This window comes from Moschus berezovskii, chromosome 8 (assembly GCF_049115385.1).
Source record: "Moschus berezovskii isolate FMDL1 chromosome 8, NW_MosBer_1.0, whole genome shotgun sequence".
Classification (NCBI taxonomy): domain Eukaryota; kingdom Metazoa; phylum Chordata; class Mammalia; order Artiodactyla; family Moschidae; genus Moschus; species Moschus berezovskii.
In genome coordinates, this window is record NC_142467.1 from 21,857,508 (window position 1) to 21,929,596 (window position 72,089).

A 72,089-nucleotide genomic window follows, 5' to 3' on the forward strand; every position below is an offset into this window, starting at 1 on the left:
CTCGAATAGCCAAAGCAATCTTGAAGAAGAAGAATGGAACTGGAGGAATTAACCTGCCAGACTTCAGGCTCTACTACAAAGCCACAGTCATCAAGACAGTATGGTAGTGGCATAAAGACAGAAATATAGATCAATGGAACAAAATAGAAAGCCCAGAGATAAATCCACGCACCTATGGACACCTTATCTTTGACAAAGGAGGCAAGAATATAAAATGGAGAAAAGACAGTCTCTTTAACAAGTGGTGCTGGGAAAACTGGTCAGCCACTTGTAAAAGAAAGAAACTAGAACACTTCCTAACACCATACACCAAAATAAACTCAAAATGGATTAGAGAGCTAAATGTAAGACCAGATTCTATAAAACTCCTAGAGGAGAATGTAGGAAAAACACTCTCCGACATAAATCACAGCAGGATCCTCCAAGACCCACCTCCCAGAATATTGGAAATAAAAGCAAAAATAAACAAATGGGACCTAATTAAAATCAAAAGCTTCTGCACAGCATGGAGAAATCTTAATTAAAAGCCTAATATTAAGTGAAAGAAGTCACACCAAAGAAATATATACTATGATTCCATTTATATAAAGTTCACACAGGCAAAACTGAATTACTTAGTGATATATTTTCAGGTGATAAAACTATAAAGAAAAGCAACAAAGTTCTTACCATAAATGTCTAGACTGATTTCTTTGAGTGGCAGGGGCTGGGTTACAATTGGATACGTTGCTCGCATAGTTCTATTTTGTAATGTGTTGGTGGTTACATAAATATTTACTTTGTTATAATTCATTAAATTGTGCACTTATGCTTTTATGCTTTTTCTTATATTTGCATATTTAATAATTAAAGGAGGAGAGGACAACAGTAAAATTTCATTTCTATTTAAGTCCAGAATATTACTGAAAGATGAACTGGACTTAACCAGGCTCTATAGCACATTAGTCTATACTCACTGCTCAGGGAGGAAATTACTTCATTGAGGAAAATGAAGATAAAGTTTGTTGTAGTTAAGGAAGAGTCAACTGTTGTCATTATCAAGATGTATAAAACACTCATTTTACATTTACAGCAATAAGCTAGGTTGAGCCAGTCAAAACTATTTTATTGAATAGTGGCTGATTTCACAAAGTAAGGCTGTAGAATAGAACTTCATTTTTATACAAAGTTAACATGGCTAGTCATTTTAATGCCTGATATTATTGTGTTCCAAGAAAATTCGTAATTTCATCAAGTAACTAGTAGAAACAGTTTTGACATCCTTATTTCAGCAGCCATTCGGTTATAGAAAAAGTTGTAAAAGAGTCACAAACACATGTGAATGAACTGGTGAGAATTTTGTAATGCTTCTTGCTTTTCTGAAGTATTTATGAGCAAACCTAATAATTCATTAAAGAAATATTAATTGGCCAGCAACTGTGTTGTAATTCACAATGCTTGAGCTAGGAATATAAATATAAAGATGATATGCCTTTTGTTCTTAACTTGCTTAAAATATTTGTTTCTAATGAGTTAGGCTTTTGAAATTTCGTATTTTAGCTGTGGTTCATTCAACTGTTTTAATTACGAGAGGTATATTGTCAGCTCCATTTAATTGTTTCTTATAGCCCTGTGAAGTATAACTTCCTTACTCAATCACAGATGTTCTGAAATTATGGAGTTCTTTAGTTTACCTTAATCAGACTAAGCATAATGCTTTTAGAAAATAAAACACAAAAGTTCATGTATCTGAGAAGTATTTAGGAAGTCTGGCTAAAAGAATGAAGGAAGGAGATGGTCCATTCAGTTTTGGATATGCCGCCTTTCAGATGGCCATGGGACATCCAAGCAGAGGAGTCGAGAAGTTTATTTGGCACAGACCAATCCTTCGGTTACAAAAATAAATTTAAATTACATTTAAATAAAAAATAGACTGAGATTATAAAAATGAAAGTTCTTGAGGATTTATTCCTTGGAGTGGATTCTTTCACATGGAGATGGTAATCGAAGCAATAAGCACATAGATGGTAATTAAAGCTATAAATGATGCTCCTCAAAAGATTGTATACAGGATGTGGCAAGAGACAACCCTGAAGACACTGATGTTGAGGGAAATGGCTGTGAAATAGAAAGAGAGACAAAGAAAATGACAGAGCGTGATATCATTAAAGCAAGGAGATTGTGTTTAAAGAGGAGAAATTAGTCACTAGCATTAAACCCTATAAGTAAAATAAGGGATTAGAAACTCATTAGGGATTTAGAAACAAAGCATTTAACAATAGTTTGAGGAAATTCTTGGGGGTGGTTTCCAGATTGTAATGGGTTGGGGAATGCACAGAGAATGAGGCAAGGGGGAAATACTTCTTAAAGAAGTTTTCCTGTGAAAGGGGAAAATAGAACAATACCTAAAGGGTGACTTGAGGACAAGGGTATTGAGTTGTTTTTAAAGATGGAGAGACTTACGTATACCAAGATCACTATTCAAAGAAATGGTTGTTATCTTAATATTTTCTTGTTTTTTGTATTGTTCTTAATATTTTAAGAAAGAACCAGTAAAAATATGGAAATCTAGAGGGCAAGAAAGGGAAGAAACAGAAGATTTTCAGGGAATTATGGTCCTCGAAGGGTTTCCCAGGTGGCACTATTGGTAAAGGACCTACCTGGCAATGCAGGAGAAGTAGGAGACATGGGTTTGATCCCTGGACCAGGAAGGTCCCCTGGAGGAGGGTTGGCAACCCACTCCAATATTCTTGCCTGCAGAATCCCATGGACAGAGGAGTCTGGTGGGCTCCACGTCCATAAGGTCACCAAGATTCCGACACAACTAAAGCGACAGCCCACAAGCACGCATTGAATACCTGAGACAGAAGAGGGAGAAGGGGAATCCAGAGCACAAATGAGGGGACTGTCCTCATACAGAAGGAATAGTACATCTGCACTCGTGATGGAGGGATAGAGAGCCGTGGGTACTGATGTCCCTTTGCTTGTAGTATTTGGATGATGGATTCTGTTTTCTTGTGCTCTGCTTAGTCATTCAGTTGTGTCTGACTCTTTGAGACCCCATGTCTGTCTCCTTTGTGAAGAGATAATAAACTGGAGGTAAAAAGATAGCTGGCATTAGGGAGAATATAGGCAATAACCATTTATTGGAATAATGGGAAAGAGATGTGGGGAACTAAGGAAGAATTTATCCAATCTTGAGTGGGGAGTTGGTTTTTGTTTTTTCCAATAAGGTATAATATAGAAGGAAAATGGGGCAAGGAATTTGAGGTAAAAGTGGCTTCTCTGGTGGCTCAGAGGGTAAGGAATCTGCCTATAATGTGGGAGGGAGACCCAGGTTTGATCCCTGGGTCAGGAAGATCCCCTGGAGAAGGGCGTGGCAACCCACTCCAATGTTCTTGCCTGGAGAATTCCATGGACAGGGGAGCCTGGTGGGCTACAGTCTGGGGGGTCTCAAAAAGAGACACAACTGAGTAACTAACACTTGAGGTAAACAGAGAAGTCAGAGAGATAGGCCAGGGAGACTAAGTTAGTCAGGATTTAGATTCGGAATGATAGACACATAGTTTTGAGGGTTAAGGGATTAAAGGTCTTGATCAACATGGAGAATGAGGAGGCCTGAATGAGAACTCCAAGGCTAAGAATTTGTCAGAGAAAGGAATTTAAGATTGTAGAGATGGAACAGATAACAATAAGTTCCAAGTTTGTACAAGGCAACTGATAGCCAAGATGGAACATGAGCAGACCGTCATACTGGCCTATATTTCCCTCAGTCTCCCGTACTGGTTTAATACACTTTTATCTCCAAATAGCTGTTGCTCCCTTTTAACTTTACCTACAGTATACAATTATTTCTTTATCTTTCTGTTCAAAAATCTACCTTAATTTTATGAGTCAACTGAAGACCAACGTCACTCAAGCCCTTCCTCATTCCCTCAGCCCCCTGGGATTACTTCTTATTATATCTGGTTACGAATGCACAGTATTCAGTGTGTTTCCCTCAGTGGTCCACATGAATTGCCAGGGTGTGCTACAAACATGCCATGTCCTGCTATCCCTTTTGTTCCCATCAGTACTTTTTGCTCGTGCCTGTGGCTGCCTGGGAATCCTTTCCTTCTCTGTCAAGCTCTATCAGCTCTCTGAGCTAGACACCCTCCCCGTGCTCTTCTCACTCCCTATTCATACATCTATTTCAGCACTGCTGCCTTGGGCCTACATGAAACGTTTTACATTTTATTCCTTACAAGCCTGTACATTTCTTGAAACAGCTTTTGCATTTTATTTATTCCAGTGCCAAGAACTATGCCTGGTATAGACCAGATGTTCAGCGTATGTTTGAGGAGGTGAACTTCAATGAAGCCTTGTTCAGTCACTTAGTGGCTATGTGATCTACACACGTTACATTCATTTCCCCAGCCTCTGTTGTCCAGAGGAAGAAAAAGGACACGTCACAAAGTTGTTGAGGTGTCAGGTGAGATACCTAATGGAGAGGAAGCCTCCAGTAGTATCTGGCAGATAGAAAACTAGAGTGAATACTTTCAACTTAATTTGAGTCTACTTTGTGTCCTTCTTGTATTTTTTAATTGACATTTAATATATGTCCTGCTATTCAGCTTTTATAAGAATATCTTAACTTGTCAACTAGATTTTATTAGTTTCTTGAGGATAGGGATCATAGAGTATATTGGCTAGTGTATTGCACATTACTTGGCATATATTATGAATATGAATAAGTACTCATGAACAATGAACATTAAGCATTACCAAGCAGATGAACTAGTTTCATAGATTCTGATGGCCTAGCTCTGAGACAAATAAGGCAGTATAATTTAAAACATTCTTTAAAGAGGACAGAGCTACATATAAATGTATCTGTAATCAATGACACAGTTAAGCCTAATCAACCACTACCTGAATGGGGGGGGGTGTAAAACTCATGAATTGAAATTTGTATAAAACATAAGCAGAATGCTTTTTCCCCTAAATGATTATAATCCAAACTGCATACAGTCTAGTCTCTATTATTTGTGTTGCAGGAAAATTCTAATCTGGGCTACTCACCATACAAGCAGACATTTCGCCACATGAAATGAATGACATCAGATATATAGATGCTTATATAACACCTGAATCATTAAATCTCTTTTCTCTGTGTTCATAGAAATGTTCTGGATTATATAGGGATAGCATTTAGCTGCACATTATGTTGAAAATTAAAGCAGACAAAAGCTTTGATATCAATGACCTACATCAAATAGTGTTTTGCTCATATAAATGTGCACAATTTTCATTAAAAACTGTATTCTTAACTATTTAGTGATTTCTTGGTGAAGATAGCAAAGCCTATTTCATAACTGTATAGTAGAAACATTTATATATGTCTCATTATACAGAAAGAAGCTGAAGCAAAAAAAGAATTTCACAAAATAACTTAATAGTGAATATATAGAAGCATACTTGTTGCTCAGTTCTAGCTATTCAGAAAGAAGACAGGTGTAACCATCATCTATCAAGTCCATTCTTTTATTCTGGCAATTTAGTATGGTACCGATCAGGAAGTTTTGAATAATATGCATGTCACAACCTCAGAGTGGAGAGCTCACTTGACTTGTCTATTTGTTTGTACATATTTTGAATTTTTTAAAATGACACAATACAACTTGAAAAAGAAACATTTGATTGCAGGAGTTCATATGTACTCTTTAGATGTTTTCATAAACCTTCTTCATCTATATTTTCAGCAATTTTTCTTGGACGTCTAACAAATACCGAAATCAGTTTGCCTCTCCACTTACCCTTTCATAATGTTCGTGACACAATCCTGTGTAATTTGACACCTTGGAACTTTAAACAGACTCAGAATCTTTTGGACCTTCTAGCCATCATCAATTCACATAGTGTGCAGTAAATCCAGCTCAAAATAAACAACACAGATGGAATCGAAGCTTATAGTACAATGTCAGCAGTATCCACAGATTGACAGAGCTAGTTAGGCTGCCAGATGCACAGAATGTTGTTCTATCTACTTGTTCTTTATAACTGGACTTGATGGAGTACATCAGTGTCAAACTCCTTGCTGGTTTCCACACGCACACGCACAGAAACGCACCCGCATAAACACGCACATTCCTGCGCTCTATATCAACGGCGCCATCTGCTCTCAGCTTTACATGTGGTAGCTAACTAACTATCCTACTGTGCCTGGGTCTCACCGACTGCTTTCCCTGGAAACAAATGACAACAGTTTTTATCTTGTGCCCTCCTTGGCATTATAAAATAAGGCTCTTAACATTTCCATACGCATATATTTTACATGCATTTTTTAAATTCTGTTCTCCGTTTTATTTACTGATTCCCTAGAGAATGGCAATATCTCTTTTTATATCTCCCCCAAATTGAGATCTTCCTATGGAACTTCACATTCCAAGATTGTTTTTTCTAACTAAGATTTACATAAAAGCAATATATATATATATATATATATATATGCGCCACGGGCCCTGGGATCACTTTGCTCTTTCCACACTTTTGAAGGGTGCTGTATCCTACTTGCCAAATGGGGATGTAAAAAATTGGGGAGTTCAACAGATATTCACTGAGGCAAGACATTCATTCTTTTCCTCTATCCTTCTATAAAATTCCACTGGCAAAAATGACCATGCTGGGAATGTTAAGATGAGGGAATTGTACAAACAAATATTTTTATACACAAGTATCTTGCCTGCAGCAGAAAGCTCTTGTTAAAGAAATTCATTTCCAAACACAGAAATTTTTGCTTTGACCTCTTTGCCCTGTCTTATGAGATCTAGACATGTACTAATAAACAAGGGATAATCATTTTTTTAAACTGATAAAATTCAATTGTAATGTCTTTTCAAAGCAATATATCCATATTAACTAGGAGTATGAAATGTCATAAGAAGATGTACAAAATGAAATGACAGAAAGATGACCAAGGTTTGGGCCAAACCAAACATCTTTTCCTGACCTATTTCCACGTCTGGCACCTGTCTTTATGACAGTCTCTCCAGAAGATCTACAGAAATTATACTTACCTTCTGGTAACTAGGTAACATAATCTCCTGGAGGCTAGCTAATTGCAGTCCACGATAACCTCACATACAGTAACTGTTAAATTTTTCATTTCTTTCAAATTATTATGGATCAGTGGAGAGGGTATTGATTTGATTCATTAACGGATTCCCAGTCTGTTCCAAGGTTAATGATTACATGTATCTCAATTACATCCTTAACAGGTTATACCGTATGATTTGTTTTAACTGCTTTGTACATTGTGTATCTTCCTCAGCTGAAAGGCTTCTTAGCACTTCATGATTTAACAAATCCTTCTCCTCCTCTCCCTAAAACAATGAACCTGCTTTGACAGAGCATAGCAAAGCAGGGCAAAAATAAATTATGAAAGCTTTTTGCAGGATTCTCCAAGAACCATAGCATAACAGTTTATTTTAGTCAGGTAAATAGTCTGTGATTCATTCATGTTTAAAATGTTTATAAATATAGAGCAGGGAGGGGGGTCAATATTTTTTATTTGGTATTTTATACCACTTTTCTTAGGTAGGAAGCACTTTTTTAACTTTGATCTTTAGAATATACACATAGTGCAATTTTATATAAGAAAAGTAGAAGTAAAATAAATATTTTTAAAATCACCTGTAATTCTTCCAGCAAAATTCAGACACACTTTAACGGCTTTGAAAAACAAAAACAAAATAATTCAAAATATAACATGCAGATGACACTCTTTAGGATGACAGCAAGGCAAACGGTTTACAGGTGCAGTCATACACTGGCCATGGACAGTCATCCAGGAGAACAGAGAGAGGTACTGGGCAGGGAAGGTTCCCAGGGCAGAGAACCCACATCTCCCAATTAGAGGACAACACAGGGATTTTGACAAGAAAGAAGACAATTGTTTATTCCAGTCCTTCTATTTCCTTTTTATCCGCTTTCTACTGCCTGCAACAGTATTTGCCCCTATATGTTTAAGCCAAGCAAACAAATCTCCTGTGTCCTGAACTAAAATCGTTGAATCATGGGACAGTCTATCTAATGTTGCCTTCTCTTGGTGAGAAAGCTCTGCTTCCTGCACATGGTACTGTTGAGTCCAGAGCAGGAATTATATCTTAAAGAATCTTATCACTTTTACTATCCACTTGTATTCGGAACAATCAAAGCACCCGAGTCCTCTCCTTTCTGGAACCCCCAAGATTCTGACAGAGTCTGGGGACTCAGAAGCCAAATGGGAATCATCAGGAGGAGAGACTTCAGTTATACAATCCATTAAATAAAACAATAGAGCCTGCAGCTGAGCTATTAAAAAGAGTAGAGCAATTTTTATTTCAATGGCTACATTTTATTTCCTCTTCTGAGTGACTGTTAACAAAGGGCCGCTGAAAGGACTGGATAAAAAGCAGGCGTCAGATGCAGGATCCATGAGTTAAACAACATTATTAGATACAATTTCATAAAATCTAGTTGCTTTTTTGCTACTAGAAATCATGTCCTTTTGTCAACTTGTGGTCACATCAGCACTTCTGCTGATATAATTTGCTCCAGCTGCAGAGCATAGCTGGCCTGCAAATCAAGAACCAGAATGAGGACAGGCAGGAATAACTCAATGGCTTGGATAATGTGCAAATCACTACACTTCTCGCTATTAGTCTACTTTTTTTTTTTTTTCAGAATATTTGGAAGAGGAAAGATTTATCTTTAGCAAAGCAGCCAATCAGCCACCCTCTTAAGAACTGGTTTGTCTGGTTATCTTCTGAAGCCTAACCCTCTTTGCAGTGATGCTCTGTAATCATGACATTATGTATTAAAAAAAATAAATAACACTTAACTTTCTTCACCCACCATAAACTGCAATCTGAACACCTAATATCAAACAGCTTCTGGTTTTATTCACCTCCCCTACAAAAGTGTTCCTTAGATTTAAAAATATTCCTGAGTAGTTCTGTTAATCATTTTTACATTTCAAGTGCTTCTATCTGGCCTGGGGTGTACAGGTACAAAATAATACACATTCTAATGTCAACAAATTGCTGTAAATGCCTCGATTCCAGACACAAAAGATCCAGTCAAAAATGAAATAAAATGCTACTTATTGATTTTGGCATAAGTAAAAATGTTAGGGTCTTAACTAGTCATTCAGCACTGAACTTCAGACAGCTCTGTTGGCTTGATTAGAAAATCTATGGATTTACATTGAAATCAATTAGAATTGGATCCTAACTGTTTCAAATTCAGCTATAATTGAATGCTCAACAATCACTCGTATGAAAGAAAAAGAGTTTCTAAATAAAAGCACAACCCAAGTACTCTTGCTATCTGAGGAAATCATTACATATGGTGAGCAAATAAGAGAGAATAAACAATAGCATATACAGCTGGAACAGCTGAATCAGTGTCCGCAATAGCACGAACAGCTTACCAAGTGTGCAAAGGCAGCACTGGTCTGTTGTTCACCAGGGCAAGTGAGCTGAGATTCTCAGTTCACAGGATGACAACCTTTGAGGGCCAGGTACAATCCTATGTGCAAACTCATCACGTAACCCATCACCTTTGCAAATTCACTATTGCAGCAAGTACCCACATCCAAAGCTTGGGTGGGAATATTTTCTCTCTTTCTTTAACTGACCTGAGAAGTCTGATGGCTACTGAACATGCTTTTAGGTACCATTGTTGGGGAGAGGACAGAGAGCAGCAATATGTCGTGTACCTGTGGTACTGAACCTGTTTTCCTTTTGGCAGAACTGCACAGTGACATGTACATCAGTTCCATGCTTTTTTCTCTTCTTCCCTTATAACATTTTGCAGAGGTGTATTCGTCAAAATCCAGGGCCCTGATTACTTCTTAAATTAGAATGGAAGCAAGAACACTTTCTGAAATGTATGTGGGTGATTTTTCCCATCCTGAAAGTTTTAGCAGCTTTCCCCTGCTAGGTGCAGGCCTAGCTCTAGCCTATAAAAACAGATTTTAATGCCTGGTTGGAATCAATGAGAGCTGATTCTTCACATTTTTCAGGTGTATAGTATGTACATTTATTGTTGGTCCCTTCCGAGAAGGTGGAAAATTATGGTATATTTAAAATAGAATTATATTCTATTATGATGAAAAAGTGTGTTAGTCTCTCAGTTGTGCTGACTCTTTGTGACCCCATGGACTGTAGCACGCCAGGCTCCTCAGTCCATGGCATTCTCCAGGCAAGAATACTGGAGTGGGTTGCCATTCCCTTCTCCAGGGGATCTTCCTGACCCAGGGATCGAACCTGAGTCTCCTGCATTGCAGGCAGGATCTTTACCGTCTGAGCCACCAGGCGACTATATTCTATTATGATATTGACTAACTAGTCTGCATTATTCATTATGTCAGGCAATTTTCTTTCCTCGAAGAAATGAGAAACAAAGTGAATGAATTGCAAGGCTTTTTATCCCTCTGGGAAAATAAAAACACCAGATAACAAAAGAAAAATGCTCGGCAAAATGAACTTTGATATCTCTCATCACACTCTTTCAACCCTGCTCTCACCTGACATCCTTACAGGGCAAGGAGGGGAGCCTGAAATCTGTGAGGGGGCTCTGTAACGAGAAGCAGCTCTTGTATGGTTCTATTTGTTCTAGCCCAGAATAAGTCCTTCTTTTTTCATCATTAACCCATAAACTGGTTGTGGTAGTGAGGAAAATGTGTGGGGCACTTTTTAAATGACAGTACACACAGACGTACTTAAGTCCGCCAAATTGCGACCTTCTTGTCAGATCATAGATGCGCATCTGGTATCCTGAACTGATGCCTAGACAGGGAACAGTAACAATTTAAAAAAAGTGTTTCTGATGTTTTCTTTCATTTTACAAAAGGGAAAGCATCATTTATTCTACCCACATTGAAGTTAGAAAGAAGCTGTTCTTCCTTAAACTTCTCTTTCTATATCCTCTGAATTGCTGGTACTGTGGAAGTCACAAATCAGCCAGGATAATATATGTGGCTTTGAAAGTCTACTGGATCAATCTAATAATTTGCTTAACAATATGGTTTCAAAAATATTGTACTTGGAAGTTGCATCGCCCCACAAATACACAGAGAATCTTTTTAAGCACTGAAATGTACTGTTACTTGGGTCTGCTTCATGAGGTGTTAGTCTAGCATGGGGAAGATAAGTTAAAGTATTTCCATCTTACCAGATTCAAAGTATCATAGTTCAAATAGTAATATCCAACACCTTACCAGCTTGTATGCTATTTTGCCAGTTGCTTTTGCTGGCAGTTGCCCCCCGCCCCTTATAAAAGATAACGATTTCTACAACAAAATCTCTGTATAAATTTTAGTTTTTCTGCATTTTCTTCCCAGTCCCTGTATGTTATATTCGATTTATGTCTATAAGCACCAGATGATGAGAGAGGGAAGACCACACTGGAATGTTCTGAGGGTTAACAGAGTCAACCTTAATGTATCATCAAACTATTGAGGCAAATTTAATTGCAGAAGTAAATCTAAATGGACAAAAAACAAAAGAAGAAGAGGTAGAAGAAAGAAAAGAAACAAACAGAGAGATTTAAAAAGAAGGGAAAACAAAACCTTGGAACAATTTCTGCTATTTTATCTAATGTTTTGTCTGCTTTAAACAAATTAGTGAGTCACTGTCTTTTTGCTTTGTTTTATAAGAAATTCCGTTGACTTAAAACACTACTGCCAATATAGACAGCAATACCACAAGTACAGTTTTATGACAAAAACATTTAAAGCAAAAAAGAATTATTTCAGAAGTATACATGTTATTGATAATGCCTGAAATTTCACAAAATATTTCCTGGGACTCAGTGAGAGTCCAGGAGCCAGTTGTTTCTTTATGATTTCCAGTCAGCCCAAGGCAGAATCAGTGAAATGCAGGGGCATGCAGGCTTAGCTCAGGCAGCTGGTAAATGAAACCAGTGACGAGTTATTTTCAAATATGTCTTATGTGGCTCTTCCTTAGAACAATGTGTATTTATAAACTTATAGAAAATTTGCATGCACAAAAATCATGATTACTTGCATTGTCGTTTCATTGACCATAAATCAAAAGATTCTAACACTTGTGCTTGTTTTTTGTGGTGGATGGTATTTGCTTTCGAGTTTGGATGCAAACCTCATAAAATGGGGACTACCAAAATTAATATTCAACTTACTTAGAATATAGTATGTGTTCTCTGAGGCAAGTATTTATGGAAAACTCTTGTTCCCCTGCTGGATTGTAAGGCTGACTAAATCACAGATTGTGTCCTGCTTAGCTATGCATGTCCTGGTGAACAGCAGAGTTCCTTGCACATAGCAGAATGAGTGAACATTTGCAGAGTTAAAGTGGAATCCAATTGAATTATAATGGTAGCAAGACAGCAGTCATTTGACAATTCTCTGAAACAGACGTAGCTGATAAATGGACAATTTCTAGCCTCTAAAAGATTAACGAAAGATAAGCTCCTATCTTTATGTTAGAAGACCCTAGTTTTTTTCACCTTGGATTTTCAAATACCTGTGTCCCCAACTGATTGCAGTTTTTCTGGAAAAAAAATAATAATTATCCTTCATTGGATGTCAACTTTATTCTAGGCATTATGGTGGACATTGTATAAGCATTATTTTAGTTCTTGCAACATTAATCCCTTGAAAGAGTCATGTTTAGCCCCATTTTTCCAATGGAGAGTATGGACTCCAGAGATATAATGAATGACTATTCACAGTGCATGATAAGACTGAAAAAATGTCTCCTCCCCCCAAAAGATACCATGGCCTCATCTTCAAAATCTATTAATGTTAAGTTTATTTGGCAAAAGAAGGAGATAAGATCTTTGTAGACATGCTGTCTGTAGGGTCACGCAGAGTCAGACACGACTGATGCAACTTAGCATGCATGCATGCACTGGAGAAGGAAATGGCAACCCACTCCTGTGTTCTTGCCTGGAGAATCCCAGGAACAGAGGAGCCTAGTGGGCTGCTGTTTATGGGGTCTCACAGTCGGACACGACTGAAGCTACTTAGCAGCAGCAGCAGCAGCAACAGACATGATGTGATTAAGTTAAGAATCTTGAGATGGGTAAATTATTCTGGGTTATCCAGATGGGCCCCAAATACAATGACATGTATCCTTATAAAAGAGAGGCAGAAGGAGATGGTACACACACAAGGGGAGGGGGGAAATGAAGAAGACAGTTCAGTTGCTCAGTCATGTCTGACTCTTTGCAACCCCATGAATCACAGCACGCCAGGCCTCCCTGTCCATCACCAACCCCCAGAGGTCACTCAAACTCATGTCCATCGAGTCAGTGATGCCATCCAGCCAGCTCATTCTCTGTCATCCCCTTCTCCTCCTGTCCCCAATCCCTCCCAGCATCAGAGTCTTTTCCAGTGAGTCAACTCTTCGCATAAGGTGGCCAAAGTATTGGAGTTTCAGCTTTAGCATCAATCCTTCCAGTGAACACCCAGGACTGATCTCCTTTAGAATGGACTGGTTGGATCTCCTTGCAGTCCAAGGGACTCTCAAGAGTCTTCTCCAACACCACAGTTCAAAAGCATCAATTCTTCGGCGATCAGCTCTCTTCACAGTCCAACTCTCACATCCATACTAGAGATTGGAGTGCTACAGTCATAAGCTAAGGAATTCCATGAGCTACCAGAAGACAGGAGGTAAGCAACGGATTCCCTTATGGCCCCAGAGGGAGCGGAGTCCTACTGATATTTCAATTTTGGCCCAGTGATATTGATTTCAGACTATGAGCCTCTAAAACCTATGAGAAGTTAAATTTCTGTTGCTTTAACTCACTAGGTTTACGGTACTCTGTTATCCTGTGGTCTTGGGAAACTCATACAGCACTTGGGTGTAACAACATTAGACTATGAATTGAGCATATTAGTGTTCTACTAATGCCTTACAAATTACCACAACTTTAGCATCTTAAACAATATCCATTTATTATCTTACAGTTCTGTAGGTCAGATGTCAGGGTGGCCTCGACTGCATTTCTTTGCTTGGACTGAAATCAGTGGGTTGACATGCTGGCATCTTACCATAAGACACTTTTGGGTACTTTTGGGCACACTTTGGGCACTGTTCTAGAGCCAGGAATATTAAGGGCTGGCCACTCTAAAAATCCTTACCTAGCAGGAGTGGATTTTGTCCAGATTGTTTTCTGCTGGTAGAGAATATAACATGGTCATTTCCTGGTAGCCAGGTTCTCTACTGTCAACCAGATGCTTCTCCTGAGAGTGAGAACTCAAAGACTCCTCTAGTACCTCTGGGGAGAAAAAAAAATCTTTATCCTTGATTGGCCATTATTTGAAACTCATTGCTTAAAATTGTGCATATAGATTTCTTCTGGCTCCGTCTTGCTATTTCCCGGTGTGCATACGTGTAGTGAATGATTAAGTACCTGTATAAAGTACAATGGTGAGTACATATATTCAAGGCCAAACGAACTTGCAAAGAGAGTTTTAAACATTATCCTAGTTATTGCAAACGTGCACTTGATTGGTGAATGTGAGTGCAAAATATAAAGTGATGATTGGCAGATGGATCCACTGAGCACTCCTAACTGCATATTCAGATGCACATGAAGAATGCTGTAAGCAGAATCGGGATTCAAAAAAAAGAACAGGATGTGAAATATTGCACTAAGGTTGTTCACTAGAAACTATTTTTTATTTAATTAATTTATTTAGCTGTGGTGGGTCTTTTGTAACATGCTGTCTGTGGGCTTTCTCTAGTTGCCGAGAGCAGGGACTACTCTTATTGTGGTGGATTCTCTTGTTCTAGGAGAATGAGTTTTAGTAGTTGTGGGAAACAGGTTTAGTTGCTCCACAGCACATGGATCTTCCCAAAGCAGGGAACAAACTGGTCCCCCTTGCATGGCAAGGTGGAATCTTAACCACTGGACCATGAGGGAAGCTCCCACTAGAAACTATTGAGAACTTGCAGTTGCCCAAGAGTGGACAGTGCTCATCAGCTATATTTGGTGAATGTATGAGATTTCAACCATAGTACCCTATTGTCTCTTGAATTAAAAACAAAAAAAAACCCTTTTATATGAAAAAAGAGACTCTGCAGATAAAATTAAGGTTACTAATCAGTTGACCTGAAATTAGGGAGATCACCCTAGTGGAACTAAGATAATCACAAGATCTGTTTTTAGAAGTTCCAGATATCTAGAGCCTGGTTGACTGGGACCCATTGCAATATGGCAGCTCTTGAGCACAAGGAAATCACTCTGAAGCTTCTAAGGCCATTTTTTTTTCTTTTTGGTTTATTTTATCAATATTTTATTTACATAACTATAGCTGACTTACAGTATTAGCTTCAGGTAATAGCTTCAGATTATTTTCCATTATAGGTTATTAGAAGGCATTGAATATTGTTCCGTGTGCTATACAGCAAATCCTTGTTGCCCATCTATTTTATGTATAGTGATGGGTGTCTCTTAATCTCATACTTCTAATTTATCCCTCCTCGTCTCCTTTCCCTTTCAGTAACCATAAGTTTGTTATCTGTGTGTGTGAGCCTGTTTCTAGGTTGTTGTTTTTATGTTGAGTTGTATGAGATGTTTCTGTATTTTGAAAATGCAACCCTTGTTGGTTGCGTCATTTGCAAATGTTTTCTCCCAGTCCATAGGCTGTCTTTTCATCTATGGTTTCCTTGGCTGTACAAAAGCTTATAAGTTTGATTAAGTCTCATTTGTTTGCATTTGCTTTTATATTTTTTGCCTTGGGAGGCTGATCTAAAAAAAAACATTGGTATGATTTGTCTGACAATGTTTTGCCTATGTTCTCTTCTAGGAGTTTTATGGTGTCATGTCTTTTTTTAAAAAAAGCTTTTAAAAATATTTACTTATTTATTTGGTTGTACCAGATCTTTTTTTTTTTTTAATTGGAGGCTAATTATTTTACAATATTATATTGGTTGGTTTTGCCATACATTGACATGAATCCGCCACGGGTGTACATGAGTTCCCCCTCCCGAACCCCCCTCCCACCTCCCTCCTCCCCTTATCCTCCCTCTGGGTCATCCCCGCATACCAGCCCCTAGCATCCTGTAACATGCATCAACCCTGAACTGTATACGAGACAGCAGAAGAGACACAGATGTATAGAACAGTCTTTGGGACTTTGTGGGAGAGGGTGAGGGTGTCATGTCTTATAATAAAGTCTTTAAGTCATTTTGGGTTTATTTATGTGTAACCTGTGAGGGAGTGTTCTACCTTTACTGATATACAGGAGGCTGTCCAGTTTCCCAGTACCACTTGCTGAAGATATTGTCTTTTCTCCATTGCTTATTCTTTCCTTCTATGTTGTAGATTAATTGACCATAGGTGTGCAGGTTTACTTCGCAGCTCTCTATTCTGTTCCACTGAGCTATAGGTCTGTTTTTGTGTGTGTGTGCTAATACATGCTGTTTTGATTACTGCAGCTTTGTAGTATTATCTAGAGTCTAGAATGTTTCTACCTCTGCCTTCATTCCTTTCCTCAGAATTGCTTTGGCAATTCTGGATCTTCTGCAGTTCCATATAAATTTTTAATATTTGTTCCAGTTCTGTGAAAAATGTCATCGGTAATTTGAAAGATATCACATTAAGTCTGTAGATTGCTTTGGGTAGTGTGAACATTTTAACAATATTAATTCTTCCAATCCAAAAGGAAGGGATATCTTTCCACTTATTTGTACCATCTTTCAGTTTCCTTAATCACTGTTTTAGTTTTCAGCATATAGGTCTTTCACATCCTTGGTTAGGTTTATTCCTAAGTATTTTTTGACACTAATTTAAATAGGATTCTTTTTAATCTTCCCTGATATTTCATTGTTAATATAAAGAAATGCAACTGATTTTTATATATTGATCTTATATCCTGCTACCCTGATGAATTCTTTTATCAGTTCTAATACTTTTTGTGTGGAGTCTTTTAAGATTTTCTATATAGAGTGCCATGTCATCTACAAAGAGTGACAGTTTTACCTCTTCCCTTCCAATCGGGATAACTTTTATTTCTTTTCCTTATCTCATTGCTGTAATTAGGAGTTCCAATACTATGTTGAATAGAAGGGAGGGGGGCATCCTTGTCTTATTATAGAATTTAGCAGAAAGACTTTCAATTTCTCAGCCTTGAGTATTAAACTGGCTGTGCGTTTGTTGTAAATGATTTTCATTATTGATATACTTTCCTTCTATACCCATTTTGGTGAGTTTTTATAATGAATAGATGTAGAATTTTTTTTTGCATTTATGAAGAGGATCATATGACTTCTGTCTTGTCTTTTGTTGATGTGGTATACCACAATGATTGATTTGCTTATGTTGAACCATACCTGTGATCCAACTTGATCATTGTACCTGATCTTTCTTATGTGTTATTCGATTCTGTTTGCTAATACTTTATTGATAATTTTTGCTTCTAGATTCAAAGATACTGGGCTGTAATTTGCTTTTTTATATTGTCTTTGTCTGCTTTTGGTATTTATCAGGGTGATAGTGGTTTCACAGAATGACTTTGGGAGCATCACCCCCCTCAATCTTTTGAAATAGTTTGAGAAACATAGGTATGAATTATTCTCTGTATGTTTGGTATTAATAGAATTCCCAGTGAACTTATGACAAGCTCAGATAATTTCATTATCTGAGTAGCAATATTTTATCTAATTAATTGTTGTCTTGCCTGGAGTAGGTTATCATTGTATATTTGCTGAATTAATGAATGGAAGAGCTATACACCCAACCTGAATTCCAAAAGTTATTCACAAAATTCCATCCCCTGAAGAATGCTGAGGAAAGCCAATTAAATGCAAAAGAAAAGGGGCTAAGAATTCAAACTCAATAGACAAAAAGAAAAACTAATCCTATTTAGTGCATATCCGAACATACCATGCCATAATGTCAATTTATGAATGTTCATGTGTAGAGTTCACTGCTAGGTTGCTATGGTAAAATACTAATGGGAATTTCTCCTTGGGTCAGGGGGATTATATGACATAAAGGGTACTGGCATCATTTCATTTTCCAGAAGACTTGTAGAGGTCCTGAAATGTGCTTCTCTACAGTTTGTTACTCACTAATTTTTGATGTCACACCCTCCAGTAAAACATATGGACCTTTAAAAGAAAATGATAAAGGAAGAAAAGGCATTTTTTGTAAACTAATTAAGTTAATCAAAACAAAATGCCACAACCAAAGCTTGTTAATTATTAAGTAGTGTTGAATAACTTCAGCCTAAGCCATCTAAGTTCTTATCATTATAAATTTCATATTTTCTGTATTATGTCATCATTTGGATACTAGCCATCCTCTGGTAAAAAATCTCAGAGTTTAAAGCTTGGTTTTAATTAGTTATTAATTAGTTGACCTTAGAGAAATTAGGGAATGAAACTAATCTAATGACCCCTTTTTAAAATTCCAGATATCTAGAGCCTGTTTGAATAGGACCCATCATTATCTGGTAATTCTTGAACACAAGAAAGGTAGTCTAAAGCTTCTAAGGCCCAACTCAGTACCATTAAGTCACCTGATAGTGTCTACTAATGGAACGATCTCTAGACTAGGAATCAACTGTGGATTCTGTATCTTCCTATGTTACTCACCTGCCCCTCAGCCAAGTTATTTTTAATAATTTTTTTCGATTTCTTCATATTCAAATTATACTATCATATTGGCTATCTTTAAGATATCTTGATTCTGTATTAAGTTCGGACTTTTATCTTTTAGGAAGCAGCTTGCAATGGCGCATATGAGCCCAAATGAACTAAACAAGTCATATTTGTCAGACCTTAAACTTTAGTGGCATGATTTTATTTCAACACTTCTTAGGTTATCCATTTAGTCAGTTGATTACTTCAGTAGTTAGTTATTTGCCTTTGCGTTGCATATCTATAAGGGTTGGGCTTTTGAATGTCAGTAAGTCTAAAATCCTACACTAGTTTTAGTTTTCTGAAACCAGAAAGCCAAATAAAGGTGATCTCTTTCAAGTAGCCACTATTTCTTGCAAAAATCAATGTCTCTGACACTGAAGAGCTAGGAATACCAGAAACAAAACTCAGCTTGATTAATAATATATGCTGTTGAATGCAGCTGCCACGGAGAAGACAAGTAGGCTTAGTCGGGATAGAAGGCAGTGGGTTTCAGGCCCAGGTGAGTCATCACGCTGAAGGACACGGAACTCCAAATGGACCTAGGAATTCATGGAATGGAATCAACTTAACAGGTTCCAGTTAGAATAGTGAAGAGGAGGGACATTAGATGAGGCAGAACTCAAGGTTTCAAAAGTAGACTAGCGAAAAGCACCAGGATACTAAGTGGATCTAGAATCTTAGAGACAACGGAACAATAAACATTAAAAATGCAAGATATTTTTAAATCCTTTTTTTTCTTTAGTGCCCTGACTTCATATTGATACAGCTTTCTTTATTTGCACTAAAACAAGATGTTAGAGGACAAGTGCTATGCCTTTCCTCCTGACAGGTGTGTGAGTAGAGACAGGAAGACAGGTCCCTTTTGTTCTTAGCTCAATGCACACAAACATCATGATTTTCCTTCTGAGTCATAGTCAGCTTCCCCTCAGCTAGCTACCTAAACTGTACTGCTAATTAGGGCAACTGCAATTTCTTTTTTTTTTAATCCCACCATATGGACATATCCTTTATTCTCCCCTTGCTATTAATATATGAATGAAGCATATATTGATTTTTAGTGGTATTACACAGGATAATATCCTAGACATGATTTATATTACTCTTTGAATAGTGCCTTCCAATCATATATATCCAGTCCAATATATCCATATTTCACAAAACTAGGATCATACGTTATATACTACTTTGCATGCAGATTTTCTCTCAAGATATAGTTGAAAATTCCCATAAAAATGTCTATGGTACAATATATTTGTTTGCTCTTTGATAGACACACTTAACATCTACCCCAATGTTGGTCATTTATGTTGTTATCATTTTCACTATTATAAAACTAACATGAAATGAACATTAATGTACTATCCTACTCTTGTGATAGTTTATTCACTGCAACTTTATAATAAGTTATCATAACATTTTGTAAAACACCAAATATTCTTACATAAATTTTCTTCTAGATTTACTTTTTAAAACATACCCCTAAAAATTTGAGAGATCATTTCAAATACAGTTAGTGTCACAGATTTATCGAAGGAGAGTTCTCATTGCTATCTGAGGCAGTCTATTTATCAATTAGAAAGCATGTTTTTAAAAGTAGTTCTTATTAGTGGAAAGCAATAATCATCAATGGCCCCTAATATCACAAGAGAGCTTAGAAGGTTTAAGACAGAACTTTTCTCTTTTGTTTAATTTTCTTAACCTCCTACTACATTCCAGATGTTGTTCCTTCCTTCAGTCCGTTTTTTCTTACACAAGTCTTTTCATTTTTCCTGCATTTTTAACACTTTTCAACTTTTTATTTCTCTTTTTCCCTTTTCTTGATATTGTTTTCTCTTCTTTCATTTAACAGAAATCATTTCCACTTACGTACAAGAGTCAAATAAAAAGAATAAAACTAGTGAATGATATGGCAAAGAATTTGTAATCTAATATTCTGGTGAGAATTTGTTTATAGTTTACATGGGCATCACAAGCATTTTTGAGTAAAAAGTCAGACAGCGAATGTTTTAGGCTTTCTGGGCCAGTTTCTGTTGCAGCTAAACTCTACCATTGTAGCACAAAAGCATAAATAGACAATATGTAAATGAATGGGCATGGCTGTGTCCCAAATAACTTTATGTAGAAAAACAAGTGGTAAGCCAGGTTTGACTAGTAAGATGTAGTTTGCCAACCTCCAATTTAAATGTGCATTTATATGAGAACTATGATAAGAGAAATAGAAAGGTATATAGAAACCAAGACTTCCCTCCTTTCCAACAGCTCATGTTAATCAAAAACCTTGATTTCTTACTTGATTTCTAACCTTTGCTGTTCTTACTTTAGATATGATACTCTTCTAATGTGATTTTCCTTCTTTCTTAATATTTTAAATATTTATTACTTACTCAATGTGATTAGTGAAGAGTCCCACTGCTAGATTATAAACTCTTGTTGAACTATCATGATGACATATAATGAGCGATATATAGGGCATAGATTTTTTGTTGTTGTTGCCATAACCTTCTCTATGAATATATTTGAAGCTATATCATCATTATTCTTAGAAAATTAGAAACCTTTTCTCATATGGCTAAGAAACATTGGGTATCTAAAAATGGGTACTGTGAACAATTTATGGTATTCATCCTTCATTATAGAATACAATGCCTGAAAAAACATGGAAACAAATTAGTTAGTGTGCTCCAGTATGGAGAGTTCATGCAAAGACAAGCTCACAAGGATAAAAGTGTCTGTCATTCTTTGCTGTATATGAGTTTAGTGTTTTTCAGAATTGTGTTATGAGGAAAATGTATTAAGGAAAGCACTTCATAATATTAACATTAAGGTAGAAGATCAATAACAACATCGACACAGTGATTTTCAACTGAGGGAATTTTACCCCTCAGGGGATATCTGCCAATGTCTGGGCACCTTTTTGGTTTTCACTACTGAGTGAAGTACTATTAGTAACTAGTATGTAGAAGCCAAAGATGCTGCCAAACATCCTGTAAGACGAAGGACAAACCCACAGCAAAGAATTATCCAGTCTGACAGGTCAATGGCAAGGCTGAGAAACCCAACTCAGTCTTTCAGGCCATTCGGGTGATGTTTTAACAAATGTTCTGAGAGAAGTAGATTCACATTCAGTTGTAAGAAATAACAGAGGTAAGATGATAATAATATGCCATGTACCCTCTACCTAGCTGCCTTTAAGGATGACACCTTGCAGAAACTATAGTACAAAGTCACAATCAGGACAGTGACATTGAAGCGGTCAAGATATAAAACATTCTTATCATAAGATACCTTGGGTGCCCACATATTTCCCCCAAACCCAAGGCCACATATTGTTTGATTCCATTTACATAAAACGTGTAGAATATTTCCAGCTGTAGGGACAGAAAGTAGAGTAGTGGTTACCAGGGCTGGGAAAGGAAATGGGGAGTGACTGCTAATGGGTATCGGAACCTTTCTATAGTGGTAAAAGTGTCCTAAAATTAGAAGTTAGCGATTGTGATATAACTTTATGAATACAACAAACATCACTAAACTGTACACTTTAAATGGGTGATTATTATGCTACTTGAACTATCTCTATAATGTTGTTATAAATGGAAAAAAATAAATTAGTGTGTTTCTATTTCTGAGCTTTATATTCTTTCGCTTAACATGTCCATCCCTTCCCAGTTACCATGCTGGTCTTTATTGCTGTAATGTTTCAAAGCTTTAAATTCAAGTAAGTGATTCTGCATTCTGTAAAACTATATCTGTAAAATGCCTGCTACAGCTTTGATTGTGATTATGTTAAATATATAAATTATTCTGGGGAAAAACTGACATCTTGACTCTTTAAGACTTCCAATCCATAAACAGTTTTTCCCTCCTTTTTTTAAGTCTTCTCTGATCACTTTCATCAACATTTTATTGTTCCTGTCATGCAGTCACTCAGTTGTGTCCAACTCGTTGCGATTCCAAGGACTGCAGCATATAAAGACTTCCCTGTCTTTAACTATATCTCCCTGAGTTTGCTCAAACTTATGTCCATTGAGTTGATGAGGCCATCCAACCATCTCATCCTCTCTCATCCCCTTTTCCTCCTGCCTCAGTCTTTCCCAGCATCAGGATCTTTTCCAAGGAGTCAGCTCTTTGCATCAGGTGACCAAAGTATTGGAGCTTCAACTTCAGCACTAATCCTTCCAATGAATATTCAGGGTTGATTTCCTTTAGGATTGACTGGTTTGATTGCCTTACTGTCCATGGGACTCTCAAGAGTCTTCTCCAGCACCACAGTTTGAAAGCATCCATTCTTCAATGCTCAGCTTTAATGGTTCAATATATAAATCCTGTACATATTTTATTAGATTTGTATCCCTAAGTATAAATTTTGGGAAGGCACTATTGTAACTGTTACTTTTAAAAAACAATTCAGGTTTCCAAAAAGTAGTATATAGAAAAATAATTCATTTTTTGTCTTGAGCTTGTACTCTACAACCCTGAAACTCATTATTTCTACAGGGTCCTTTGTAGGTTTCTTAAAATTATCTGTCAACAGTCATGTCACCTAGGAATAAGGACAGTGTCATTTCTTACCTATATTTCATTTTTTAATTTCTATTTCTGGCCTAACTGCTTTGAGTAGAATTTCTACTATACTGAGGAACAGAAGTAGATGTTGTTGTTCAGTTGTTAAGTCATGTCCCACTCTTTGCGGCCCCATGGGCTGCAGTATGCCAGGTTCTACTGTCCTTCACTATCAGTTGGAATTTGCTCAAATGCATATCCATAGAGTTGATATTGCTACCTAAAAATCTCATCCTCTGCCATCCACTTCTCCTTATGCCTTTAATCTTTCCCCAAAACACTTTTTTTCCAATAAGTTGATTCTTTGCCTCAGGTGGCCAAAGTGTTGAAGTTTCAGCTTCAGCATCAGTCTTGCAAATGAATGTTCAGGGTTGATTTCCTTTAGGATTGACTAGTTTGATCTCCTTTCTGTCTAAGGGATTCTCAAGAGTCTTCCCCAGCACCATGATTGAAAAGCATCAATTCTTAACTGCTCAGCTTTTTTTATAGTCCAACTCTTGCATAGGTATACAACTACTGGATAAACCGTAGCTTTGACTGTATGGACCTTTGTTGGCAAAGTGATGTCTCTGCTTTTTAATACACTGTCTAGGTTTGTCATAGCTTTTCTTCCAAGGAGCAAGTGTTTTAATTTCATGGCTATAGTCACTGTTCACAGTGATTTTGAAGCCTCGGAAATAAAATCCATCATTGCTTCCACTTTTCCTCTTCGATTTGCCCATGAAGTTATGGGACTACAAGCCATGATCTTAATTTTTTTAATGTTGACCCTTAAGCCAGATTTTTCACTCTCCTCTTTCACCCTCATCAAGAGGGCTTTTAGATCCTGTTCACTTTCTGCCATTAGAGTGGTTCTGTTGATTAGTCGTATTCGACTCTTTGCAACCCCATGGATTGTAGCAAGCTAGGCTTTCCTGTCCTTCACTATCTCCTAGAGTTTGCTCAAAGTCATGTGACTTGAGTCAGTGATACTGTCAACCATCTCATCCTCTGTTGTCCTTTCTCTTCCTGCCCTCAACCTTTCCCAGCATCAGGGTCTCTTCCAGTGAATCAGATCTTCTCATCGGGTGGCCAAAGTATTAGAGTTTCAGCTTCAGCACTTCCAACGAATACTCAGAGTTTATTTCCCTTAGGATTGACTGGTTTGATCTCCCTGTCGTTGCTTCAAGGGATTCTCAAGGGTCTTCTCTAACACCACAGTTCAAAAGCATCAGTTCTTTGACACTCAGCCTTCCTTATGGCCCAATTCTCACACCCTTACATGACTACTAGAAAACCATAGCTTTGCCTATATGGACCTTTGTCCAAAAAGTGGGCTCTGCTTTTTAATACACTGCCTAGGTTTGTCATAGCTTTCCTTCAAAAAGGAGTAAGCGTGTTTTAATTTCATGGTTGCAGTCACCATCTGCAGTGATTTGGGAGTCAGAGAAAAGAAAATATGACACTGCTTTCACTTTTCCCCCTTCTATTTGCCATAAAGTGATGGGACCGGATGCCATAATCTTAGTTTTTGAATGTTGAGTTTTAAGTCAGCTTTTTCAATTTCCTCTTTCACCCTCATCAAGAGACTCTTTAGTTCCTCTTTACTTTCTGCCATTAGAGTGGTATCATCTGCATAACTGAGGTTGTTGATATTTCTCCTGGCAATCTTGATTCAAGCTTGTGCTTCATCCAGCCTGGCATTTCGCATGATGTACTCTGCAAAGAAGTTAAATAAGCTGGGTAACAATATACAACCTAGATGTACGCCTTTCCCAATTTTGAACCTGTACATTGTTCATTCCATGACCGGTTCTAACTGTTTCTTCTTGACCTGCATACAGGTTTCTAGGGAGACAGGTATGGTGGTCTGGTATTTCCATCTTTTTAGAATTTTTCACAGATAGTTTTGATCCATAGTCAAAGGATTTGTTGCTGTTGTTCAGTCACTAAGTCATGTTTTGCAACTCCATGGACTACATCATGCCAGACTTCCCTGTTCTTCATTACATCCCAGAGTTAGCTCAAATTCATATCCATAGGATCAGTGATGCTATCTAATCATCTCATCTTTTGCACAGTCACTGAAGCAGTTGATGTTTTCCTGGAATTCTCTTGCTGTCTCTGTGATCCAGTGAATGTTGGCAATTTGATCTCTAGTTCTTCTGCTTTTTCTAAACCCAGCTTGTATATCTGGAATTTCTCTGTTCATGTAATGCTGAAGCCTAGCTTGAAGGGTTTTGAGAATTACCTTGCTAGCATGTGAAATGAGTACAACTGTATGGTAGCTTGAACATTGTCTGGCATTGCCCTTCTTTGGGATTGGAATGAAAACTGACCTTCTCCAGTCCTGTGGCCACTACTTCATTTTCCATACTTTAACAGCATCATATTTCAGGATTTGAAATGGGCCAGCTGGACTTTCAGTACCTTCCCTAGCTTTGTTCTTAGTAATTTCCTAAGGCCCACTTGACTTCACACATGCACATCCTTACTTGTTCCCAGATTTAGGGAAAAAGCATTCACTCTCTTACCATTAAGTATAATATTAGGTGCAAGATCTGTCAATCTCATTAGGTTGACAAAATTCTCTTGTATTCCTAGTCTGCTAAGAATTTGTTATTACATTATTTCAAATGTGTTTTCTTCATCAATTTGTATAATCACGTGGTCCTCTTTAAATTGTTAAATGGTGAACTACATTGATTTTTGAGTGTTGGATCAAGCTTGTATTCTCACAATAACCCCTCATTTGATCATGGTGTATTAAATTTTCTAATATTTGTTAAGGATTATCTGTGTCCTTATTCATGGAAAATATTTGTCTATATTTTTTCCCTTGTTCTTTCTATATATAGTTTTGTTATCAGAGTGCTACTCTTATAAAATAAGCTGGGAAGTGTTTCTTCCCTTTTATTTTTTTTTATTTTTTGAAATTGATGTCATTGTCATTCAGTTGCTAAGTCACCTGTCTGACTCTTTGTAACCCCACGGATTGCAGCATGCCAGGCTTATCTGTCCTTCACTCTCTCCTGGAGTTCATTCAAACTCATGTCCATTGAGCTGGCGATGCCATCCAACCATCTCATCCTCTATCACCACCTTCTCCTCTTTTTCCTAGCATCAGCGTCTTTTCCAGTGAGTTGGCTCTTCTCATGAGGTGTTCCAAGTATTGGAGCTTCAGTACTTCAGCTTCAGCACCAGTCCTTCCAATGAATATTCAGGACTGATTTCCTTTAGGATTGACTGGTTGGATCTCCTTGAAGTCCAAGGGATTCTCAAGAGTCTTATCCAGCACCACAGTTCAAAAGCATCAATTCTTCAGTGTTCAGTTTTCTTTATGGTCCAGCTCTCACATCTATATATGGCTACTGGAAAAATCATAGCATGTTTCTTCTTTAATGACTGCTGGAATTTGCTAATAAAACTATCTGGACCTGAAGAGCATGTCTTCAGAGGAGTTTAACCCTGAGTTCAGTTTTTAAAATAGTTATATGATTAATTCAGGTATCTATTTCACCTTGGGTGAGTTTTGAGCCAACAAATATTTTTTCAATCATAGGAAAAATTATCTTCAAGTAATTGTTCCATTTAATCTAAATTAGCCATTTTACAGCATTTTGTAGGAATTTTTTATTAAAAAAAATAATAGAATAATGACAATAATAAAAGAGTACTTCTGGGTTTGCAGTTTATGTGATACTCCAACTTTCATTTCCAGTTATAATATTTGTCATATTGATTTTTCTTTATCAGTCTCATTTTAGATGTGTCAATTTTACTGATCCTTTTAAAGAACAAATTATAGTGTCTTTAATTTTCTCTATTTTTATGTTTTCAATTTTATTAATGTATGCTTTTGTATTTCTTTTTATTTAACTCTTCATCTTCCTTTAGATAACTTTGTTATTTTTTGCTTATTTCTTTATTTGGAAGCTTAAATTGTTAATTTGAGACATTTCTTTTATTCTAATATAAATACTTACTGTTATGACTCTAAGTACTGTTTTATCTACATAGTACAAATTTCAATATGTAGTATTTTCATTTTTATATGGGTCATAATACTTTAAGACCTCATATCTTTGACTCATGTATTATTTAGAAGTGTTATTTAATGTGCAGGTGTTTGAGGATATTTCTTTTGTCTTTCTTCCATTTATTCCTAATCTAATTCCATTATGGTCAGAGGACATATTTTGTATGAATTAACTCCTCTTAACTGTTTTAAGGTTTATCTTTTGATGTAATATATGGTTTATTTTGGTGAAAGCTCCATCAGCACTGATAAGAATGTGTGTCCTTCTGTTGTTGGACAGAGTATTGTATGCCTTTGTTGTTGTTTAGTCACTAAGTTGAGTCTGACTCTTGTGACGCATGGACTGTAACAACTCACCAGGCTCCTGTGTCCATGGGATTTCCCAGGAAAGAGTCAAGAATACTGGAGTGGTTGCTATTGACTTCTCCAGGGGTCTTTCCCATCCAGGGACTGAACTCGCATGTCCTGCATTGACAGGCAGATTCTTTACCACTGAGCCTCAAGGAAAGTTGTATAGTATCTATTACACCCAACTGATTGATTTGGTTCTTCTAAAATCCTTGCTATACTTTATCTGATGTTTCTATCAATTACCAAGAGATAAGTGTTTACAGATCTGACTCTAAGGGTTCATTAATCTCTCTTTTCACTTTTATCATTTTTTGTTGTGTATCTTAATTACCTATTGCTTGTGCTTATACATTTAGAACTATTACATTATTTTGGTGAACTGACCCTTTTTTCATTAAGTAGTGCTCTTTGAAAAGTGAAAGTCACTCATCATGTCTGACTTTGTGACCCCATAGATTGTAGCCCATCAGTCTCCTCTGTCCATGGAATTCTCCAGGCAAGAATACTGGAGTGGGTTGCCATTTCCTTCTCTAGGGGATCTTCCCAACCCAGGGATCAATATAGGTCTTTTGCATTGCAGGCAGATTCTTTACCATCTGATCCAACATGGAACCCAAGTGCTCCTTGGTAATTTTATTTGGTATGAATTTTTTTTTAATTTGGTATGAATTTTAATATGTCTGATATTAAAATAGTTTTCTTTGACATTTGCATGATATATCTTTTCTATTCTTTCAATTTATCTATATCATTACATTTGAAGTAAATTTCTTGTAGAAAACATAGTGTGTGTATTAGGGTTCTCCAGAGAAATAGGATGCGTATATCTATAGAAAGAGATTTATTATAGGAATTAGCTCGTGTGATTAGGAAGGATGAAAAAAATCCCACAATATGCAAGTTGAAGACCCAAGAGAGGTGATGGTATAGTTTGTTTGCATACAAAGCCTTGAGAATCAGGTAAACCAACTGCTAGGAACTGAAATGCTCCTACCACCCCAATGTGTATGTCAAAGCCTTAATCCCCAGAGGATTAAGGAGGAACCTGGTGGGCTAGTCAATGGCGTTGCAAAGAATTGGATGAGACTTAGTGACTAAACAACAACAACATCTGCAAAGGAAGAAAGCTCTCAGGAGGGAGTCACGTTGGTCAGCACCTTGATCCTGGACTCCGTAGCCTCCAGAACTGTGAGAAATATATGTTTATTGTTTAAGCCACCCAGTCTATAGTAGACAGCCCAAGCTGACTAATACATTGATGGTGTAATCCAAGGCTGAATCTGAACGCCTGAGACCCATGAAAGCCAGTGGTATAGTTCTAGTCCAAAGAGCAGCAGGCTCAGAACTCAGCAAAAGGTGATGTTTCATTTCAGCTCTGAAGGCAAGGGACAAACCAGTGTCCCAGCTCAAAGGCAGTCAGGTAGGAGTTCCTTCTCCTGGTGGAGGTCAGTCTTCTCCACGTGGGTTCTATCCAGGCCTTCAGTGGAATGGAAGAGGCACACCATATTAGAAACCGAACTCTTGCTTTATTCAGTCTGATTCAGATATTTATCCCATGCAGCGGCACCCTCCTATATACATCAGGGATAATGTTTGATCAAATATCTAAGCACCACATGGTCCAATAAAGTATTTGCATGGATTTAGGTCTACCTTTTTTCCCCCTCTTTGTCTCTCTGTCTTTCCTCTTCCCTATTTCTTTGGACTATTTAATTTTCTCTCTCATTCCATTTTAATAAATTTATTATTTTTGGATCATAAATACTTTACAAGATTTTGGTGATTGCTCTAGGAATATACTATACATACTTATCTTTTAACAGTCTAACTACAATTAATTTTTTAACCACTTTAACTGTAGTGTGGAAAACTTAACCAGTTTAAATGTTCATTTACCCTCCCTTTCTTTATGCTTGGCTTATATGCTTTATCTACATACACTGAAAACTCCTTTAGGAAAAAGTAACTTTTTCTACAGTGAAAAATACTCAAATAACTGAAAAAAAACATTCATTTACCCAGATATTTGACAGTTCTCTTTCTTTTCCTTAATTCCAAATGCTTTATGTTTACTTTTGTTAAAAATTTTTCCTTCTTTGTGAAGAAGTGTTTCACAATTACTATAGAGCTGATATCAGGCAATTCTTAGTTTTCATCATCTTAGAGTATATTAATTTTACCTTTATTCATAAAGAGTATTTCTACTGACTAAAATCCCTAGATTAACTTTTCTTTCTAGCACTTTAAAATTATGTTGCACATTCTTCTGGCTGCCATTGTTTTAGATGTGATATCCACAATAATTCAAATCATTGTTCTGTTATAGTTTACAGAACATAATTTGTCTCCAGCTGATTTCTAGAACTTTGTCTTTAGTTTGCAGTAGTTTGACTATGCTGTCTCTGGACCAGAATTTCTCTATTTTATCCTGTTTGGGGTTTACTGAGTTTACTAAAGCCAAAGATTTCAGTCTTTACATAAATCTGAGAAGTTTCTGCTATTATTTTCTCAAATTTTTTCCTCATCACACTGTTTTTCTTCTTCTGGGTTGCCAGTGACATAAACTGTAATATTTTGGTATTGTTCAAGTCTCTGGGGTTTTGTCCATTTATTTTGCAACCTATCTTCTCTTTATATTTGGAGTAGATAATGACTAATGAGCTATCTTCATATTTAATGATCCTTTCCTTTGTCATCCCTATTCTGCTATTGAATCCACAGAGTGAGTTTTATTATTCTCAATATTTTAATTTTTTAAATTTCTGTTTGATTCTTATTTGATTTTTCTATGGCTTTGCTGACAATTTCTAGCTTTATATTCATTTCAAAAGTGTTTGCCCTTCTTGCATCATTTTCAAGATAGCTGCTTTAAAGTCCCTGTCAGATAATTATGACTTCTATGCTATTTGGGTGTTGGTGTCTGCTGATATTCTTCATGGCATATGGTTCTTCCTATGGTAAGAAATTCTGCATTGTGTTTATAAACATTTTAAATATCATGATAGCCTATGTCTTGGTTAAATCCTTCAGTTCAGTTCAGTTTAGTTGCTCAGTCATGTCTGACTCTTTGCGACCCCATGGACTACAGCACGCCAGGCTTCCCTGTCCTTCACCAACTCCCAAAGCTTGCTCAAACTCATCCTCATTGAGTCGGTGATGTCATCCAACCATCTCATCCTGTCATCCCCTTCTCCTCCCCCCTTCAATCTTTCCCAGCATCAGGGTCTTTTCCAAGGAATCAGTTCTTCACATCAGGTGGCCAAAGTATTGGAGTTTCAGCTTTAGCTTCGGTCCTTCCAATGAATATTCAGGATTGATTTCCTTTAGGACTGACTGGTTTGATCTCCTTGCAGGCCAAGGGACTCTCAAGAGTCTTCTCCAAAACCACAGTTCAAAAGCATCAATTCTTCAGTGCTCAGTTTTCTTTGTAGTCCCAACTCTCACATACATACATGACTACTGCAAAAACCATAGCTTTGACTAGACGGACCTTTGTCAGCAAAATAATGTCTCTGCTTTTTAATATGCTGGATAATGTTGATATTTTGTTTAGCAGACAATCCACTCAGCTGGATTCAGGCCACAAGTTCTTGACCAGCATTTTGAGGGTTGTGGTTTTAGTGTCAGTTCCATTTTCAAAGCCTTTGAAATGCTATTTATATCTGTCCTGCGTTTGCTACGCCCAGTAGCTAGTCTGAGATTGGTAGCAGTCTATGTCTTATTTCAGTTCTCAGACGTTTTGTTATAATGTTTGGGATCAGGTCCGTATATACAAAACTCAGGAGTGAGCCCACGAGCTTATAAACAACTTGATGGGTCATTTCTTCAAATTTCTCCCTGTCTATTGATATCCCCAGTACTTTCTGTCCAAAATACTGGGGATTTAGTTATCTTTTCTGCTATACACTTTAAATTACTGCATTCTCATCCAGGGGTAAGCAAGAGAAGAACAAAGAGAGGGAAAATAAACAGACTTGCCCAGCCTCCATGGGACCACAGATTCTATGACAGGAAAAGAAAGTTATCCTCCTACAGAGTGAAAGGGTTGTAGGCTCCACACTGGTTACCACTGCTAATGGGATATACCTTTCCTATCCCTCAAGCCTGAATTTAAAGTATTTTTTTAGATCCTTCTCTGTGCTTATGCGTACTTAAAATTTCATGATGAGCTGAGTCCAAATCTTAGATTATTGGAGGGGAATAAAAAGGTAAATTTACTGTTAGTTTGGTTGTACATCATATTCTGGTTTTTCTTCACCTGGTCTTCTACTAACTCCTCATAGTCCTGAATACCTGCTCAATGTATTCTGCCCAAATTTTATAGCTGCATTCAGTGACAGAGTACAGAGTATAAACTGTGCTTACTATGTCTGATCAAAAATAAAAAATAAACTTTATAATCATGTTAAAAATAATAAAATATAGCAACCATCATTTGTGCAAAAAGTTGTGCCATATTGAATTTCTATTTAAGCTGTGGTAGTTTTCTCTTCATTTTAAGGTAAGATCTTTTAGTATAAGTCATTTATAAGAATATAAATCATACCCGGTTCCAACTCAGTCATTTGATAACACAAATATTTATAGAACAGGTACTTAAGAAAGGCAATTTACTAGGCACCACAAGGTTTAAAACTTATTTCGTGTGGTAGTAGAGGCAAACCAGTCATGCAGCAATATGGAATGCAATGTACAGAAGACTCCCTATTGTCGATATGACAATTGTTTTACTTGGGAAGATCCAAATATATGCATTATTTTATCTAATTTTAGGTTAGTATTCTTAACTCAGCAGGCATTCATGTTTATAGTATTTAAGAAAAATTATTATTTTGACATATTGATAAGCTATTTCTTCAAAACTCTGTGTTAGGTCTATTTCTTCATCAAATTGTTGCAAAGTATTCATCTTTTACCTCTCTGATTTTTTATTCTATTTTGGTATTTAATTATTCACTTTATCTTCCTTTTTTATGAGGACTGGATAGCTGAGTCATATTTTGCCATATCACTAAAGATAGTTTCCTGACCTATCATATTACAAATTAGTTTATTTACTTTTTTGGGAAAAAAAATTAGCAAATTCAACATATGGGCAGGATTTATTAACTAAGCCTGCAAAATCAGACTGTACATGAACAAAAGACTTAAGAAGACTTCTAACTGAAAGTGACAAAGATTTTCTTTCTTTTCAGTATGTTTAAAGATTAGAACTAGAAGGGAGGATGGAGACAGTGAGGTAGAAGGACCTGGAACTCACCTACCCTGACAAACAAATAAAAAATACAACTCCATGTGAACAATTCTTACAGAAAACCAACTAGAAACTGGAGGGAGCTCTCTCATACGACCAAAGCTGTAAGAAAAATCTACATGCTTCCAGGTAGGAGAGGACAAGTTGCTCTGGGAGGGGTCTGTGAAGGAGAGGAAGGTCACACAGTAGAATCTTGCTTGGGGAGCCCCTCTTGCATGCTGAGAGGTCCCCTGGGACAGACAGGGCTAGGGGGGCCTGGACTCTGCTTGCAAGGAGTGTGCACGTGCTGGCTTACTAGCAATCAGGGTGGAGTGAGGTTGGTGTTGATGGCTGCCATATCCCTGTACTTCCCAGCCCAAAATGCTCACCAGGAATGGCTGCAGTGGCACGGCACTAAATCTCAGAGGATAGACCCTGGGATAGAACTTAGTCTAGCTGTGCAGAAATAGCACTAAAGGCCTGGGGTGTAGTCCTGACCACAATTCGGAGCTCACTATCAGCATGCACCCAGGAGGGGTGGGTCAGGCCACAGTGGACTTTATCAATGTGCATATCAGATGGCACCGTGGTGATGACACGTTAGGTGGACATACCTGGAGAGGAGGACACAGTGGTTCCTTTCCCTGCAGGAACACTCCACCCACCCCAAACCACAGCTTGGAGCTGGAATGTGGTGAACAAGACATGGGAGAGGCCTCCAACAGGTGACAAGCCAGGTCCCAGGCTGCAGCACAACATCCTTGATTCATGCAGCCACAACAACTCTACCCCAGCCCATTCTGCACCACAGCCTTGCACTAGTCTGCGATGAACACAACAAAGAAAGGTACGTGTCCTTGTGCTGTTATTGGACAGAACTGTGGAAGCTTGCATAGGTGACACTTCGGTTGACCACACAGGCCTCATTTGTTTCAGCAGTCACCTCCTTTGTGACAGAGCATGCTCTCAAGGACAATAGAACCGCACTGAACCCAACCATCAGGGCTTCTACTCCAAACACGAGGCGAGTAGACCTTGCCCCTGCCAGGGCTGTATTGACCAACATCCAGTGCAGTCCCTGGATACTGTAACACCAATCACACCCCTTATCCAGGGGGATGATGGGGAGCACACTCTGAGGATAGACCTGACGTGCAGTCATACTGAAAACAGCCCTCACATCAAAAATACTGGACTCACAGAGTCCACACAGGGATACTCCCACTTAAAAAACCTCTTCAAGAGCACAGTAGATGGATGGACCTAGAGATGATCATACTAAGTGAAGCAAGTCAGAGAAAAACAAATATTAATACCACATGATATCACTTTTATGTGAACTAAAATATGATACAAGTGAAACAAACAAATCCATATAGAGAATAGACTTGTGGTTGACAAGGGGGATAGAGTTGGGGGAGGGATGGATGAGGAGTTTCAGATTACCAGATGCAAACTATTATATATAGAATGGCTACACAACAAGGTCCTACTGTATACAGCACAGGGAACTATAGTCAATATCCTGTGACAAACCATAATGGGAATGAATATGAAAAAAATGCATATATATGTGTGTGTAACAATCATTTTGCTGTACAGCAGAAATTAACAACATTGTAAATCAAGTGTACTTCAATAAGACAAAATTTTTTTAAAGACCACAATAGATAAATGTTTCTCCTAAATTCAGAGAGACTGAGAAAATAAAATGAAAAAGCAGAGGAAATACTTGCAACTAAAGAACAAGAGAAATCCCCTGAAAGTAAAATAATGAAACAGACCTCACATGTCTGTTAAACTCTGAGTTCATAAAGAAGATCATAAAATTGACACATCTCTAGCCAGTCTCACCAAGAAGAAAAAAGAGAGGACCCAAATAAAAAAGAAATGAAAGGGAAATATAACAACTAATATCACAAGAAATACAAAAAAATCACAAGAAAACTATGGACAGTTTTATGCCAACAAACTGGACAATCTAGAAGGAAGAGAATAGTTTCTAGAAACATACAGCCTGTCAAAATTGAGTCAAGAAGAAACAGATAGTTTGAATTGACTGATCACTGGAAGTCAAATGGAATCAATTTTTAATTTAAAAAACAAAATGAAACAATAAGAACTCCTTACAAACAAAAGTTCAGCACCAGACAGCTTCACTACAAAATTCTACCAAACCGACAAAGAAGAACTTACACCTATTCTTCTCAAACTATTCTAAAAGATTGAAGAGGAAAGAACTCCCCCAAATTCTTTCTATGGAAGCCACATCACTCTGACACCAATACCAGAAGTAGATGCTACAAAAAGTAAATTATATGGCAATATCTTTGATGAATATAGACGTAAAATTTTTCAACAAAATATTAGCAAACCAAATCCAAAAATACATAAAAGGCTCATATACCATGATCAAGTTAGAGTCATTCCAGGGTGGCAAGAATGGTTTAATATATGCAAATAAGTGTGATACACCACAGTAACAAAAGCAAAGACAAAAAAAAACACACGCTCATCTCAACAGACTCAGGAAAAGCATTTGATAAAATTCAGCATCCTCTCATGATAAATAACTCTCACCAAAGTGGCTATTCAGTTCAGTTCAGTTCAGTCGCTCAGTCGTGTCCGACTTTTTGCGACCCCATGAATCACGGCACCAGGTCTCCCTGTCCATCACCAACTCCCGGAGTTCACTCAAACTCATGTCCATCGAGTCGGTGATGCCATCCAGCCATCTCATTCTCTGTCGTCCCCTTCTCCTCCTGCCCTCAATCCCTCCCAGCATCAGAGTCTTTTCCAGTGAGTCAACTCTTCACATGAGGTGGCCAAAAGTGGCTATAGAGGGAACATATTTAAGCATAAAAAAGCTAATTTTGGCAAACCCACAGCAAATATAATATTCAACAGTGAAAAGTTGAAAATCTTCCCCCTAAACTCAGGAGCAAGACTAGATGCCCACTCTTACCGCTTCTATTCAACATACTATTGGAGGTCCTAGCCACAGAAATCAGATAAGAAAAGGTATCCAAATTGGAAGGGAAGAGCTAAAATTATCACTGTTGCGATGACAGGATACTCTAAATAGAAAACCCTAAAGGCTTCACACAAATCTATTAGAACTAATAAATGAATTCAGCAAGGTAGCAGGATACAAGATTAATAAAAAGAAAATATGTTGCATTTTTATACTATCAGTGAAATATTGGAAAGAGAAAGTAAGAAAACAACTATATATATACATATATACACATACATATATATGTATATATATAAAATATCTTGGAGCTTCCCAGGTGGCACAGTGGTAAAGAATCCACCTGCCAATGCAAGAAATGCAAGGTATGTGGGTTCAATCCCTGGGTCAGGAAGATCCCCTGGAAGAGGAAATGGCAGCCCACTCCAGTAGTTTTGCCAGGAAAATTTCATTCATGGAGGAAACTGGTGGGCTACAGTCCATAGGATCGCAAAAGGGTCAGACATGACTGATCACTAACCATGTGCGTGCATGCAGAGATGCTTTGGTCATGCCCGACTCTCTGTAACCCTATGGACTGTATAGCCCACCAGGCTCCTCTATGTATGGGATTCTCCAGGCAGGAGTACTGGAGTGGATTGCCATGCCCTCCTCAGGGGATCTTCCCAACCCAGGGATCTAACCTCTGTCTCCTGCATCTCCTGCATTGCAGGTGGATTCTTTACCCACTGAACCACCTGGGAAGCACACAAACTCAGCCAAGAAGGTTAAAACTATAAAACACTGATAAAACAGATTGAAGGATGATACAAAGAAATGGAAAATATCCTCTGCTCTTGGACTGGAAGAATTTATATTGTTAAAATAGCCATACTACTCAAAGCAATTTATAGACTTAATGTGATCTCTATCAAAATACTCATGATATTTTTTACAGAACAAGAACAAATAAACATAAAATGTATATGGGACCAACAAAGACACAGAATTGCCAAGGCAATCCTGAGGAAAAAGATCAAAGGTGGAATTATAAACTTTCCAGCCTCTGGACAATACTACGAAGCCACAGTAATCAAAACAGCATAGTATTGGCACAAAAACCTACATATGGATCAGTGGAACAGAGAATCCAAAAACAAATCCACACATCTGTGGTCAATTAATCTACTACAAAGGAAGCAAGAATACGCAGTGAAGAAAAGACTCTCTTCAACAAGTGGAGCTAGAAAAGTTAAACAGCTACATATAAATCAGTGAAATTGGAATACTCCCTCACACCACATACAAAATTTAACTCAAAATGGCTTAAAGACTTAAATATAAGACATGACACCATCAAACTCTTAGAAGAGAACATAAGCAAAACATTCTCAGGCATAAATAATATCAATTTTTTTAGATCAGTTTCCCAAGGCAAAAGAAATAAAAGAAAATATAACAAATAGGACCAAAACAATCTTATAAGCTTTTGCACAGCCAAGGAAACTATAAACAAAAAGGAAAGGTAGCCTATGGACTGGGAGAAAATATTTAGAAACAATGCAACCAATAAGGGTGAATTACCAAATATAGAGGCTCATAGAAGTCAATATAAAAAATAAGCCCAAAACGTGAAACTCAATCAAAAAATGATTGAACACCTAAATAGAAATCTCTCGAAAGAAGATATATATATGGCTAAAAGGCACATGAAAAGATGCTTGGCATCATTAATTATTAGAGAAATGGAAATGAAAATCACAATGAATTATCTCCTCATACTAGTCAGAATGGCTATCATCAAAATGTGCTCAAATAATAAATGCTGTAAAGAGTGTGAAGAAATAGGGACCCTGATACATTTCTGGTGGGGATGTAAAATGTTGCAGCCACTATGGAAAACATGGATATTCCTTTAAATACTAAAAACAGAGCTATCATATGACCCAGCAATCCCACTCTTGGCCATGGATGTGAAAGAAATGAAACTCTAAAATAATTCAAAAAAATACACGCATCCCAGTGTTCATAGCAGCATGATTTACAATAGCCAAGACATGGAAACAACCCAAGTGCCCATCAAAGACTAATGGTTTGAGAAAAGTGGAGTGTGTATTGTGTGTGTGTGTGTATACATATACATATACATGGTTTGTCTGTATACACACACACACACACACACACACACACACACACACACTGGAATATTACTCAGCCATAAAAAGGAATAAAGTAATGACATTTGCAGCAACATGGATGGAACTAGAGAGTATCATACTAAGTAGAGTCAGAGAAAGACAGATATTATGTGCTCCCACTTATATGCTTGCCTGTCCGCTCTCTTGCCCTTACCTTTGCCTAGAAAACATAATGCTTTACATAAAGGCAGTTCCTTCATCCTGGATGCAAGAATGAGAAGACATGACTAGCAGAGATGCAGCCAACTCTCACTAATTTCAGCTTACCATAAATAGCAGCAGCTGTCATGTCAACCTGAATAAGAAATAAATCATTGTTACAAGCTATTGATATTAGCAAGTCATTTATTACCACAGTATTACATTGAATATATTGAAAGTTGATATTTAAGGTGGAATGTAACACTGACACTTTGTTGCCATTGCCAGGGAATCCTTCTTATAAGCAAAACCAATCTGTAATACAGCCCAAATGCTTTCAAAACATGTTTAGATATTACTTACACAAATATTCTCCTGATGGCCCAAAGTACACTTCTGAGAGCAGGAAACTACAAAAAGTAAATATTAATAGAAGATGGAGATTCTAGAAGCATACTACATATATTTTAATTTTTGCTCAAAGCCAACATTATAAAAACTCAAACTTGCATGTATCAAAAAATTTAGAACATGAAAGAACCTACACAATATTATCCAGCCCCTTAGTTTCATAACCAGTGTATCCGTGGCTCAAGGATATTAAATGGTTTGTGGAAGAAGCAAGCTAAAGAGCTCCATTAGAGTCAGGTCTCCTAACTTACAGTGTAGTTTACTGTCTTCTACATAATGTAACAATAATGATAATAGCTAACTCTTATTCCACATTTACTATGAACAACATTGTTTTAAGTGTTTTATACAAATATTCATTCAATTCTATTTCATTCAGTTAATCCACTTAATCCTCACCAATGAAAAAACAATAATGAGGAAAATATTAATAGCTAATGTTAACAAATACCAATCTTAAGCTACATAACTTACCCATGATCACACAGAGTTAAATGATCATTACAATTTCAGGCCTCACACTTTATCACTGGGCCAGTCTGCCTCACTCTTACTGCTCCGTGACATGCTAAGACATCTGAACTATAACCAGAACACTCTTTACTTTCTGAGGGCCATCATGTCGGTTTTTTTTTCTCTTGTAACGATCACAATGTTGTTTTAAACTGAATTAAATTATTTTGAGACATGCATCACTTCCCAAATTTCTACCTATTCCAATCAAAACCATCTACTCAGAAGACAGTTTTTTATGGGGGGAAGGGTATTTTGTTTGGTTTGTTTTGTTACTTTGACTTAAAATGTTCTCTTCAAGAATACTAGAAATTAAAGACAATGGAGAAGGAAATGGCAACCCACTCCAGTGTTCTTGCCTGGAGAATCCCAGGGACGGAGGAGTCTTGTGGACTTCCACCTAATGGGGTCGCACAGAGTCGGACACGACTGAAGCGACTTAGCAGCAGCAGCAGCAGCAACTTACTAAAAATCTATAATGTAATTATAATACCTGTTCAGTTAAGTTCAGTCGCTCAGTCGTGTCCGACTCTCCGCGACCCCATGAACCACAGCACGCCAGGCCTCCCTGTCCATCACCAACTCCCGGAGTTCACTCAAACTCATGTCCACAGAGTCGGTGATGCCATCCAGCCATCTCATTCTCCGTCGTCCCCTTCTCCTCCCGCCCCCAACCTTTCCCAGTATCAGAGTCTTTTCCAGTGAGTCAACTCTTCTCATGAGGTGGCCAAAGTATTGCAGTTTCAGCTTTAGCATCAGTCCTTCCAATGAACATCCAGGATTGATCTCCTTTAGAATGGACTGGTTGGATCTCCTTGCAGTCCAAGGGACTCTCAAGAGTCTTCTCCAACACCACAGTTCAAAAGCATCAATTCTTCGGCGATCAGCTTTCTTCACAGTCTAACTCTCACATCCATACATGACCACGGGAAAAACCATAGCCTTGACTAGACGGACCTTTCTTTGTTGGCAAAGTAATTTCTCTGTTCTTTAATATACTATCTTGGTTGGTCATAACTTTCCTTCCAAGGAGCAAGCGTCTTTTAATTTCATGGCTGCAATCAGCATCCGCAGTGATTTTGGAGCCCAAAAAAATGAAGTCTGACACTGTTTCCACTGTTTCCCCATCTATTTCCCATGAAGTGATGGGACCAGATGCCATGATCTTTGTTTTCTGAATGTTGAGCTTCAAGCCAACCTTTTCACTCTCCTCTTTCACTTTCATCAAGAGGCCTTTGAGTTCCTCTTCACTTTCGGCCATAAGGGTGGTGTCATCTGCATATCTGAGGTTATTGATACTTCTCCCAGCAATCTTGATTCCAGCTTGTGCTTCTTCCAGCCCAGCGTTCCTCATGATGTATTCTGTATATAAGTTGAATAAGCAAGGTGACCATATACAGCCTTGACGTACTCCTTTTCCTATTTGGAACCAGTCTGTTGTTCCATGTCCAGTTCTAACTGTAGCTTCCTGACCTGCATACAGGTTTCTCAAGAGGCAGGTCAGGTGGTCTGGGATTCCCATCTCTTTCAGAATGTTCCACAGTTTATTGTGATCCACACAGTCAAAGGCTTTGGCATAGTCAATGAAGCAGAAGTAGATGTTTTTCTGGAACTCGCTTGCTTTCTCCATAATCCAGCGAATGTTGGCAATTTGATCTCTGTTAGGAAAGACAAATTTATTGAAAGAGAGCTGCCACCTTCAAGCCCAGATCATCAAAGAAAAGTATACAATCAATCATCAATCAGTCATCAAAATGTATAAAATCAATCATCAAAGAAATGTATAAAAGTGCCCAATAGATATCAGTGTTTCTTTTCACATTTTCTTGGTTAAGTTGACCACAATTTTTTTTTATTTAACATCCAGAATGAAAAACAAACAAACAAAACACAGCCATGAGGATCAATATACAATAACTTTTGATGTTAACTAGATATGAGTTGAGAATATTTTGTCACTGGAGAACACTCATGAAATTAGCCCAGGGCTTAAGTTCTCTTTTAATTTCAGAAGAAGCTTCCTAAGAGCAGAGGGGAAAACTGTCTTCTAATTCCTTTGGCTTCTTGAATGCTTCCTTTCTCCAATTCACTTTGCATGTTGATGCCATGGTTTTGTGGAATAACAGAATTCTGCGGAATAACAGAATTCCATAACAACTTAGAAGTTAATACTTACACTTAGTTGCTAATGGAGTTGTTCTCCATGTTATCTATATTCCTGAAGTCCTTCCTTGTCCTCCCACCTTTGAGACCAAACTCCTAAGGATAACTGATGGAACTGGCCATACTGAGCAGCAATGTAGTTACCATCAAGAAAGGTATCCCTGTGCCTCCCATCTATTCAAAGTGCTCTCAAGTAGAGTAAAACCTTGGGGTCATCAAAATGAAGGTATTTCCCTAGACCAGAACTGAATCCACTATTCTCTTTTGTCTTCAGGAACACTGAAGCACAGAGATCTTGGGGCAGTTGCTCCAGGACATCCAGAAAGCATGACTATTAGAAAAATTAGAACCTAATGCACTTTCTTATCAAGAGAGCAGATCCTCTCACTAATCATTCTTTTCATTTTGGTTTAACTTGTTTTAGCATTTCCTTTGCTTCCTCACCCACCAAACATTCCAGTTCCCCATGTGACCTACATGTATATATGGCAAAACACCTACATGTATATATGGCAAAACATGAATATTTGGTATTCAATGAAGTGAAGAATGAATAAAACGAGTTTTACTGAGTTTGCCAGAACTGCTTTTTTAGATTAAAAACCTTTTTATATAGAAGTTATTTCTATCTTTGAGATTTATCACCTGATAATGAATGGCAGTTAGTTGAATGTATACTTATATTAGTACTAGAATTCACCCATAGCATTCAAAGAAACATAGAATTAGAAATTATACTAAAGAAAGAAAATTCCATAAATGATAGAACTTATCCTTATGATTAATTTGGGGCCCTAGGTTTAGAAAACTGATTTTAATGTCTCTGCCTTAGAAACTTGTCTAGAAGAATTTAGTTTCCTTTATTTCTTTATAAGCTAGCATCTTTCTCAATCTTATTATATATATTATACATATATATATGAAAGTGCATTTTATTTTTTATTCAATTGTTACTTTAGCAGTGTCTGCAATTAAGAGCCAGCTCACTAAATGAACTGTAATTATTGCAAATTGTGGTAAGCACCAGTAATTAAAATGTTGCAGTAATGCTGGCCAGCTTTGCGAGATGCCCTTTGAGAGTAGCATAAAATGATATTATGTCTTTAACTGTTGTTTGTATTACAGATGAGAAAACCTGGAAATGCAGGCCTTCAGAGTCTTTTGGCTGAGTCTTTAGAGCATAATGTAAAGTGGGGATTAGCAGTTATCCAGTGAATTCAAACTGGGAAGATAGTCAATTTGGTTAATTTGACAGTGAAAGTGGCTTTTTCTTTAAAATGTGCAATCTTTAGGGCATAAACATACATGGCTTCCCCACGAGGGGAAAATGAACAATGAACTCTAATCTCTTCTTTGTGTTTGTGGGATGCTAATAGTGAGCCTTCTGGATACAAAAGCAAGACGGAACTCCTTCAACACCCACCCATCTTTTGAGGATCCTCACCCAGCTGCTACCCCCAGTGAACTCCCCAGCTGTGCAGTCATTTGGCAGTGTGCACTGTTATGCATAACTTAAGCTATGTGTGTGTGACTCCAATACAACTGGTGAATACAGATTGTCCACTTAAAAACCCTCTAACTTATTGCAAGTGGGAAACAATGGAATCAGTGGTTTTTTGGTCAGGAGAGGGACTTAAACTTCAGTTTTAGCACTGACTGAAACCATCCATCAACATATTTACTTGCTTTTCCCCAGCCTTCCTCAAGGTAATCCAGAAAGTATCTGATTATGCAATCACTGTGACTTAGAAAAATATGTGGTGATATGGGTGTAAAGAACTATATAACTTTGTAAAAACAGTGCTAAAAAATAGGTACCATTTTCCATAAGACTGAACTACAATGACTCTCCATAAGGTCCTCAGACTATAGAGGCTTGGAGGAGGGCGAAGTGTTGTCATTTATAAAGTGAAGGACTGACATTTCCATAATCCTGAAAGTCATCTGGTCTCCAAAACATTCCAACTGCAAGATGCAATGAACAGGCCTTTTCTTCCTAGCTATAATATGTTACTGGGTATTGGAATAATTCTCTCACCATAAACAATTGTGAATTTAGGGGAAAAAAATAAAAAATCAACCGATCTCAGACTTTGTACAACAGACAATACAGAGGTTTTGATCCTTGAGGAAAGGTAAACACACAAATTCACCTCATCATTCTACTTGAAGGCATTTCAAACTGCAGCACAGAGAATTAGAGCACAAAAAGAGAGCATGGTTCTCTCCTGGCTGAGGGGAGAGAGAGCAGATTCCAGGCTGCTGAGGTAGCCAGAATTTGGAAAAGAACACATCAGAACACAGCGGGCAGGCAGCGCTGACAAGGAGCCCCAGGCATCTGCATAAAGATGCCTTCCATACTGGGGCAAATAATAACGCTGTGCATACAGAGCCTTCGGAGAAGGCAATGGCAAGCCACTTCAGTACTCTTGCCTAGAAAATCCCATGGATGGAGGAGCCTGGTAGGCTGCAGTCCTTGGGATCGCTAAGAGTCAGACATGACTGAGCAACTTCACTTTCACTTTTCACTTTCACACATTGGAGAAGGAAATGGCAACCCACTCCAGTGTTCTTGCCTGGAGAATCCCAGGGACGGGGGAGCCTGGTGGGCTTCCGTCTATGGGGTCACACAGAGTCGGACACGACTGAAGGGACTTAGCAGCTTAGCAGCAGCATACAGAGTAAAATGCTTTGAGGTCTGGAAAACTATAGTTACTGAGAGGACTATGACATGAATGGAGAATGGCGTGTACTCAGTACTGGAATACCCTGGAGTTCCAACCAGCCAGAGTGGAGACATGTCTCCGAAAAACCCAGTCATTCGGTTAAAATCACAAAAGCCATGCCAGAAGAGTAGGACAGGTCTAGCCCTCAGGTCAAAGCTACTCTAGAACCATCTAGCAAAGCCTAAAGCTGAGTCTCAAGCTGAGCTACCAGAAAATTAACAGCCTGCTAGAACAAATCTCAACATATTTTAACGACAGCATAATCTAAACTTTAAGAAATACAGTATTCCCAGGTGGCTCAGTGGTAAAAAATCAGCCTGCCAGTGCAAAAGATGCAGTTTCAGTCCCTAAGATGGGAAGGATCCCTGGAGGAAGAAATGGCAACCCACTCCAGTATTCCTGCAAGGAAAATCCCATGAACAGAGGAGCCTGGGGTCACAGAGTTGGACACGACTAAGCACATATGTACGCACGCAAGCGAAGTCATATTCACAATGCCCCACATTCAATCAAAATTTATTGGATATACAAAGAAGACTTTTAAAATAAGACTAAAACCAGGAAAGTTAGAGTGAACAGAAACAAACCCAGATGTGATACAGATGTTAGAATTAGCACACAGTGACTTTTAAAAAGTTATTATAAATATATCTGTGAATTTAAATACAAAGGTAATGTGTGAAAAGATGGAAATCTATTCCTCAGCAGAGAAATATAAACTATGAAAAGAAAAACAAGTGGAAAATTTAAAACTGAAAAATAATATAATAAACATCCCAACGCAGCTTGACTGGACACTTCATTAAAATCAGTTAATAAAAAGTAAATTGAAGCACATAGAGAAAATCATTGACTTGTGGCACAGTATCAAACAGACTTACATTCATATGTAGGACAGAAAATAGGAAATAGCAAAAGAAATCAACAGAGAAAAAAGTCTGAGCAGTAGTTACCTCTTGTGGGAGGAACTGAATTGAGAAGGACATGCAGGAACTTTGAGAAGATGAACGTATTCCTTATTTTTATGCATGTGGGTCACAGAATTTTATTTGGTAAATCTCATTTAACTATAATAGTTTATACTTTTCATCATTTGTAACTTATACTTCAATTTAAAAAGGGAAAAATCCAGTGGACATTGGCCAATTTGTATCTTAATCTCATCTGAACACCAAAATACTGACAATTAGCTTATCATCCATAGAATTTTACGTTTAGCTCTCAGCGTGAGTTGTGACAAATTATTAGTTTCATCTTCTCTCTCTACATTTTTATGGTCTCTTTCAGTGATCTTTTTCTCTACCTTACTGTTAAATATTCATCTTTCTAAATTTCAGTCCATATGAGTGCATGCTAAGTCGTTTCAGTCATGTCTGACTCTGTGACCCCATGGAGTTTAGCTCACCAGGCTCCTCTGTCCATGGGGTTCTCCAGCAAGAATATTGGAGTCTGCGTTGCCATGCCCTCCTCCAGGGGATCTTCCTAGCCCAGGGATCAAACCCACGTCTCTTACATCACCTACATTGGCAGGTGGGTTCTTTACCACTAGCAACACCTGGGAAAACTGTGGCCTTCTTGTATTCCAACTTTATACATTCTTTCAGAACTTAGGATAGGATTGGATGTATGGATGTATTGGATATCATGTATGGATGTGAGAGTTGGACTATAAAGAAAGCTGAGCACCGAAGAATTGATGCTTTTGAACTGTGGTGTTGGAGAAGACTCTTGAGAGTCCCTTGGACTGCAAGGAGATCCAACCTGTCCATCCTAAAGGAAATCAGTCCTGAATATTCATTGGAAGGACTGATGCTGAAGCTGAAACTCCAATACTTTGGCCACCTGATGCGAAAAGCTGACTCATTTGAAAAGACCCTGATGCTGGGAAAAATTGAAGGCAGGAGGAGAAGGGGATGACAGAGGATGAGGTGGTTGGATGGCATCACCAACTCAATGGACATGAGTTTGAGTAAACTCTGGGATTTGGTGATGGGCAGGGAGGCCTGCGTGCTGTAGCCCATGGAGTCACAAAGAGTCGGACACAACTGAATGACTGAACCGAACTGAACTGAACTGAGGATATGATTATGATTAAGTACAATGCAAATATTCAGTGCTTGATAGATGTATGTATGGATAGAACTAAATAATGAGTATCCTCCTGTTTACATTCATTCAATTTATGTGTCAGGCACTCTTCCAGGTGCTCAAGATACAGTTGTGAATGAAGCAGAAAAGAAAATGTTTTCCAGTGTTCTCATTTTGTTTACAGTAAAGTTTTTGTTCAACTACCAAGTTCAGGCTCACATCATTTCTCAAATAGGAGCATGCGGCTGCTGCTGCTGCTGCGTCACTTCAGTCGTGTCCGACTCTGTGTGACCCCATAGATGGAAGCCCACCAGGCTCCCCCGTCCCTGGGATTCTCCAGGCAAGAACACTGGAGTGGGTTGCCATTTCCTTCTCCAATGTGTGAAAGTGAAAAGTGAAAGTGAAGTCGCTCAGTCGTGTCCGACCCTGAGTGACCCCAAGGACTGCAGCCTACCAGGCTGCTCCATCCATGGAATTTTCTAGGCAAGAGTACTAGAGCATACTGACCTCAAATTTGTACCTTCTAAGTCACTGCCAGAGGAAAATTATTAAGATCTATATCTGATTTGTTATTTTATATAAAATATTTTTTATATTTAATGTCCTTAAGTTTGTGCTTCGCAGTCATGTCTGACTCTTTGTTACCCCATGGACTGTAGCCCACCAGGCTCCTCTGTCCATGGGGATTCTCCAGGCAAAAATACTGGAGTGGGCTGCCGTGCCCTCCTCCAGGGCATCTTCCCATCCCCAGGATTGAACCTGGTCTCCCACATTGCAGGTGAATTCTTTACTGTCTGAGCCACCAGTGAAGCCCAGGAATACTGCAGTGAGTAGCCTCTCCCTTCTCTAGGGGATCTTCCCAACCAGGAATTGAACCCAGGTCTCCTGCACCGCAGGCGGATTCTTAACCAGCTGAAACACCTGCACACTTGCTGGCATGGTTGAATGACTACATCTCTGACCTTAATAACCTATGCTCGAGTCCTGTAAATGTTTTCTTTTCACTTCTCTCACTGTGTCTTTGCATAAGGGATCCCTTCAGTCTCTAAGATCCTTCCTCTTTTCAATCTCCACCCGCAATGTCTCCTTGTGGAATTCTCTTTATTCTTTCTTCTGTGCTCCTTAAGAAATCTCTTGACATTTTCTTGTCCTGTTAGACAGAGGTAAAGTTTTCTTCTTGAACTTTTGTCTTAATTTGGATGTCTGTAAGCTGAGTCTTGGTACAGATTATGCACCCATAGACAGTAGAAGAATCAGAGGTGTAATACCAAATAAGGTGGTCCGAAAGATCCTATTCAGGAGGGAGATGAGGGAAGGGTAAGATGTACGAAAGCAGAATTGGAACTCGGTGTTCAGAAGTGAAGATTGCCAGGGATATGAGCTAGCCACAAAATCCAGAGCTACCTACGAAGCACACTCCAGATCTCATCCACACCCAGATCCTACAGGCATGTACCCTTTAGGGGCTAGATACCAAAAGGGCTGTAAACCACTAACTGGATGACCCAAATTTATACAAAGAGCATCAGTGACCAAGAACACTGGAAATGGGGAAATCTTCTGCCCTCAAATTCAAAAAATGTATGACAAATTTTGAATTCTATTTAATCGTCAGTAGACTAGACTAATAGTGTTGTTACTTAATTTCCCACGTGACACAAGCTGCTGATAGGGGCTAGTTTGAGTGTAAACATGAACACTTTCTCAAAAAGAAAAAAAGCTCGTTACATTTTTTGTTAAAATCCCATTTCTCCTTCTAGGCAGTGGGGCCCTCAAGGGCCACACTAAATTCTTTTCTGCATAGCCCATCAGAGGCACTGAAAATTCTATTTTAATAATAAGTTAACAGTTTTCAGTGAGTAGTAGTCACACAAAGCATTCTTTAGTCCTTAAACACGCACTCTTTGTTTGAGATTGTAATGGGTTTTGTTGCCATGAGAACATTTTGCCAATTAAAAATCTGTGAAGAATATAATCTAAAGATGTTACATCCAAATAGCAAATAGATTAGCTCAAAATCAATTAATAAGCTTATATTGCATAGATACATGATATTTTTTAAAATTTGTGTGTCTGATTTTTAAATATTTAATATATTTTATTGAATAGTTGATGTACAATATTATCCAGGTTATAGGTGTACAACATAGTGATTCGCTATTTTTGAAGGTTATATTCCATTAATAGTTATTACAAAATATTGGCTGTATTTGCTGCGCTGTAGAATACATCCTTCTAGTTTATTTTTTACATGTTAGTTTGTACCTCTTAGCACCCTGCTGCTCTCTTATCCCTCCCCACTTTCCTCCCCTCACTGTCAACCACCAGCTTATTCTATGCATCTGGGAGTGCTTCTTGTTTGTTATAGTCACTGGTTTATTTTATGTTTCAGATTCCACATATAAGTGCAATCATACAGTATTTATCTTTCTCTGACATTTCACTTAGCATTTCTTATTTCCTCTTTCTCAGCTTATTATTTCAATTTGGTGGAGTGTCTTCTAACACTTTCTTGAGAATGGTGCACAGGCAGAAGAGCACAAGACACAGTGTAGAAAGACCCCGAACTCACCTCCTCTCACAGGCACACAAAAATCACACAACTTTTGGTAGAACAACGAACGATAAAAAGAACAGACTCTATCAGAAAAAAATCTTCCACAATTACAGACATAAAGAAGGAACTCCAGTGAAATGAGAATAAGTGGAAGACTCGTGATGTAGTCTAGTCCCATACCCCTGGGTGGGCAACCCACAAACTGGAGAATAATTATATTGCAGAGGTTCTCCCAAAGGACTGAGAGCTCTGAGCCCCACGATGAGCTCGCCAGCACCAGAAAAACAAGCCCCCAGATCATTTGGCTTTGAAGGCCAACAGGACTTCTTTCGGGAGTCCCAGAAGGCTGTGGGAAACAGGACTCTGCTCCTAAAGGAGACACACACAATCACACACACTCCAGGACCCAGAGCAGAAGGAGTAGTTTGATAGCAGCCTGGGTCAGACCTAGCTGCAGGTCCTGAGAGCCTTGCAGAGAGTCAGGAGGCAACTGCAGTTCACCCTGGGGACATAGACACTGGCGACGGCCCTTTTGAGAAGCTCCTTCTACCGCATGGACATTAAAGCTGGTGGGCACCATTTTAGGATCCTCCTCCCAGCTTATTAGCCCCAGGACCTAGCCCTGACTTGGTCCAGCAGCCTTTAGGCACCAGTGCTGAGACACCTTAGGCCAAGAAACTAACTGGGCAGCCCTACCCATTATCAGGCTGCCTTAAGACCCCCTGAGCCCAGAGCTACCTCTAGACACCACCCTGCCCACTCCATCCACGAGTGGGTAGGCAGCAGTTCCAGAATGCTCTGGGTCCTAGCTCTGCCCTCCAGGGAGCAGCCAACCGAGGCAAGAAAACCACAACCCTGCAGCCTGTAGACTCAGCTTGCCCACCGTCAGGTCAGACCCTGCCCTGAACCAGTAGGGCCTCAGCCCTGCTGATCAGCAGGCTAACACAAGTTCCAAGAATGCCCAATCCTATACTCAGGAGCTCCCTGCCCCAACCCAAGCATCACCAATGATCCAACATCAGCTCGGGGACCATGGGTTCTGTAATCGGACTCCAGGACCCAGCTCTGCCCATTCTGATGCTAAATCCTGGATCTGGCCTCACCCACTAGGTAGGCAGTAGCCCCTGGAGTCTTCTAGACCCTGCCTATACCTACCAGTGAGCCAGCACTAGCCCTGGATTCTGCAGTCAGCTGCCTCATGACCTAATCCCACCAACTGTTGCCCAGAAGCCTCTGCACAAGGCAGGGCTTGGCTTAAATCTTTATTTTTCATCCCATGACTGGATTAGTCTAATATTATTTATAATTATCATCCAAGTATCTGAGCTTTTCTCTTAGAATGGACTTCCTAGATATTTCAAAGTATTTTGTCCCTATTGCTCTATGCAACACTGGTTCAGGGAGATATTAACAGATGTACCATGTGAGGACATAAATTTTAGAAGCACAGAAATTCTTATCTCTCTCTGAAAGATACACAGTGCATATCAAAATATTAAGACTCCAAGAAGTCCTATGTGGGGATAAAGTGATTTTTAACATATAGATCTCCAAACAGTTCATCATAAAATACTTTCTTTGTAACAAGTTAATAACCTTTGAGCAGGGGCTCTGGTGGAAAACAGTTTAAGAGATTTCTTCAAAAGAATAGTAACTGTTTTCTTTAGGAAGACATGGAACCAAAGGCAGTAAAATTATGATAGACCTTGGAGTCAGAGGTCATCGGTTCAAACCAGTTGTATCTGGGAAAGTTCTTTAACCTCTCTGAAGATTAGAGAGACTGTTTCACAGGCATAAGGTTTTTGTTTTATTTCTTTCTTACTTTGAATCCCTTCTCACCGTCTGAGGATGGACCAAGTACTAGACTATGGCCCAGCTGGGGTTGACCACCCCTTAACAAGTGGTGTGCCTCGCGGGGAGCACCTGTGTTTCTGGGGAGCCAGGTGGGGTACAGTGATACCAAGACCTGGCAGAAGATCAGTGGGGAAGTGGTTATTCCACCCACACATTATCATATGCTGCAAAATGCAGCTGGTGATTATTCTCTCAAGAGAAGGCTACTACCATGCATACAAATGAAAGTAAGTTCTCAAGTCTTGTTTGGCACGTGTGCCTTACTTACTGACCACTCCCCCCTCCTCCCCAAGGGAACAAAGGAAGGAAGATGTTTTCTCCTTTTCTGTGAAACAATCATAAAGTTCCCCAGAAGAGTTAAGGTCAATTATTTTCAAATGTAATACCTAGAGATTTCTTTAGGCTATAAGCACAGTACCCTCTAGAAGATTTTTTTCTGTATTATCCAATGCTATTTACAAATCAAAATGTTAAATGACTATGAAAACTTCTGAATTTCATAAACTCATGGACGGATATGTGTTCTCACAAATTTTAAACAGATGAAGTTTTAACCGAACAGCTCTTTCTACCACTTTCCTCTTTGGCTCTGTTATAAGAAATGACTACTGTGGACAGACATTTTAGTGAAAGATGTGTCCTGATTAGAATGGAGCTTAGTCTAAGAATAACAACACGCTGTACCCCTAATCCCTTTCCACTTCATTCACCATTCCATCCACTACCTGTGACCAAGTAAGAGCCTAAGCACATATCAGGTGAGCCATTTCTTTTTTAGAAAAACATCCCCTTAGTCAATTTTCCTCATAAATCCAACAGAGCTTCATAAAGATTACAGCAAATTGAGGAAAATAGGTTAAAACCTGCAAAAGATTGAAAATTAAATGCTCAAAATAAAACCACATTCTTCGCTTGGCCATCTAGAGTTAATGACATGGGGTCTGGAGCGTACATATTTCTAGGGAGTAGTTCTGTAGTCAAACCCAAGGTCAGACAAATTGTGGCTGGTAGGGTGCCTCCAGGTGGCATGCATGGATGTCAGGATTGAATAAGCACACAGAAAGCTCTAGAAATAAAAAGGCAACCCGGTGATATTACTCATCCTTTTTTTCTTCTTTCTCATTCCTTCACTCTTCCTCCCTTCTTTCCTTCCCTCCCTCCATCCCCGGCCTTTGCCCCTCTCTGTGAAGAGGATATGAAGCAGTTCCAGATGGTAAGCAAGTGGCCAGACTCAGACAAGTTGCTAAGCTTGCTGGCAGGAGAGAACCTGTCTGGTGGTGACACACAAGTACAGAATCCCCACAGTCCTGCTTCCTGGTGAAGCTGGAGAGAACAAACCAACAATAGAGAAATGAGTACTGTAATTTATCTTGGAGGCCATTTAGGTTGTTTATCCCAAACTACATTTTGATTCCAGTTACAGTTTAATTATGAGTATTTGTTCTCTAACAGAGACTAAACAAAGGGTAACTATTTTCTTTTATCTTTTTCTTTGTTATGAAAATTTCAGTTTCATGTTTGCCTCTCCTCTCTCCTTAAATAGAGTCTCATGCTATGCAAACGCGTTTCAGCTCAATTTCTTCCCATTCGGGATGAAGTCTCTAAAACAAACAATAAAAAAAAGAGCAGAAGTTTTTACATCTAAGAAACAAGTGACTTAATAAGGCGTATGTATTTCTTTAAGCTTTTATTGCATATATTTGACAGGTCTCTTCAGTTTTAAAGAAAATACCATCTAGACTCTCTGGGTATCAAACTCACAACATAAATGTTCAAAGTGAAGGAAACACACTGAGTCTAGATGCCCCTCTCCAGCAGTAACTGGCAGGCTGTGTTTGTTTCTTATTATGAAATAGGAAGTGATAAAGACACAGAAGGAACGTGGCTGACACTCATTCATCGTGTAAAGCACATAGCTTTTTTCCCAGGCCAGCAATGATGGATTTGCCTGGTCTCAGAGCCCATCCTCTAGTCACAAAATAAGTGCAATGTCTGGTTTTACAACTATTCCAATGTTACTTTCAATACATAATTTTCATCAAATATGTTGCTAAGGAGAGTTTTCTTCCATCTAGAATATCCTACACTGTTCCAGATTGGATTGAAGCTGAAATCAAATCCCACACTGAGTAAATAATAATTTAAAAAATTTAAATATATAAACCATTGTAACAATGTTTTAAAAACTCTTATTATAGAGGATGCATAATTTTAATATTTAACTAATTCATTTTTATTAAATACCATAAGAGTAATAGATTTTAATTGTTTTCATCTATTACTTGCATTATTGATCAGGGTTTCTTGTTTTTTTTTCCTAACGTTCTTTACATGGAGGTCAATTCTTTGTTTTTTGAGCATTCTCCTAAATGACCTTATTTCCACTCCAGCATCTGTTTTGGATTCTCTTGCTTTTTATTTCGTCATGAAAGGTTTTCATATTACAGTTCAGATCAACTATGGCTGCCACATGGTTTCAACAACTCTATAAAACACAGTTGATAAAAATTTACTGAACACATGAGAAATCAGCACAATTTTAGTTCATCAATTATAATCTCCATTCCACTCTAAATATAACAGTAAATGTAGATTCTATTAAGTTGGACTTATTTTTCAAAAATTTATCTTTGAACAGAGAAGGGTACTTTTTAAAATACACACATGCTCTATGTGCAGTTCTTATTGAGTCAAATTCAGACTCCACTGTCCAGAGTTCACATATTCCACTCGACCCCACAAGTTAATAGGTACGGTTGAGGGATCTGGATTTGCAAAATTCCAGATTTAAATCTCAATTTACCTATTTACTACCTCTTAGATGTTCAAGTCATTTAAAGGTCTGAGGCTCACTTTTCCAACCCTAAAATAAAGACATTTACCTCATAGGGGGATCATGAGGATTATAAAATACATATTTATAAACATATGCATATATATATTAGAAATACTCAGAAAATATAGGGAACATGATAACTGTGGTTATTATTAATTTGATAGGGCTTCTCTGATGGCTCAGACAGTAAAGAATCTGCCTGCAAGGTGGGAGACCCAGATTGTATCCCTGGGTTGGGAAGATTCCCTGAAGAAGGGACTGCCAATTCACTCCACTATTCTTGTCTAGAGAATTCCATGGACAGAGCTACATACTATAGTTGGCAGTAGAATAAAAAAATTTATTGGATTTTTTAATTCAATAAATTTGAATATTTTAAATAGCATGTTACTTCAATGGATTTGTAACTTAGCAAAAAATGTTATTCTATCAAGAAAGTGAATATCTTACTTAGGCATTGGCTTCTTGAAAACTATATTTAAAGGAAAGTTTTTTTGTTCTGTGAGGACAGCTATAAGATTTTAATATAATCATTAAAAGAAGAAACATTCTCACAGTTTCTCAACTTGAAACATGTAAAGTACCATAGGGAAAACTCTGAAAGGAAGTTACTTTACAGATATTTGTGGGCTCCTGGATCTACACTGGAGACCTCATTGATACTGAGTACATATTTTTTTAAAAACTGATTCTTCTATAAGGCCATGTGACTTTTAATTTGAAATATGGTTATATTTTTCCTGAATAAATTTCAGGATAAATAAAAGACAGTCTACTTTGAGATTATAAGAAAGGTGAACAATAAATCATCTTCCTCAAAGCTTATTTTAAACACATTAATGTGCATTTATTTGGTGTATGTGCCACTCATATGGTCATGAGCTCACGCATAGTTAGAATTCTGCAATTTAACTTACAGCAAGGTACCCACAGGGGCACATTCACTGATACCAGCATGCCTCCCGCACTAACAGTCAATAAGTGAGTTAATTTTGTTGTTGTTCAGTTGCTAAATCATGTCTGACTCTTTGTGACCCTGTGGACTGTAGCCTGCCAGGCTCCTCTGTCCTCTGCTATCTCCTGGAGCTTGCTCAAACTCATGTCCACTGAGTCAGTGATGCTATCTAACCATCTCATCCTCTGCCACCTCCTTCTCCTCATGTTCTCAATCTTTCCCAGCATCTGGATCTTTTCTAATGAGTCACCTCTTTGCATCAGGTGGCCAGAGTCTTAGAGCTTCAACTTTAGCATCAATCCTTCCAGAGAATATTCAGGGTCGATTTCCTTTAGATTGACTGGTTTGATCCCCTTGCTATCAAAAGGGCTCTCAAGAGTCTTCTCCAACACCACAGTTTGAAAGCATCAGTTCTTTGGCACTCAGCCCTCTTTATGGACAAACTCTCACATCCATTACAGGACTACTGGAAAAACGATAGCTTTAACTATACAGACCTGTCTGTCAAAGTGATGTCTCTGCTTTTTAATACACTGTCTATGTTTGTCATAGCTTTCTTTCCAAGGAGCAAGTATCCTTAAATTTCATGGTTGCAGTCACCATCCACAGTGATTCTGGAGCTCAAGAAAATAAAATGTCACTGCTTCCACTTTTTCCTTTTCTACTTGTCATGAAGTGATGGGACCGGATGCCACAATCTTAGCTTTTTGAATTTTGAGTTTCAAGCCAGCTTTTCCACTCTCCTCTTTCACCCTCTTTAGTTCCTCTTTGCTTTCCGCCATTAGAATGGTATCATCTGCATATCTGATGTTGTTGATATTTCTCCCGGCCATCTTGATTCCAGCTTGTGAGTCATCCAGCCCAGGGTTTCATATGATGTACTCTGCATAGATGTTAGACTCACTCCTTTCCCAATTTCGAACCAGTCCATTGTTCCATGTCTGTATATAACTGTTGCTTCTTGACTCACACAGGTTTCTCAGGAGGCAGGTAAGGTGGTCTGGTATTCCCATCTGTTTAAGAATTTTCCACAGTTTGTTGTGAACCATACAGTCAAACGCTTTAGCACAGTCAATGAAGCAAAAGTAGATTTTTTTTGGAATTCCCTTGCTTTCTCCATGAACAAAAAATGTTGGCAATTTCATCTCTGGTTCCTCTATCTCTTTGAAATCCAGCTTGTACATCTGGAAGCTCTTGGTTCACATACTGCTAAAATCTAGCTTGAAGGATTTTTAGCATTACCTTGAGAGCATGTGCAATGAGTGCAATTGTACAGTAGTTTGAATATTCTTTGGCACTGGCCTTCTTTGGGATTGGAAAGAAAACTTTTTCCAATCTTGTGGCCACTGCTGACTTTTCCAAATTTGCTGACATATTGAGTTAACACAGAAGTGAGTTAATACAGAAGGTCAAAAATCAGAGCAATCATTGGAAAGAGAATCTCAAAACATAACTGTAATACAATTAACTCAGACTATATTTATTTTCTGGAAATAAGTTTTCTAAAAAGAGAGTTCATTATCTGGACTATCTGGTTCAAAAGTGAGTATCTGGTGACTCTAATCACAACAAACATCTACCAACTGCTAACCAGGAACTAGGCAAGGCAATGGAGAGCCAACAATGAGTAGAATTCAGATTCCTGTCCCTAGGGATATCACTGTTTCTTGAGACAGATTATAACAAATATTTGGAACATGTTGCTACTACAGACAGTGTACATGGCCCATGGAGACACAGTTGGAGAGTCTGTATCCCAGATTTTCCTAAACCAGTCTGTGGGAAAATTCTTACAGGATGCGGTGTAGGATGTCAGGAGGGACAGATGGACAATGAAGGGACAAGGCCATAGCTTGATAACAGAAGAATCAAGGTGGCTTCAGTTATGAGCTGCTCTTTAGTTTAATTGAGAAACAGGGATCAATGTCTAAGCAACACTGACTTAAACGTGGTGGCTAACTACTACTGAAGGAGGAAGCAGAACAGGCTCCATCTTGAAAGCAGGACTCCACCTTGGGCTGGACTATGGACTTTGACCTATATGCCCAGTATCTATGGAAACGACATACCAACTGGAAAACCAGGCCCCCCAGATGGAAGAACCCCAGGGCTCATACCTAGACTCTCCATTGCCTAAAAGAATACCCTAATTATCTGTGTAACCAAATAGAATCATAAATTCTATCATGCTTATTGGGGTAAGATCACAGGCCTATTTATAACTGTCCACTGTTAACTACCTAGGCTTAAGGCATATGAATCACGGGTTAACTTTGATTGTATCTTTCTCTTCCTTTGTTCAGACTAGTTTCAGGGAATTTGGGGAGGTGGGTTTGGGCACATACACTTAGGGTTCATAAGGTTTTCACAAAAACTGGTCAGGATCCTTGCCTAAGATGGGACTCTGCCTTGGGCCCACAGTGTAATAAACTGCACTCAGCTATATGCATCGTCCTTCTGAGTGAGTTTGTTTCTCGGAACACGTGGCTACAACACTACAGCTCACTTGGCTGGGCTTGGTTAAAATTAAAAGGAAAATCCCAGGGGGAAACCAGCTTACCCTTTGTTTTTCAAATGGTTTGCTGCTGCTCTACCACTGGTTTGAAAACATTTTTTTTGAAGCGTCTCTGATTAGTATCTTTGGTTTATCCTTTGCCTCAAACTAAGAGTTACTGTGAAGAGTCCATATGTTTCTGCTGCTTCTTACTCTTTGTCTGCTGCTTCTTACTCTTTGTCTTGGTTTATTTATATAGAAACTCTCTATTTTATAAATGTAATTAATAAAAGACATTTCTTTTCTCATAAATAAAACTATTACTGAAAGACTCTGTGTAGTTTAAAATCTATCTTAATGGGGAAGCATCTGAAACATATTTCTACCCTCCCAAAGAATGATAATGGTAGTAATTTGGCTACATGCAGAACTCATTTTATGCTGCCAAACCCTTGCAGCCTCTTCAAATTGTCAACAGGAAGTGGGAGTTCCTTGATCACAAAACCTTTGGAATTAGAATTTTGAGAATACAGTGAATGGGATTTCCTAATGTCTCTTCTCAGAGTTTGGCAACTGGGATAGTGACCAGAGAATTCTTGATGCTGAGCCCTCAGGTCTGGATCATGTTTCCTGTTCATCATTGTCCTGCAGCCTGATATTGGTCATTTTCAAGTCCTGATACAAGGAACATCTGTTGGAAATTGTATTTTTTTTTAGCATTAAAGGAAATTTTTTACTGACTGTGGGAGTGGACTTTATTGATAATGTTAATTTTTGCCATTCTTTGGATCATGCTAATTTATTTTTAATATTTTCTTCATGTACTCAGAGTTGCTTTTGATTCAAAACAATAGCTGAATTCAAAACAACAAAAAAAAGTATTGACAATACATCTCAGCAATCAGACTACCATAACTGAAGAACTAAGTAGGTACATAGGGCTTCCCAGGTGGTGCTAGTGGTAGAGAACTTGCCTGCCAATGCAGGAGATGCAAGAGACACAGGTTTGATCCCTAGGTCAGGAAGATCCCCTGGAGAAGGGAATGGCAACCCACTCCAGTATTCTTGCCTGGAGAATTCCATGGACAGAGGAGCCTGGCAAGCTACAGTCCATAAAATCACAAAGAGTTAGACATGACTGAGTGACTGAACACACACAAGTAGGTACATAAAAATGCATCAGTTTGACTCCTCTGGAAGAAGTTATGAAGACAGGATAAGAAGTGAAAGTTATTTATTGGAGGACATGACTGCAAAAGATAAAGGGGAGAGTAAGTAAGAAGGCAGGGAAGACATCCATCCTGTAATGGAGGTATGGCACCTGTGAAAGAAAAGGGGGAAGAAAGAGGTTTGAGTTAAAAGAGCCCCAGATGTCTGTGCAGCTCTTCCAAAGTCTTAGCTAGGTCAAAGGGTAGCCCCAGAGCAAAAATCAATTACGAGTAGGAGGCTGCAATGGGCAAGCATGGCTGAAGTCTAGTTTCCCTACAGTGTTCTGTTAGTGAATGATGAAAGTTCAGCTAAAGCATGACCTCAGGAAGAATGCTGAGGCAGCTAGACACTGTTAGGAAATTCCTCACAGCAGGGTGTCTTTGAAGGGAGATCTTGAGCAGTGCACATCCTTGACTACCACACTGGTCTTTCATAATATTTTGCTATCATGGAATTCTTACCAGGGGAGGAAAAAAAAAAGATGGGGAGAGTTTAAAAACCATTACACTATAGCTAATTAGGTGGTACAGTGGTAGTTTTTTTAAATAGTAATTTTGACAAAATGATTACTTAGAGTTAACTGAGGGAAATGAATTTCAAACTCCCACTAAAAGAAAGTCCTACTGAAAGAATGAATTAATATTGATTTTTTTTACTTTTAATTTTTATTTTATATCAGAGTATAGTTGATTAACTGTTTATATTAGTTTCATATGTACAGCAAAGTGATTCAGTTATACATAGACAAGTATCTACTCTTTTTCAAATTCTTTTCCCATTTAGGTTATTACAGAATGTTGAACAGAGTTCCCTCTGTGATACAGTATGCCCTTGTGAGTTATCTATTTTAAATACACAGATGTGTTTTTGACCTTAAAATATCTTAGAGTCATTTAATTTTTGTAACACTAAAATGAAGTTTGCAAAGATATCTAAAGGGATATTTTGTTTGAAAGAAATAAAATGAAGAAGTACTAAAGTATACTAATGAAGTATACTAAATACTTTAGTATTTAAAGTATACTAAATGAAGACGTACTAAAGAATACTAAGTATTTATTTTTTACTAAATCCTTTTTTTACTAAAAATTTTAGTACTTCTTCATTGTTCTAGAAAGGGGAATAATCTTGCCCTTTGAGACAACATGGATAGATCTTGATGGCATGATGCTTAAGTGTGATACTCAGAGAAAGACCAGTACTGTATGATCTCAATTATCTATGGAATATAAAAACAAACAAAGATACAGAAAACATATTGATGTCTGCCAAGAAGCAGGGGATGAGGAATGGGCAAAATGGGTGAAGACAGTTAAAAGGATAAACTTTCAAGTATAAAATAAATAAGTCATAGGAATGTACTGTACAGCATGGTGGCTATAGTTATTTATAAGGTATATGTGAAAGTTAAAAGTTCTTATCACAAGAAAAAAGATTGTAGCTGTGGGGTGATGGATGTTACCAAGACTTATTTTGGTGATCATTTTACAAAATCTAAAAATATCAATCATTATGTTGTACACCTGAAGCTAATATATTGTGTCAAATATATCTTAACAAATTATTGACCAGAGATGTATTAATATGTCTTTTGTTGCTCAAACATTATTGACCAGAGATGTTTCAATATTCACTTACATAGCAAATTGCCTGATGCAAAGAGCCGACTTTCTAGAAAAGACTCTGATGCTTGGAAAGACTGAAGGCTGAAGGAGGAAGGGCGGCACAAGATGAAATGGTTAGATAGCATCACTGACTTAGTGGATATGAATTCGAGCAAACGCTGGGAGATACTGAAAGACACAGGAAACTGGCACAGTCCATGGGGTCGCAAAGTGTCAGACATGATTTAGCAACTGAACAACAATAATCGGTGGCTATAGGCATTAGTTTCTGCAAAAAATCCCCCAAAGAAAGAATAAGAGTATCATAGTCATAAAAAATGTTTGAACAATATTTAATGTCTTGTGTTAGTAGTATGAGAATTATATAAAGGGAAATTAGACATGGAGTTTTACATAAGTTATCCTACTTGGAGTCTTCAACTGTACCAAGTGGTACCAGAACATCTTGACAGATGGGGAAAATAAAGAGAAACACATGATCCATCATATACAGAATACAAAGTATGTCATAAAACATGTTTTAGAAGAAAAATTAATGATGGGAGAATATATCCAAGACTACTATTAAGAGCAATAAAATATTGAAAACCAGTTTGAAAAAATCATTCCTTGCCCATGTATACACCAATATTTTGACAATATTTGCCCCACGGTATTAGAATTATATTTGTTTGCTTGGGTTATGTATTTGCAAGTCTTCTACAAGAAAACATGTATTATTCTTGTCATTCTGAGCAACTATATCTATAAATGTTTAGAGTTAAGTGTAATTACTAGCCGACAGAGTCACACACGCGCACACACACACACAATCATCAATGCTTGCAACACAACATCTGCAAGTCAGTAAAAGAGAGATGGGACACACACCTTCTGTGCAACATCTAATTGCATTATATAGTCAAAATTAACAAGCTGAAATATATGTCTGTGGATCTAGTTTTGGTTTGATGAAGCTTCCACCTAAAACTGTAAAGATTCTCAAAAACTTTGCAATTATGATCCAGGACAAAAATATCTAGCTCCACTCAATTCCAACAAATGGCTTTGGCTTTCATGTGGGGTCATATTGTCTCTTCCATCAACTTTTCTTAAATCTCCATTACTTTTGCTTTTCTTGTAGTTATTTTTTATTTGAACCTTGGACCATTTATCCAATATATATAAAGAACTAAGGTGGAAAATCTAGTAAAAGGACACACAGGATCTATCATTACAATAGAAACTGCAGAAAACTTTTTAACTGATAGTGGGTAGAAGATGTCCATCTGCAGATGAATGGATAAGAAAGCTTTGGTACATATACACAATGGAGCATTTCTCAGCCATCAAAAAGAATGCATTTGATTCAGTTTTAATGAGGTGGATGAAATTGGAGCCAATTATACAGAGTGAAGTAAGCCAGAAAGAAGAACATCAATACCGTATATTAACGCATATATATGGAATTTAGAAAAATGGTAACCTGAACCCTGTATAAGAGACTGCAAAAGAGACATAGGCATTGAGAACAGTCTTTGGGACTCTGTGGGAGAGGGTGAAGGTGGAATGATTGGAGAGAATGGAATTGTAGCATGTATATTATCATAAGTGACCAGTCCAGGTTCGACGCATAAATTTTCCTCTGTTCAAAAAAAAAAAAAAAGAAACTGCAGAAAACTTTTTAACTGATAGTGGGTAGAAGATTACACATTTGTATAGAATATATTGTTCCAGAGAAGATATTATTATAAAGGACAAAAAGTAAACTACTATGCTTTTATGATTGAATATAACTGTTAATAGAGAAGGAAGAGTGATCTATGAAACAAAAAATGGTTGAGAGTTGGGGTATATATTTAACATCTCTCTTAGATACTCTTGAAAGTGAAAGTGAAAGGGCAAGTCACTCAGTCATGTCCGACTCTGAGATTGTATAGTCCATGGAATTCTCCAGGCCAGAATACTGGAGTGGGAGCCTTTCTCTTCTCCAGGGGATCTTCCCAACCCCAAGATAGAATCCAGGTCTCCCGCATTGCAGGCGAATTCTCTTAGCTTAATATTATTTCAGGGAACAAGTTGGAGTTAGTTTAAGAATATAAAGGGTCAAGTCTGGGGACTGTACCACTGATCACACTTTGGAGGCAACTAAAATTTGCAGATGCTTTGGAACATGAGGATCAAATTGAGTGGCTGGGTGTGGAGTAAAGGACTCATGTGTCTGTTTGAGATCATCAAGGAATTGGAGTACGTATGTCAACAGAGTCTCAATGTAGGTGAAAGTGATTTATTCTGGAAAATAAAGCTTAACAGAATTTATGTTACCGATAAGAAAAGGAATATACCTACTAGAAAATGCATCCATAGACCACCAGCTTGTACCCGTGCCAGTTACCACTAATTTAGGAAAAGATGGCATCATGGGTAGTCTTCTCTTTAGCACAGAGAGTCTTTTATTTAAGAGGTAATATTTTTCCCAAATTTGAGGAGACATAAACTCTTTGAGAGCCAAAAGAAAAAGAAAGTGTAGAAATGTAATAGTATTTATAAGGTCCACTTGCCTCGTCTCTTCCTATAACACGGATATTTGTAATTAATGCAAATGCACCCAAGACAGTACATAAAAGAGCAATTAAATTGAAATATTCTGTATGGATAACCACCTCAAAGTAGTTCATTAAAGTGACATTTCCTTAAAGTGGGCTAGCTTAAACCAAACCAGTCATATAGAAATATGTGTTTCATAAAAATAAAAAAATGCAAATTTCATGAAATGTGAAATATCTTGAATTCTCTATTCCAATACAACCTTTCACACTGAAAATAACTGCTGTAATCGTATCAGTTTTGAAGCTAAATTAAGAACAAATATCAGGAATAGTAAGTGCTTCAGTCTGTCTGCTGAAGTTTTCATTTGTAGAAAGACAAAAATGTTACACTTGGGATTAGAAAATCTTGGCATATGTCTTATCTAAGGAATGGTTTCCATACAATTTTTAAATCAGTCAATGGACCAGACTGTTTAATTCCTCTCCTTGCTACCTGAGGCCATTACCCCTTCATCCACAGGAGAAACTCTGAACTTTAGAGGTTCATATCATAGAGTTATATCCCCTTTTTCTTCCTCCAACTTTTCTCTCTGATTATACCAACTTCTCAGACTTTTCATGTATTTAATATTTCAACCTCTCTCCTTCTGCATTTGTCTTTCTCACCACTCTTGTCATAATCTGAATAAATTCTGGGTTCATCTAGACATGGGCACCAATACACCAGTTTTTCTTTTTTGTTAACCTCAAGTTGAAATACTTTCATCACCGAGCAGTTCAGCCATCCATTACCAGAGCCACACCTTTGACATAATCATCTTCCAAACTGCTGTACTTCAGAAATACTCAATTTTTATCTGTCACTTTCTCAGGACAGTCTCTGGGATTCAGAAATAAAAAAAGCTTATGAAGAAATCAGATTCATATATGTCTTAACAATCTTAAAAGCTATGAGAAAGAATAAATTACTTACAAAGAAATGACAATTAAACTGACAGCATCAATAGACACCAGAAACAAATGGAATAGTGTTTTCAAAGTGCTAAGAGAAAATGATTGTCAAATTAAACTTCCATGATCAGAATTAATGAGTGAAGGTGAAATAATGATACTTTTAGACACGCAGAGTTATTCTGCTCGTAACTCTCACTAAATGAACTACCATATTACACTGGATTTAAGATGTCATCAATTTTATGATGTACCAGTAAAAGAAAAATGCTGTTAATTAAACTATGATATGCCCTCAATAGTAAAGTGCATCCTAATTACAGAGATGTTAAAAAGATTAAAAAAAATCCTGTATCAGAGAATAAATTAAATAAAGATGAATAGAGGAAATACTTCATCAAGATGAAAGCTAAAAGTAGAAATAAGATTTAAGAAACAATATTGAGCAAAGAAACTGGCAAGCGTATCTGTAAATACAAGTAAAACTTGACAATGGCTAATAATAATAATAAGTAACTCTGTGACTTAAAAACAAGACTGAACTAAGATGCCAGACAACAGTAACAGTAAACAGGGAAAAGACCATGTTAATGATTATCTACGATCCTTATATAATTTGGGGAAAAGTTAGCAATACTCTCGGGCATTGTTAAATATGTTAAACATTTTAATGGTTATCTTTAAGAAAATAGAAAAAATGCTTAACATACAAACAGGTAAAGTAAAAATGTAGAGATTTTTATTCATATAACAGGAGGCAACAGTGCATTTAGAATAAATACTTTAGACTTATATCTATAAATATACATACATTTAAGAAAAATAATAAATGAAAAAAGCAAGGTATAGTGTAACACTGGTAGGCTAAATCTAAAATTATTCAAATTATATATATAAAACCTATATGTACATGTCTGTGTGTTACACATGTGCTATGTGTGTGTTACACATAGGAAAACATTGATGGGAAGATATTCACCAAATCTATGATTGTGCTGGCCTTTGAAGAGGGAGGGAGAAGAAAAACACTGGAGTTGGGAACAGAGAGGACTGAACTTTGTTTGTAATGTCCTATTTCAATGATTTTAGAGAATTTTGATGAGAACTTCATAGAATAGTGGTATTAAGTTTCAGTTGCTGAGACCAGAGTTTGCTACCTTTTTTCTACAATCTTTCATATTTTAAACTTCTAAACATAACAACAATTTTTAAAAAATCATCATCTTCCTCTTCCTGTGTATTTACCCAAGCCAGGAAAATAGATAACTGCTCTTTGTCCATCCAATCAATCCCCATGCCTCCTATTCTAGCTCTTGGGTATCTCTTGATGTCATTTGATTTTTTTTCTCTGCCTTCAGTCTTGCTTCTCTTCCCACCCACAAGCTATTTTCCAAACTGCAGAAGGAATGACCTTTTAAACGGAAAAATATCTGGCATGGAACTCCCCTACTTAAACTTTTTCAACACGCTTCAGACTCCTTAGCAAAACACGTAAGGCCTTACCTAATCCATCTTTGAACACTTCTTTAAGATTGTATCTCTTCCCTCTGTACTCCAGACTCCAGCCAACTTCAGTGAGAGCTGACTCTTAGGAAGGTGTGGCTTCCTAAGCATACTATCCAGCCCTACTCCTGCCTTCTTGTCATCTGCCCTCTGGACCAGCACCCCAACTGATCATGAAAGACTAGATTAGACTCAGATGTCATCTCCCAGAAAAGCATCCTTATCCCGCTCAAGGCTGTCTTCACTGCATTTTGTATGAGCCCCCACTTCTTCCAACTGTCCATCAAAATGAAACTGCATTATTTTCTAACTTCTCTGACTCTGAACTTCTTGAGGGAAGCAACTCCACAATCACTGTAACTAGCAACCCGGCTACCATTTACTGATGGCTGAATGTTACTAAGGCCCTGGTGCTGTGCTGGATGACTTGCCTGCATGTCCAACAACTGTCAGAAGAAAATTTGCTTCCCATGTCAGCAGATAAATCCTCGGAGGGTAGGTGTGCGGTCTCAATGTACTCCACTCTCTTTGAGCACCATGGCTACTAAGGATGGAGCTCAGCTTCAACTTCAGGTGTTTCCGCTCAAGAGGGCTCATCATTAACCACCATCTCCTACCACTGGTTCCCAAATCCTGTACAACAGCACCTCATACACAGCAGGGCTCAATGAACATATTTTAAAAGAAGGAAATAGGGGGTGAGGGAAAGAGAGAAAGGCTAAGGGGGAGAAGGTGGCATGCTAGGAGCAGGAAGGATGGAAGGAAAGAAAGCTGAGTTGTGATGTAATCGCAGTACACTAGTACGAAACTGTCATCACCATATTACTGCAATTATGAGAGACTGGGAATGCATTTCCTTAATCAAGTAAATGGAACAAAATTATGACGTGTCAACTTACAAGTGTGTAAAGAGTTAGGGACTGTATCATTCTTACATTTTTTGGAAAGAATATACTGAGAACCTCTGCCATCTCTAATGAATTAATTTCATAAATGTAGTTTCTTCTGGTATGAAGGAATGATACTAAGGTTTCCTAAAAAGTTTCAGTCTTATAAAAATGAAAGAAAAAAAAAGAAGGGACTAGAGTAGTTTGATAATTTATATAAGATTATTAAGATATAAAGGAGATCAGTCCTGGGTGTTCATTGGAAGGACTGATGCTAAAGCTAAAACTCCAATACTTTGGCCACCTCATGCGAAGAGTTGACTCACTGGAAAAGACTCTGATGCTAGGAGGGATTGGGGGCAGGAGAAGGGGACAACAGAATGAGATGGCTGGATGGCATCACCGACTTGATGGACATGAGTTTGAGTGAACTCCGGGAGTTGGTGATGGACAGGGAGGCCTGGCATGCTGTGATTCATGGGGTCGCAAAGAGTCAGGACTGAGCGACTGAAATGAACTGAACTGAACTGAACTGATGAAGATCCAAATATAAATTCCTAGTGGTTTACCATTTTGGAAATAACAATTGCATTGAAATATAAGTCAATGAATTTGCCTGGAACATTCCGTTCCGTTCCGTTCCATATATATATAACTTACTTGGTTGTTGTGATTATTCTTATATGTGGGTTCTGACTATTTGCTGAGTCAAGAGAGAAAACAGATCTTTTAAAAGTATATTTAAGATTAGATAATCAGTGAAAAACCCAAAGTACACATTGGCTTTTTTGTTCAGTGGACTATTTGATGTTGGTAACTGACTTTTAAAGAATAATATGAGGTTCTCTCCTTGAAAACAATCTAACAATGGGCTGTTGGGAATGAAGAAGTAGATAGTTCTCATCTTAACCCTCTCCTTTCAAATCTTCAGCATAGCAAGGATTTCTCATTCCTTGATCTGAGTTTTAAATGCGGTTGGAATGGTATCTAGACAAAAGAATAAGTAAGGAAAACTCTAGGAGGCAATTAGAAATGATAAATCCTGAGATTTTTCTTACCTCTATTACCTATTTGGGACCATAATATTTCTGAGTGGTGATAAAACTCAAACTTGGATATTTTCCATGTATATCCTACTGACCATTGATGGACTTCCATAGGAGAGAAGGAGATGATAAAATGAACATACTGTCTAAATATATATTTATATAATAATTGCAAATGCCAACACACAAGCAAATTTCCATTTTTTACCCTATATAGGTGTAATTATTTGACAAATAATTCAATTCATTATTTTCACATGCAAAAAGAAGTATCAGTTAGTAAATAGAGTAAGAATTTTGTTTTAATGGCAGTCTGATAAAAGTCTGCTTCTTGAGGATAACACCTGAATTTAGTTATGTTGTACATCGGTAAATGAAATAAGTATCCTATTTGGGTTCCACCCTCTGGTTTCATTCAGACCAACACTACTTAGTGTTCAAGTGATTTATAGCAATATAGGAACAAGAAAAAAACTGTGAATCACATTATTAAAATTTTAATCTTTTAGAATTACTTTTCAATCTCTTCTTTTAACAAAAAGAGGGAAGAGTTAAGGTTCAGAACCTTTGGCAAGCAATAGTAGCTTGCTAGAATTAAATAATATTATTTGGCTTTGATAGTATTTATTTTTATTTTTCTCCCGTTTATTTCAGAGATTCTAGTTTTTCATTTAGAGTAGTTACATATATTTTCTTATAAATAAGTGTACGTAAGTAAAAAAGGCAAGTCAAGTAAAGAAAAATATTGGGGATCATTGTACAAGCTCTATTTTTGATAAGGCAAAAGTCACAAGTATGATAGAAGGATGCCTGAAATCTAGCACAATAATGTTGTGTTATGTAACGACATAGCACTGATTGACAGACTAAATTCCTTCTATATCAGGAAATGGAAGTGAGAATTATCACCCAAATGATACCCTGAACATTTGAGTCTCATTATCCTGTGTAGTTCTGTGCAGGGATGCGTGAGTGTGTGTGTGTGTGTGTGTGCTGCTAATGTTGGGCAATTTCTTCAGTTTGATGGCTCCTTTGCCTTACATTCACTGAGAAGTAGAAAGTTTGTGCTCTTACACTACCAGGAAGATGAGTATAAACACCTTCAGAGTACATGTGCAAAACCCATGGACAGATTCAGATTAAGTGCCTAAAGGGAAAATTTGCAATAGTAGTAAGAATCCCTTCTTTCCCATTTGAAAAAAAAAGACTCTGGTACAGAGTCTTTGTTCTTTCACTGCTTTCTGGTTCCATTTAAAGGGTCCACATGTTTTTTGGAATCTGAAACTCAGAGTAAGGTCAAACGGCATGCTGTAATTAGGGTGCTCATCTTTAGGAATAGAAAAGGATGTGTGTAAGTCTTATGAACGATGAGGGAACCATAAGACCATTAAGCTGGTTGTTACTGTAACCTTTGGACTGAACAATTCATAACAGCCCCAGTTCAGAACCGTAGCAAAATTCAGAATTATTCAAGCTCTCTACATAACAGGAACTTAGCTTTCTCCAATGATAAACAGACACACACGAAGGAAAATTCCACTGACCTTCTCTTCACCTCTGCCTCAGAGGCCTAATTGCCTTAAGAAATAGTGTCAAAATAGAACACATACCTTCAGTCTCTGCAGTTTGGAGGAACAGGGAGGTGAATATTTTGCTTTTAAGTAAAATGGAATTTGATAAAAGTTAAGTTGTTGCATAATGATGAGCTAAATATTGTAAAGGCTTAAAGGATGAATTAATAACATCTTTCTATATGCAGAAAGGGCTTCCCTGGTGGCTCAGAGGTTAAAGCATCTGCCTCCAATGCGGGAGACCCGGGTTCAATCCCTGGGTCGGGAAGATCCCCTGGAGAAGGAAACGGTAACCCACTCCAGTATTCTTGCCTGGAGAATTCCATGGACGGAGAAGCCTGGTAGGCTACAGTCCACGGGGTTGCAAAGAGTCGGACATGACTGAGCGACGGAACGGAACGGATATGCAGAAAAATGAAACATAATAAAAGTCTTCGTACAACAAATATAGCTATCTTGGTTCATTATGACTCTGGTCAAGATGATCACTTTAGTAGTAGTGAGATATACTGATATGTGTGTGTGTGTGTGTGTGTTTGTATGTGTGTGTAGAGAAAGAGAGAGAGGGAGAAAGATAGTTTTAGCTTGTAGGAACGTTGGAAAACAAACTCTTATTTTACTCTTAGAACTCCAGCAACATCTAATAAAAAGTTAAATAGCAGGTACCATCTAACCCAGTGATATCACTTTTAATAATTTACATCTAATCAAACATTGAACAATATATGTACAAGGGTGTTCATTAGAGCATTGTCATAATAATGGCAACAGCAACAACAAATCTGGGAACAATTATCTATCAATGACAGAGTGGATAAACAACCTATGGTATAGCCATTTCTATACAGCCAAATCCTATGCAGCTGTAAATACTAGCAAACAAAATACATAACAGGTAAATATATATGTAAGCACAAAGGAAATTTTCCATGGTATTCTATATCAATAATTATGTGTTTTAAAATAAGCAAACAAAATATATTTACAAATACATATTCATACATATAAATTTATATCTTTGTTTCTATGTACTGCTTATATTTTACAAATAATAAATCATCTGAAATGTTATCCACCAAACAATTAGCATCAGTGAGGGGATACTCCCATGACTTCATGGAAAGTGCTGTCTATGGGACAGTGATAGCAGGGCAGAGGAATATGAGAGAATAGTGTGTAGTTCTTAGGAAATACTTGTGTGAACTCCTAGACAGAACTAGGTAAGACTCTTGACAGAGGTTGGAAATCCTATATCAGCAAAGGAGGGGGCAAACACCCATGATTTGTGAGTTACTTAAATGTGCCTGTTAGGAAATCAACCCTGAATATACACTGGAAGGACTGATACTCAAGCTTAAGTTCCAATACTTAGGCCACTTGATGCAAAGAGCCAAATCATTGGAAAAGATCCTGTTGCTGGGAAAGATTGAGGGCAGGAGAAGAGGGTGACAGAGGATGAGAATGGTTGGACGGCATCACCAACTCAGTGGACCTGAGATTGAGTAAACTCCAGAGACAGTGAAGGGCAGGGAAGGCCTGCATGCCGCAGTCCATGGGGTGCAGAGTCAGACATCATGTTGATTGAGCGACTGCTGCTGCTGCTGCTAAGTCGCTTCAGTCGTGTCCGACTCTATGCGACCCCATAGACAGCAGCCCACCAGGCTCCCCCGTCCCTGGGATTCTCCAGGCAAGAACACTGGAGTGGGTTGCCATTTTCTTCTCCAATGTGTGAAAGTGAAAAGTGAAAGTGAGGTCGCTCAGTTGTGTCCGACTGAGTGACCCCATGGACTGCAGCCTATCAGGCTCCTCCATCCATGGGATTTTCCAGGCAAGAGTACTGGAGTGGTTTGCAACTAAACAACATCAATTGTATAAATCTTAGGAACTGTTGAGTTACAATTCAGTTTCTTTTTTTCAATTTTTCCTCCAGTTATTTGATAACAAGTAACGAAAAAACTAGATGAAAATGTCTGTGCAAGAGTTAAGTTTGAGGAGGCACATTCACCCAATGGACACTCTAATGTTAATACTAAAGCTAATAACAGGCATTTGTAGAGGGCTTTAAGATTTAAAAAATGTGTTTACACAACAGTGTTTTGTTCATAGGCAGTCCTGGAATTAAATAAGGCATCTACTTTGTTATGGTTACACCATGTAAGATACATTCATTATGAATGGAAAATATATAGAAAAGAAAGAAGAAATATTCATTCAATAACTTTGATTTTGTCATCAGTTGAAATGAATTAGTCAAAATACTTCATTATGGGTTAAGTTCAGGAAGAAACATTATAGGCATACAGTATGTGAACCGTGAACTCCCATATGTTCAAGCAGGTTTTAGAAAAGTCAGAGGCACCAGAGATCAAATTGCCAACATCCACTGGATCATAGAGAAAGCAAGAGAGTTCCAGAAAAACATCTATTTCTGCTTCATTGACTATGCCAAAGCCTTTGACTGTGTCCGTTCGTTCCGTTCAGTCACTCAGTCGTGTCCGACTCTTTGAGACCCCGTGGACTGTAGCCTACCAGGCTTCTCCGTCCATGGGATTCTCCAGGCAAGAATACTGGAGTGGGTTACGATGGTAACCGACTGAGTGACTGGATCCCCTTCTCCAGGGGATCTTCCCAACCCAGGGATCGAACCCGGGTCTCCCGCATTGAAGGCAGACGCTTTAACCTCTGAGGACTGTGTGGATCACAATAAACTGTGGAAAATCCTGAAAGACATGGGAATACCAGACCACCTGACCTGCCTCTGGAGAAACCTCTATGCAGGTCAGGAAGCAACAGTCAGAACTGGACATGGAACAACAGACTGGTTCCAAATAGGAAAAGGAGTACGTCAAGGCTGTATATTGTCACCTTGCTTATTTAACTTATGTGCAGAGTACATCATGAGGAACGCTGGACTGGAAGAAGCACAAGCTGGAATCAAGATTACTGGGAGAAATATCAGTAAACTCAGATATGCAGATGATACCACCCTTATGGCAGAAAGTGAAGAGGAACTCAAAAGCCTCTTGATGAAAGTGAAAGAGGAGAGTGAAAAGGTTGGCTTGAAGCTCAACATTCAGAAAACAAAGATCATGGCATCTGGTCCCATCACTTCACGGCAAATAGATGGAAAAACAGTGGAAACAGTGTCAGACTTTATTTTTTGGGCTCCAAAATCACTGCAGATGCTGATTGCAGCCAGGAAATTAAAAGACGCTTACTCCTTGGAAGGAAAGTTATGACCAACCTAGATAGCATATTAAAAAGCAGAGACATTACTATGCCAACCAAGGTCCGTCTAGTCAAGGCTATGGTTTTTCCCGTGGTCATGTATGGATGTGAGAGTTGGACTGTGAAGAAAGCTGATCGCCGAAGAATTGATGCTTTTGAACTGTGGTGCTGGAGAAGACTCTTGAGAGTCCCTTGGACTGCAAGGAGATCCAACCAGTCCATTCTGAAGGAGATCAGTCCTGGGTGTTCATTGGAAGGACTGATGCTGAAGCTGAAACTCCAATACTTTGGCCACCTCATGCGAAGAGTTGACTCACTGGAAAAGACTCTGGTGCTGGGAAGGATTGGGGGTGGGAGGAGAAGGGGACGACAGAGAATGAGATGGCTGGATGGCATCACCGACTTGATGGACATGAGTTTGAATGAACTCTGGGAGTTGGTGATGGACAGGGAGGCCCGGCGTGCTGTGATTCATGGAGTTGCAGAGAGTCGGACACGACTGAGCGACTGAGCTGAACTGAACTGAAGATTTAAAACAAGAAAACCAGATAAATGTGACACTGTGACTTTGTCACAAATGTGATTCTGAAAATTACAAAGCATGGCCACACAAAAGTCCTCTGATAAAAACCACAACAGATTTTTTTTCTTTCAAATATCCATAAACCTGAATTATACTGTTTTAAAGAATAAAAGTGTCATTCCAAATGTAAATCAAGATTTTATTTTTCGTAGTTTTAGCTTTACATTATAGAGAATGTGGCCTCCAGTCTGAGAAAGTGGTAAATGAAGACCCAGCAAAGTCTTTGAATTAATTTTCATGTTTGAATCAGATATTTGAAGACATGAGAC